A 72,089-nucleotide genomic window follows, 5' to 3' on the forward strand; every position below is an offset into this window, starting at 1 on the left:
TCTTTTCTCTTGTCTCATTCAATGGGAAAGTTTTATTCACCAGTCTGTTGCTGTTTTACACTCTTGCCATACCATCTGGTATTGCATCCATCTGAATTCTGTGCTTTCATGGCCTTACATATCTTTTCCTCTTCTGGATGATTTGTTTGCTTCAGTTCCATTCAACCAGGCTGGACCACAGGGAAGCTTAGAACCTTTGCCTTGGACGGGTCCACGTTGATCCATTACATTCAGAATCACCTCCTTGAAATAACTCCATAGTACAACTACAGTAACCACACTGAATCAGCTTCAAACACTCCTCCACATTTTATCTGTTCTGACCGTCAACACCTCCAGCTCTTTTGTTTAAGTGGAACCCATCAGGTGTGTATAGGCTCCTTCTATTCTGAAAGCTGTAGCACTGGTTCAGGGAATTCAGCCCTGTTTCTCTACTCTAAAGGCTCAGCCATGCTTGTTCTGCGTGGTATTTTACTTTTATTGCAACGTTACAAGACCTCCAATCCTCTGGAAAATGATGGTCAGACCTTCCACTATTTCTTCCCTGGCTTCTTTCAACAGCCTGGGGTACATTTCATCTGGACCTGGTGATTTATCCACATTCAAGGATGTTCATCCCATTAAGACTTCCTCTCTCGTTCAGTTATCACGTCCAATACTTCACACTCCTCCTCCTTCATAACAATATTTGCATCGCCCTCTCATTCGGGAAAACAGTAAAGTATTCATTAAGGATATTGGCAACATCTTCCACCCCGATACAAAGGTTACATTTTTGATCTTTTATGTGCCCTGCTGTTTGCCAAGTTGCCTCTTACTCTAATGTTTTGTTGCAACATCTTTGGGTCCATTGTTGCTTTGTTTGTCCATGTTCTTTCCTGCTTTCTCTTTGCTCTTCACCGCTGCTCCCAAACGCCTCCAGTGCAGTCAAAACATAAGGTGTCAGAAGTGGGATTCGAACCCACGCCTCCAATGGAGACGGCGATCTGAACGCAGCGCCTTAGACCGCTCGGCCATCCTGACTACCTGCGACGTGCTGTCAATGCTAAGGAAATTATTCATTCTTTGTGAAAGTATTTGTGAGATTGTGGAAATGTCTGGAAGAGGAAAGACCAGCGGGAAAGCTCGAGCCAAGGCCAAGTCTCGCTCCTCCCGGGCTGGACTGCAGTTCCCGGTGGGCCGTGTTCACAGGCTCCTGAGAAAGGGGAACTATGCTGAGCGTGTGGGTGCCGGAGCCCCGGTCTATCTGGCTTCTGTGCTCGAGTATCTGACCGCTGAAATCCTCGAGCTGGCCGGGAACGCGGCCCGGGACAACAAGAAGACCCGCAACATCCTCAGACACCTGCAGCTGGCCGTCCGCAACGACGAGGAGCTCAACAAGCTGCTGGGAGGAGTGACTATCGCTCAGGGCGGGGTGCTGCCTAATATCCAGGCCGTGCTGCTGCCCAAGAAAACCAGCGCTCAGAGCTCCCAGAAAAAGTAAAGCGGCCAAAATGTCATCAAATAAACCAAAGGCTCTTTTCAGAGCCACCCACAGTCTCTGTGAAAGGACTGGTTACTGTCAGGAGGGAGTCAGTGATGGAGTTTTTGTCACAGTGGATTGACCTGTTTCACATCTGTCCAGGTGTGTTTTCAGTTCCCTCTCTGGATTTCGCTCTGTTTCTCTGCTCACACATCTCCCCCTCTAGTTAAGTGAAGAAGTGAACTACAGGGTGTCAGAATCAACAATTTAATAAATCCCGCTGCCTTCGATTTTATAAATCCCGAGACCATCCCGGTACATTAACGGGAACTGGTTCGGAGCTGATGAATTAATTTAATAATGGAAGTGTCCGGGTTAATTCTCTGTTTTTCATTTGGACAGTTTGAATTGTGTTTTTTTTTTCTCTCCGGTGATCTGAGCGCCGCTTCTCAATGGGAATCTGCTCCCAGAACAGAGTAAATGCAGGAAGAAAGAGGCCATTCTCGGGCTGTGTGTTTCTCTCCTAACCTGATCTGTTTAGACCGCACTGTTCCCAGAGGACGGAATCAGTGAGAGTTGTGCACACACAGGAGCTGAGTCCATTGCAGCGCTTTCAGATGTGCCTTCCCCCCGGCCCTCCCTGTTCTGCGGACACAGAGCTGTCTGTTTCCCCCGGCGGCGGGATAGAGTCGGGGATTCTCTCCCCGCAGTGTCAGGGTCTGCAGCCCCGGGGAACTGGCGGTTTCAGTCAGAATGACCGAGCTGCCTGACATATCCTGTGTACTGATCTCCAATGGATTCAAATATTAGTGAACTCATTGGGTAATGTTTGTAAATAACCCTCATGTGAACGGACCCGGCTCCATTAATGCCTTCCAAATAAAACTGGGATCCATTTCTTTTCCCCAAATGCCAGCTAACGGATCCCAGGAGCGGGGTTGAGATTGTGCTGAGCATCAATGAGTCTCCGGTAATGCTGCTTTCTAAATTCCAGATCAGCTCTCAGTCCTGCAGGCCTTTCGGGAAAGTGATGTGACAAAACAGAAACCATGTGGCCGCCCCTCCAATCTAATGGGTTTGATGATGAACAGAGATGTCAGCTCTTTCATTTGCTGATTTGGTGGCTCTGAAAAGAGCTTGTTACACTTGTTACTGAAGCTGGGTTTTAGGTGCGTTCCCCGCGGATGCGGCGGGCCAGCTGGATCTCTTTGGCCATGATGGACCGGGATCATTCTGGTGAATCTGCTCATTTTCCGGCAGAAGCATCAGTCGCTGTTTGAACTGTTTAAAGTCAGGGGTGTATTAGCAGCCAGAAAGTGAAGGGCAGTTCATTGCTCCCTGCAGCATTATCCGCCTCTTTCAGGAGAAAAGATCAGAAACCGCTCGTTTCTGTCAGTCCCCGAGAAGCCTGTGAGAAGCGGTTAGTCGCTAATTTGTTCCTTTTACAGAGTGGAAGCTGATATTTGTCCCGTTTTAAATTGCTGAACCGGACCTTCCTCCCGCCGCTTACAGTTAACAGATTGAAAAATGAAAACGATTCCTAAAATCGCGTCAGGATTTTGTGACGGTAAATACAGAAAAACAGAACATAAAATGAGAGGTTTTAAAATTGTTGCCTGAAAATTGAAATTTTCCATCACTTCAATTCCTTCCTGCTCTGGAATTGCCGGGCTTTTTCCAATTGGAAAATCTAAGCCAATGAGAAGTTCTATTTACTTATATGTGATTCTCCTGTTGGTTAAGAATTGGATTGAGAAGAGGATGACCAATCAGAGACAGAGTCAAACTGCGGGGATTCCAGGCCCCCAGTAACTGAGCTGAAACTGTTCAGATTGACAAACGCTGGCAGCAGCTTCACACATTGGACACTTCACAGATCCTGTCATTACTCTCTGACTCATTATTCATCTAGAACCAAACAATTAGTAAATGTGAAGCAGTGAAGAGACTTTTCACTCTCACTGCAGAATGTGTCATCTGGGGAAATAAGGAACTATTATATTCGGAGATTCCAGGTACATTCCTCCCTGAACAAATCCATTCCTAACATTCCCGATCACAGCCTATCCCAGCTCCTGTTGTCACCCGACTCCAGCTGAATTGGAGAAACTCATGTGTTGGGGTTTGAGTTGTGAGGTGGGGTTTCTCCGCCAGTGTTACTGTCTTACAAACTCTCCCCCTGAATTTGTGAACTGAGACTGCACCGAAGACATCTCCAGTTGGAGTGAGGGCCGGATATCCCTCTGTTTTATTACAGAGAGTGGGGAAAGGGCTGGGTGGAGGGGATGTCAGCGAGTCACCAGGGATCCTGGATTTACCCCAAATCATTTCCATGTGGAATCTGCAGGCGGGGCCGGGACAGGGATCATTTGATCAGGGGATCAGCTCTTTCCTGAGAGATGTGGGTGGCTCTGAGAAGAGCCTTTGTGTTCAGATGTTTCCAAGTTTCCCGCGCTCTTTCACTTCTTTCCAGACCCTGCTTTCTGAGCCTTCGCTGCTTTCGGCTTGACCTTGCTCTTCCATGTCTGCACTTTCTTCAGCGCCTTTCCGCCCGCCGCACTCTTGCCTTTTTTGACCTTCTTCGCAGGAGACTTTTTCTGAAGCGCTGCTTTCTTCACCGCCTTATTTGGCGTTGCCGCCGCCTTGCTGCTCGTTTTCTTGGCTGTTACTTTCTTTGTTGTCACTTTCTTGTCTGCTGGTTTCTTCACTAAAGATTTCTTGTCTGCTGGTTTCTTCACTGAAGATTTCTTGTCTGCTGGTTTCTTCACCTTCTTTCCCACTTTTCCCTGGGTTTTCCTTCTTGCTGATTTTGAAGGAGCCGGAGGCTCCCTGTCCCTTGCTCTGCACCAGGGAGCATTTGTTCACATTCCTCTTGATACTTTGCTTGATCTAGGTCTTGAGCTTCTCCTGAGCGGTGGCAGACCTGCATGGAATCAACTACCAGCTAGCGTATAAAGCGAGACCAAGGCTCAGGGCCTTCAGTTACCTGGAGGGGAGTCGGAGAGGCAGCGGATCCTGTGAGGAACCACAATCCAGGAAGGATGAGAAGGTCATTGTCAGGGTACAGAGGAGATTAAGTTAAAGATTTACCAGTTTATAAGCAAGCGCAGAGCCAAGGAACGGTGCTGGGGCAGATCAAATAATAGGAAGCTGTGCTCAGTTGGAAGGCAAGAGTGATTAAATGACAGAAGAGATGATGGTGCAAGGCAAAAGTCAGGGAAAGAATAAGTAACATTTTGTAAGCACAGATACCAGGAGTGGGACTTGAACCCACGCAGACACATGTTTAGTGGATCTTAAGTCCAACACCTTAACCACTCAGCCATCCTGGCACATTAACCAGCCGCTGAAAATGAAATTTAATGTGATCCGGGTGCCATCTGGCCTTTCACAATATCAAGTTATGACTCCTCTCCCATGCTGAATTGGACCCTTCATTATTTATGAACCGCAATCGGATCACCCCTCAGTCTAGGTTTTTCTAAGGTGTAGGGTCCCAACTCTTTTAGTCTAACTTGATAACCAAGATGTCTTATACTGGGAATTCGTCGAATGTCTCTCCTCTGTACCCTTTCCAAAGCCTCAATATCACCCATCATGTGAGGAGACCAAGACTGGATACAATATTCCAAGTGAGTCCTGACCAAGGTTTCATAAAAGGACAAGTTCGGGACATCTCGGATACTGAAGGAGTCCGTGTCCAGAAGCAGCAAGACCTGGACAACATTCAGACTTGGGCTGCTAAGTGGCAAGTAACATTCACACCACATAAGTACCAGGCAATGACCATCTCCAACAAGAGAGAGTGTAACCATCTCCCTTTGACGTTCAACAGCATTACCATCGCTGAATCCCCCCACCATCAACATCCTGGGGGTTACCATTGACAAAAGGTTAACTGGACCATTCATATACATACTCTGGCTACAAGAGTAAATCAGATAGTGGGAATTCTGTGATGAGTAACTCAGCTCAAGGCACGTGGTGAAATGCTCATTCGGAGAGCTGGAGAAATGGACTGGTCAGGTGGGCAGAAAAGTGGCAAATGGAATTCAACTTGGAGAAGTGTGAGGTGATGCCTTTGGTGAGGTCAAACACAGCAAAGGAAGACACAATTAATGGGTGAATGCTGAGAGGTGTAGAGGAAGTGAGGGACCTTGAAGTGAACGTCCACAAATCCCTGAAAGTAGCAGGATAGGTTGATAAGTTGGTTGAGAAGGCTTATGGAACCCTTTCCTTTATTAGCCGATGTATAGAATATAAGAGCAGGGAGGTTATGCTGGAACTGTATCAATCATTAGTTAGGCCACAACTTGATTTCTGTGTGCAGTTCTGGTCACCTCATTCCAGAAAGGATGTAATTGCACTCGAGAGGTTACAGAGGAGATTTACAAGGTTGTTGCCAGGACTGGAAAAATGCAGCGATGAGGAAAGATTGGATAGACTGGGGTTGTTCTCCTTGGAATAGAAGAGGCTGAGGGGAGATTTGATTGAAATGTACAAAATTGTGAGGGGTCTGGATAGAATGGATGGGAAGGGTCTATTTACCTTAGTAGGGAGGTCAGTGACTAGAGGGCATAGATTTAAAGTGATGTGTTGAACAATTAGAGGGGAGATGAGGAAAGGTTTTTTCACCCAGAGGGCTGTGGGAGTCTGGAACTCACTGCCTGTAAGGGTAGCTGAGGCAGAAACCCTCAACTCATTTAAAGGGAGTCTGGATGTGCACCTCAAGTACCTGAACCTGCAGGGCTACGGTCCAAATGCTGGTCAATGGGATTCAGCTGGGTGGCTCGTTTTTTGGCCTGCCTGTGCTGTAAACTTTCTATGTTCTATGATTCTATGCAGACACAATGGGCCGAATGGCCTCCTTCTGCACTGTAATAATTTTGTGATTTTTGACTCTCCAAAACTTGTCAACCATCTACAAGGCACAAACCAGGATGAGTGCAGCACCAACAATACTCTAGAAACTCGACACTGTTCAGGACAAAGCAGCCGCCTTGATTGTCACCCCATTCACCACCTTAAACATTCACTCCCTTCACCACTGACGCACAGTGGCAGTAGTGTGTACCATCTGCCAGATGCACTGCTGCAACTCACCAAGGCTCCGCAGACAGCACCTTCCAAACCGAAGACCTCCACCACCTTGAAGGACAAGGGCTGCAGATGCATGGAAACACCACCATGTGCAAGCTCCCCTCCAAGTCACACACCATCTGATCTGCAAATATATCGCTGTTCATTCACTGATGTTGGGTCAAAATCCTGGATCTCCCTTCCTAACAGCACTGTGGGTGTACCTACACCACATGGAGTGCAGCAATTCAAGAAGGGAGCTCACCGCCACCTTGTCAAGGACAATTAGGGATGGGTAACAAATTCTGGCCTTGCCAGTGTCACTCACATCCCATGAAAGAATATGCCTCATTTTATACTCAATTGTCCTCTGAATGCAGCCCATCCCTCTATTTGCTCCAACTATCACTTCACAGCATTGCTGCTGTAACTTTAGAGATCTGTGCACTAGAACATCCAGATCTCTGCTCAAAATTATTTTCTTTTTTCCACCTACTTTAATGTTTTTCCCTGAAGGGTGTATGAATGTTGAGCATTCGCCCTGTCTACATGAATAACACTGCACTTACCCAAATTAAACATCATTTACCAGTCATGAACCCAATCTTCCAACACATTAAGATCAGCCTGAAACAGTCGAGCATCGTCTACAGTCTAAACACTCGCACAGATCTTCAAATCATCTGTAAATTTACAGATGGTGCGCCCTACACCTACATCCAGATCATTAATAAAAATAGTAAAGAGCAACAGACCCAACACCGATCCCTGTGGGACACCACTGGTAACTGGTCTCCAAACAGATCCAGATCCATCTGGAACTACTTTCTGCCTACATCTGCCAGTCAGTTCCCAATCCAGATCAATATATTACCACTGATACCAGGGACTTTAATCTTATAGAGAAGCGTCTTGTGTGGAACCTTATCAAAATCTTTTGGCTGAGATCTGCTAATTGAACACAGGCCGGGGATGAGGCCTAGGCCTGTCCTGCTTTGTGTGTGGGTCTCAGGACCACACAAGGTGAGATCAGCTCACTGAGCACAGGCCCATCCTGCTCTATATGGTGCTCAGTACCTCACCAAATGAGAATAACTAACACACAACAGGCCATGGAGCCTCGGCCCATCCTTCCCCGATTGCGGTTCAGTGCCAACCAGGTCAGATCAGCTAATTCATCACAGGCCAGAGATGGAAGCTGGACCTTTCCTGCTCTTGGGACTCTGTACCATACCAGGTGCGATGAAGTAAAATAGCACAGGCCGGGGATGGAGCCTGAGATTTCCCTGTTCTGTGTGGGGCTCTGTACAACAACGTGTGAGAAGAACTATCATCCCTCAGGCTGAGGAAGGAGCCTGGGCCCATTCTGTTCTGTGTGGCTCCTACCACACTGAGTGGGATCAGTTAACTCAACACAGGCCATGAATACAACCAGGCCCTTTCCTGCTCCGTGTGGCTCAGTATCACACCAGGTGGCATCAGCTAACACAGCACAGGCTGGGGCTGGAGCCTGGGCCCGTCCTGCTCTGTGGGCTCAGTAACAACCCGTAAGATGAACTTTTTTCAAAAGACTTCAGTGTATTTATCTCTGTCCAACACTGTGAGGCAACTTTCTGTGTTTATAAAGAGTGTAATTTATTGACTGGTCTCTTGGCTCAAACAGGGTAACAGACAGAGGTCTGTGTGCTGAGGGTTTGGGGGTGAGCTCTGATTCCTAACCCTTTCTGGACTGTGAGGAATAAAGAATGAATGAGAGAGAGAGAATGTGGGAGAAGGGATGATGGAAGAATTTGTCCGTGAACCTGATTAAAAGTGTCTCAAACGCAAGATAATATTAAGATATCAAGAGCAGAACATTAACATAATCTGAGTTCCGCGATCTGGTCGGGTCCCATTCCCCTGAAGTGAGGAATGAACGGGTGGGGAAATTCCACCTAGAGTTATATTTGTCTCCAATGAAGATGAGTTCACAGTGAGTATGGAATAGCTCAGTTGGGAGAACACTAGATTGAAGAACCAGGATACAATCCCTGGTTTCATCAGTTTTAATTTGGTGTCTCCATCAGTTTAAGTAGAGAGAATCAGAGGGGAGATTTTCCACTCTTGACCCCATGAGCTGAATTTTAAACTAACGGTGCGGCTCTCGGCAGAGGCACCGGAAGCGGGTGTCATCACCACACGAGTGAAATGTGGCCGGCCGACCCCGATCACGGAGCAGCCGACCAATTAATGAAGGGGAGGCGTGGGGCCCATGTAAACAAGGACCAGAGGTAGGGAACGAGGCACCGATGGCACCGACATCTGACACAACGGCAGGTGCTGGCACCATATTGAAAGGACTGCCAGACCTGCATTCACTGCTGCCTGGTTTAAAGGAGTGTCTTCCTGAGAGCCCTCTACTGCCCCAGGACCTGTTCTGCTGCCTCTGCTGTCCCAGGATCCGTTCTGCTGCCTCTGCTGTCCCAGGACCCGTTCTGCTGCCCCAAGACCCATTCTGCTGCCTCTGATGCCCCAGGACCCGTTCTGCTGCCTCTGCTGCTCCAGGACCCGTTCTGCTGCATCTGCTGCCACAGGACCCGTTCTGCTGCCCCAAAACCCGTTCTGCTGCCTCTGATGCCCCAGGACCCGTTCTGCTGCTTCAGGACCCGTTTGCTGCCTCTGCTGCTCCAGGACCCGTTCTGCTGCCTCTGCTGCCCCAGGACCCGTTCTGCTGCCTCTGCTGCCCCAGGACCCGTTCTGCTGCCTCTGCTGCCCCAGAACCTGTTCTGTTGCCTCTGCTGCCCCAGGACCAGTTCTGCTGCATCTGCTGCCCCAGGACCTGTTCTGCTGCCTCTGCTGCCCCAGGATCAGTTCTGCTGCATCTGCTGCCCCAGGACCTGTTCTGCTGCATCTGCTGCCCCAGGACCTGTTCTGCGGTCACTGATGCCCCAGGACCCGTTCTGCTGTCACTCATGCCCCAGGACCCGTTCTGCTGTCTCTGCTGCCTGATAGGTAAGGAGCTGAATGCGAGCCTGCATTGACCATGGTCCAATGGTTTGGCGATGCCTTCCTGCAGGTTCGCCTCCAGGTGACAACAGATAGGTGGAAGATCCTCTTCCCCAGGGATGGGAGGTGGAGACCTGTCCACCTGACCAAGCAAAGCTGCTTTGAGATAGTAGGTGAAGTCAGCAGCCATGGGGTCAACCCCAAGACATGGATCCAGTGCACGAAGTGGGTCAATGACCGAATCCAGGCTGCTCAGGCACAAACTCAAAACACTTTGGACCCTTTGGACATTGCGCATGGCAGAGTGAGAGGGAGTGTTTGGTGGAAAGGGAGTGACCACCCAGTCATGTGTATTGGGGAAGGGCAGCAGGACACGCTGCCTGAGGCTTGGCTGCATCTCGGTGGGAGGTGCACGTCAGTCATTGTCTAAACTCACACAGTCCCTCGAGAGGGGCCACATGCAGGATGAATATGTGTGTCCACATCATGGATTGCTGGATTATCACCATCAGAGATGTTGGGCTTGTCCCCGCTGGGAGACGAACTTTGCTGATCATAGTGGCTGCAATAGAAGACAGCCCACAATTGGAAAGAGCGTGTCAAGACTGGCAGTGGATGCCTTATCTCCATGTCCTCATCCCGATGGAGGAGGAGGCCATGGAACAGGCCGGGCAGCAAAGCAGCTGCTCCATAGCTGATGGAGAGACAGGGACACCTACCTAAGAGAGTGAGTGAACATCTCCTGGGGCACAAGGGTGCATCCGCTGCAAAGGAGCCACACTGCTCATCTGTTCACCACTGCATCAATGGAGCTGCACAGTAGGGGTGGTTGGAATGTCACGATGGGCAGACTCTAACCCTTCAATGTCCCTGTTTTCACATGCAGGCTAGGATGAACGACAAGAGCGAAGAGCTGGAGAGACTGGGGGACAGCCAGACACCTCTGAGGAGGAGGAGGGAGCCTCAGAGGGTGCACCGTCACATCATTCCCCTGCACCCTCCACCAGCACAGAAACCCTCACTCGGTGGGTATCCACTCGCTGTTAGATTTGGGCACACAAGCTGGTGAGCACGTCGCAGACAGGACCGGGCAGCTGACGGAGGCTGTGACAGCCGAGGCCACTGGCAGTTGGAAGTCTGTGGGAGGCCAGGCCCATGCTGAGTCCCAGGCTGATGACGTGCCTCTGGTGTCACCAGCAACACGGGAAATGCTGCAGCTGCAGCAAGAGGTCAGGCAACATCTGGCAGAGTTGCCGGAGGTTATGTGTACCCAAGTTCGGATGATGGAGGAGTCCATCCAGGCCTTGCATGCTGTACTATCTCTGATGGGGGTGTGTCTGGCTTCCTTCCTTGAGAGATTGGTGACTCTGATGGAGAGCCAGATCCAGCCGACCAATCAGTGGCTGCCGGAGATGTGTGCAGACCTGCACTCCATCGCTTTGTCCATGAGCTCCATCCAGCGGTGACAAGGTGAGAGGGGGGGACGAGGCACCTGAACTCTTCACCAGGTCCACGTCCCTCTCAGGTCAGCAGCGAGGTACAAGTGTGTCTTATAAGGGGGAGGAGCAGCTGGCTGCTACATCTGGGGTCTCCTCTCAGGGTGCTCCTGGTGTGGACAGTAGCTCCAAAGCCCCTCTTCCAGTGACACAAGTGATGCCAGTGCCTGCCTCCATCACCCTCGATGACAGAGGGGGGGTCCCTGTACCTGTGCAGGAGGCCCTCAGTGTGCCTGGGCCCTCCAGGCCTCAGGCAGCAAGAGGACGGCCACCAATGTCATCCCAAGCCATGGGGCAGCAAGGTCAGCAGCCTGTCTCCACCTCAGCTGACAGAGCAGGGGGAGCACCACGTAGGAGCATGCGGAAAAGATTTCCGAAGAGAACCTAGATTCACTTGGGTTCATGGTGAATGTGCATTCCAGATGGATAGGGTTGCATTTGATGTCACACGGAAGAAAGAAATGATGTTCTCTCACTATGTCTCCTTCCTATTGTTGATGCCCTTTGGGACTTCATTTAAACCCTTCCTCCCAAGGGGCTGGAAGTGAGGGACCAAGCCCTGAGTTCACAAAGCTTCGGTCTTGTCACTGTGCGATGTGTACCTGGACGCTGCAGTGCAGAAGGAAGCAGGCGACAACAGGGCTGCTTAAAGCTAAAACTTTATTGCTGTGGTTCCAGAAGGTGGTAAGGCTCAAAGGAAACTTGAATGTATAAGGGTGTCTCATGTCTCCCTTGTGTGTATCTCATGGCCCCTTTCCTGCTGTGCCTGAGGTTCTTCATCTGGCACTGCTTGGGCAGCATCCTCCTCCACATCCTCACCATCAGAGGAGACATCACACTCCACGATATCCTCACTTGTCAACACCTCACCCCTCTGTAATGCCAGATTGTGCTGTGCACAGCAAACCACCACGATATGTGAGACCCTCGCCGGGACATACTGAAGGGCTCCACTAGATCGATCTAGGCACCTGAATCTCATCTTCAGGAGACCAATGGCCTCCTTGATGGTCGCTCGGGTTGACCCGCAGCAGGTGTTGTACCTCTCCTCTGCATCCGTGCGTGGGTTCCTCACAGACGTCAGTAGTCATGTCCTCAGTGGGTAGCCCTTGTCTCCAAGGATCCATCTCTGAAAGCGGATGGGGCCGCGGAAAGGTTCTGGCACCTGGGAGTGCCTTGGTATGCAGGCGTTGTGGCTGCTTCCCGGGATTTGTGCACACACTTATGGGATCCATTTGCAGTGGTTGCAGACCAATTGCACACTGAGCAAGTGGAAGCCCTTCCTGTTGAAGGCTGCTGGCTGGTCTGCAGGAGCCTTGATGGTCACATGGGGTGACACCCTACACCTGGGGGAATCCAGTGATGGCCCTGAATCCTATCGTCCTCTCAGCTTGACTGTTTGGATCGATGTGCACATAGTCACCGGCACTCCTGAACAGGACATTGGTGACCTCCTTGATGCACTGATTCACCACAGACTGTGAGATTCCACACATATCTCCAGTGGATCCCTGCAATGATCTGCTGGTGCTGAAGTTCAGTGGCACAGTGACCTTCAGTGACACTGGTATCAGGTGCCCACCAAGTCCCATGGGGCACAGCTGCATCATGGCAGAGAGATCAGTGACGACCTCCGTGCAGAGGCGCAGTCTGTGGAGACACTGTCACTCGGATATCTGCAGGTAGTTGAACCTCAGCTGACGTGTTCCACTGCCTCCTTCTCCAGCCTCCTGTTCGAGGCTGGCCTTCCTGTGGGCCCCCAAGCTGCTGTGGTGCCCCTGCTGGTGCCTGCGCCTCCCTCCCTTCCTCCCTACTCCTCCTCCTCCTCAATGTGAGCCTTGAATGAGGCCCATGACAGGTTACCCCTCCCTGAGTGCAAGGCCTTCACAGTAAACAACACCCAGCCACATTTACCTCACTTGTCACCCTCAATGAGGTGGCACTGCCCCAATGGTACCCTGGTGTGGCTCCCCCTGCAGAGCTGGCACATTCGCCCCCACTCCTGACAGTGTTTCCCGATGCCCTTTCCCCCTCCACCCTTACTGCCAAGTTACGCTGCCTCACCCGATAGCTTCCCAGTGAAGCCAACACTCAGCTCCCACCTCCCAGTCACCTCCTTTAACCAGGCGAGGCTCTGAAGCCCCGTGGTTCCCGTGCACTATTAGTTCAATTGGATTCAGTGAATAAAACTGCTGACAATTGGACTCATAAATACTTTAAATGCCTTCTTGCCGAGTGGATGTGCGAAGTCTGCCCTCCATGTCAGCCGCCGACAGAAAAATCCGGTCCGACGTCTTCCATCCCTATTTTATACACCCCCCCTCCCCCTCCCCAGCCTCCATTCCCGTCTCCAAAGGTCCCTTAAAATTCTTGCCCATGTCTCTAAGACTAATGGCAGTGAAACTACATCTGCTCCTTAGCCTGAACAGGGGGAGCTGCTCTCTCTGTGTTGAAAGTGAATGAATCTGCTCTTTACCTTGTCTTACTGGAAAGTTCACTGTCTGGAAATGTCTGTTTGAAAATGTTTTCCTGTTATATTAATGGAGCAGAGGAGCAGATGTGAGTTAGAACAAAGAACAAAGAACAAAGATAATTACAGCACAGGAACAGGCCCTTCGGCCCTCCAAGCCTGCGCCGATCCAGATCCTCTCTCTAAACATGTCGCCTATTTTCTAAGGTTCTGTATCTCTTTTCTTCCTGCCCATTCATGTATCTGTCTAGATACATCTTAAAAGACTCCATCGTGCCCGCATCTACCACCTCCGCTGGCAATGCGTTCCAGGTGCCCACCACCCTCTGCGTAAAGAACTTTCCACGCATATCCCCCCTAAACTTTTCCCCTTTCACTTTGAACTCGTGTCCTCTAGTAATTGAAACCCCCACTCTGGGAAAAAGCCTCTTGCTATCCACCCTGTCTATACCTCTCATGATTTTGTACACCTCAATCAGGTCCCCCCTCAACCTCCGTCTTTCTAATGAAAATAATCCTAATCTGCTCAACCTCTCTTCATAGCTCGCGCCCTCCATACCAGGCAACATCCTGGTGAACCTCCTCTGCACCCTCTCCAAAGCATCCACATCCTTTTGATAATGTGGCGACCAGAACTGTACGCAGTATTCCAAATGTGGCCGAACCAAAGTCCTATACAACTGTAACATGACCTGCCAACTCTTGTACTCAATGCCCCGTCCGATGAAGGAAAGCATGCCGTATGCCTTCTTGACCACTCTATTTACCTGCGTTGCCACCTTCAGGGAACAGTGGACCTGAACACCCAAATCTCTCTGGACATCAATTTTCCCCAGGACTTTTCCATTTACTGTATAGTTCACTCTTGAATTGGATCTTCCAAAATGCATCACCTCGCATTTGCCCTGATTGAACTCCATCTGCCATTTCTCTGCCCAACTCTCCAATCTATCTATATTCTGCTGTATTCTCTGACAGTCCCCTTCACTATCTGCTACTCCACCAATCTTAGTGTCGAATGCAAATTTGCTAATCAGTCCACCTATACTTTCCTCCAAATCATTAATGTATATCACAAACAACAGTGGTCCCAGCACGGATCCCTGTGGAACACCACTGGTCACACGTCTCCATTTTGAGAAACTCCCTTCTACTGCTACTCTCTGTCTCCTGTTGCCCAGCCAGTTCTTTATCCATCTAGCTAGTACACCTTGGACCCCAAGCGCCTTCACTTTCTCCATCAGCCTGCCATGGGGAACCTTATCAAACGCCTTACTGAAGTCCATGTATATGACATCGACAGCCCTTCCCTCATCAATCAACTTTGTCACTTCCTCAAAGAATTCTATTAAGTTGGTAAGACATGACCTTCCCTGCACAAAACCATGTTGCCTATCACTGATGAGCCCATTTTCTTCCAAATGGGAATAGATCCTATCCCTCAGTATCTTTTCCAGCAGCTTCCCTACCACTGACGTCAGGCTCACCGGTCTATAATTACCTGGATTATCCCTGCTACCCTTCTTAAACAAGGGGACAACATTAGCAATTCTCCAGTCCTCCGGGACCTCACCCGTGTTTAAGGATGCTGCAAAGATATCTGTTAAGGCCCCAGCTATTTCCTCTCTCGCTTCCCTCAGTAACCTGGGATAGATCCCATCCGGACCTGGGGACTTGTCCACCTTAATGCCCTTTAGAATACCCAACACTTCCTCCCTCCTTATGCCGACTTGACCTAGAGTAATCAAACATCTGTTCCTAACCTCAACATCCGTCATGTCCCTCTCCTCGGTGAATACCGATGCAAAGTACTCGTTTAGAATCTCACCCATTTTCTCTGAGTCCAAGCATAACATTCCTCCTTTGTCCTTTAGTGGGCCAATCCTTTCTCTAGTTACCCTCTTGCTCCTTATATATGAATAAAAGGCTTTGGGATTTTCCTTAACCCTGTTTGCTAAAGATATTTCATGACCCCTTTTAGCCCTCTTAATTCCTCGTTTCAGATTGGTCCTACATTCCCGATATTCTTTCAAAGCTTCGTCTTTCATCAGCCGCCTAGACCTTATGTATGCTTCCTTTTTCCTCTTAGCTAGTCTCACAATGTCACCTGTCATCCATGGTTCCCTAATCTTGCCATTTCTATCCCTCATTTTCACAGGAACATGTCTCTCCTGCACGCTAATCAACCTCTCTTTAAAAGCCTCCCACATATCACATGTGGATTTACCTTCAAACAGCTGCTCCCAATCTACATTTCCCAGCTCCTGCCGAATTTTGGTGTAGTTGGCCTTCCCCCAATTTAGCACTCTCCCTTTTGGACCACTCTCGTCTTTGTCCATGAGTATTTTAAAGCTTACGGAATTGTGATCACTATTCCCAAAGTAGTCCCCTACTGAAACTTCAACAACCTGGCCGGGCTCATTCCCCAACACCAGGTCCAGTATGGCCCCTTCCCGAGTTGGACTATTTACATACTGCTCTAGAAAACCCTCCTGGATGCTCCTTACAAATTCTGCTCCATCTGGACCTCTAACACTAAGCGAATCCCAGTCAATGTTGGGAAAATTAAAATCTCCTATCACCACCACCCTGTTGCTCCTACATCTTTCCATAATCTGTTTACATATTTGTACCTCTATCTCACGCTCGCTGTTGGGAGGCCTGTAGTACAGCCCCAACATTGTTACCGCACCCTTCCTATTTCTGAGTTCTGTCCATATTGCCTCACTGCTCGAGTCCTCCATAGTGCCCTCCTTCAGCACAGCTGTGATATCCTCTTTGACCAGTAATGCAACTCCTCCACCCCTTTTACCTCCCTCTCTTTCCCGCCTGAAGCATCGATATCCTGGGATATTTAGTTGCCAATCATGCCCTTCCCTCAACCAAGTCTCAGTAATAGCAATAACATCATACTCCCAGGTACTAATCCAAGCCCTAAGTTCATCTGCCTTACCTACTACACTTCTTGCATTAAAACAAATGCACCTCAGACCACCAGTCCCTTTATATTCATCATCTGCTCCTTGCCTGCTCTTCCCCTTAGTCACACTGACTTCATTATCTAGTTCCTTACAGGCTTTTGTTACTACCTCCTTACTGTCAACTGACCTCAATTGGTTCCCTTCCCCCTGCCACATTAGTTTAAACCCTCCCCAACAGCGTTAGCAAAAGCACCTCCAAGGACATTGGTTCCAGTCCGGCCCAGGTGTAGACCGTCCAATTTTTAATAGTCCCACCTCCCCCAGAACCGGTCCCAATGTCCCAAAAATCTGAACCCCTCCTTCCTGCACCATCTCTCAAGCCACGCATTCATCCTGACTATTCTTTCATTTTTACTCTGACTATCACGTGGCACTGGTAGTAATCCTGAGATTACTACCTTTGAGGTCCTACTTTTTAACTTGGCTCCTAACTCCCTAAACTCTGCATGTAGGACCTCATCCCGTTTTTTACCTATATCATTAGTGCCTATGTGCACAATGACAACTGGCTGTTCACCCTCCCCCTTTAGAATGTTCTGCAGCCGATCTGAGACGTCCCTGACCCGTGCACCTGGGAGGCAACATACCATTCGGGAGCCTCGTTTTCGACCACAGAACCGCCTATCTACTCCCCTTACAATCGAATCCCCTACGACTATAGCCCTTCCACTCTTTTTCCCGCCCTTCGGAACAGCAGAGCCAGCCACGGTGCCATGGACCTGGCAACTGCTGCCTTCCCCTGGTGAGCCATCTCCCTCAACAGTATCCAAAACGGTATACTTGTTTTGGAGGGAGATGACCGCAGGGGACTCCTGCGCTGCCTTCCTGCTCTTTCTCTGCCTTTTGGTCACCCATTCCCTTTCTCCCTCAGCAATCCTAATCTGCGGTGTGACCAATTCACTAAACGTGCTATCCACGACCTCCTCAGCATCGCGCATGCTCCAAAGTGAGTCCATCCGCAGCTCGAGAGCCGTCATGCGGTCTAACAAGAGCTGCAGCTGGACACACTTCCTGCACGTGAAGGAGTCAGGGTCATCAGCCATGTCCCTGAGCTCCCACATTGAGCAAGAGGAGCATGATACGGGTCTGAGATCTCCTGCCATTTTTAATCTTAAGTTTAAACTTAGTTAAATGAAAAAGGAACGAAAAGTTTTTACCAATCACAATAAAACCAGAGAAATCGAAAAAGCCTTACCTTATAAACACCCCACCGAGTCCTTTTTTTTGGTTAGAGGAGGAGGGCGGGTGGGAGACACTACAAGAGTGGTGTCTCGGGTTCAGAAACCGCCCAAATATATAGTGTTTTACTTACCCAGCAGTCCCCTGGCCTCCGCCGAAAAACAAAAGGAAATTAAATTTACTTTCAAACGGACTTTCCCAGCTGCTCACTCGCTCACACGCTGCTCCCGAAAAAGCTGCTGCACTGAAAGGAAAGTTATTTTAAACCGCCCAAATATATAGTGTTTTACTTACCCAGCAGCCCCCTGGCCTCCGCCGAAAAACAAAAGGAAATTAAATTTACTTTCAAACGGACTTTCCCAGCTGCTCACTCGCTCACACGCTGCTCCCGAAAAAGCTGCTGCACTGTTGCTGTTCAACAGAGAGGTTTGGAAGTGGGTGAAGGGGTGGAGTGATGGTGTGAGTGAGAGGTGCAGTGAGTTGGCCATTCTCAATAGAGTGTCAGGAATGAAGGTCAGAGGAACAGACCAGGCAGGAAACACAGAAAGAGCGAGGAGAAGCTGGTGTGAAAAACAGAGATTAAACAACAGGCTTGTTCAGTTGATTTGGGTCTGGTGTTCAGAATACCCGGAATCTGGGTTCACTTCCCTTCCAACTCAGCGAATTATATCAACATTATGTTCATAAAACCATAGAATGATACCCAAAGAAGGAGACCATTTGGTCCATTGTGTCAGTGCTGTCTCTTTGGTTATGTTATCCAATTAGAACTGCTGCTCAGCTTTTTCCTGTAATCTGTACATTTTTCCTTCCAGTATTTATCCCAATTGCTTTTCAAAGTTACGACTGAATCTGCTTTCAAGTCCTGATCAGACAGTGCATTCCAGATCACAACACATCACTGTATAAAAAAATCATTCCTCATTTCGCCTCTTATTCTTTTCTCAATTACCTGATAAATACATCCTCTGGTTACTGACCCTTTTGCCACTGGAAACAATTTCTCCTTATTTAACTTATTGAAAACCTTCTTGATGATGTCACATACTAGACTGCCAGTAAAACTGAAGCCCATGGAATAAAAGAGACAATGACAGCATGGATATGAAGTTTGCAGACTGATAGGAACAGAGAAGAGGAGTAGGCAATTCAGCCCATCGAGACCACCCCACCATTCAATATGATGATGACTGATCATCCACTTCAATGCCTTTTTCCCACACTATCTCCATATCCCTTATGTCATTTGTATTTAGAAATCTGTCAATCTCTGCTTTAAACATACTCAATGACTGAGCTTCCACAGCTCTCTGGTGTAGAGAATTCCAAAGATTCACAACCCTCTGAGTAAAGAAATTTCTCCTCGTCTCTGTCCTAAGTGGCTTTCCCCTTCTGTTGAAATTGTGTCCCCTGGTTCTAGATTCCTCAACCGGAGGAAAAACTTCATCTACCCTGTCTATCCCTTTAAATATTTTGTAAGTTTCAATGAGATCACCTCTCATTCTTTGAAACTCTAGAGAATACAGTCCCAGTTTCCCCAATCTCTCTTCATAGGACAGTCCTGCCATCCCGGGAACAGGTCTGGTGAACCTTCATTGCACTCCCTCGATGGCAATGATATCCTTCCTAAGGTAAGGGGACCAAAACTGCACACAGTATTCCAAAGTGCAGTCCAACCAAGGTTATATACAATTGAAGCAAGATTTCACTACCCCTGTACTCAAATCGTCTTGTGAGAGAGGCTAACATATCATTCGTCTTCTGAATTGCTTGCTGCACCTGCATGTTAGCTTTCAGTCACTTATTGACAAGGACACCCAGGCCCCTTTGTACATCGACACTTTCTAATCTCTTACCATTTAAGAAATAATCTGCACATCTGTTTCTCCTACCAAAGTGGATAACCTCACATTTTTACACATTATATTCCATGTGCCACTTTCTTGTCCACTCACTAAGTCTGTCCAAATCCCCTTGAAGCTGCTTTGCATCTTTCTCACAACACACATTCCCACCTAGTTTTGTGTCATCTGCGAACTTGGAAATACGACATTTGGTTCCCACCTCCGAATCATTGATATATATTGTGAACAGCTGGGTCACAGTGTGGTGGTGAACAGTTGTATTTCTGTCTGGAGGAAGGTTTACAGTGGGTTCCCCATGGTTCCTCATAACTTCAGTTATGTGCAGACACTGGAAAAGCTGGGGTTGTTCTCCTTGGAGCAGAGCAAGTTCAGAACAACTTTGACAGAGTTAGAATCAAGGAATCAAATGGTTACAGTACAGAAGGAGACCATTCAGTCCATCATGTCCATGACAGCTCTTTGCAAGAGCAAATCAGCGAATTCCACTCCTCTGCCCTTTCATTGTAACCCTGCAAATTTTCTCTATTCAGGTGTTTATCCAATTCCCTTTTGAAAGCCGCGATTGAATCTGCCTCCAGCACACTCTCAGGCAGTGTATTCCAGATCCAAACCACTCACTCTGTCCCACACCCCTGGTACCATTGCAGAAAATCTCTTCTGTTCATTTCATCCCTCATAAATAATTGAAATGAAATGTTTATTAGGAAATGCACAATATAAAAAAGAGAGAGAAATAAATGCTGAGAAAAATAGAAGTCAATGTTTGGAAGGTAAAAAGAGCAAAAGATGTAACTTTTATTCTGGTTGAGTGAGAGGAATATATCACACTCTGGGGCTTTTTAAGAGGATTTACTGATAAACCTGGGATTTGAGAGGAAGCTGGTTCATGGTTTACAGAACAAATTCAGTCCCTGGGGTGGAGCCAACAGCTGCACCGTCCAATAACAGACAGGATGGGGACACTGTCTCAGGCCTGGTGAGCTCAGTCGATGAAAGCATGGAACTCTGAATCTCAAGTTTTTGAGTTTGAGCCCCACGGTGGGTGTCTTTTATTTCCTTTTTAGGCTGATTTTACAGCCATTCTCCAGCTCTGAATTCCTCGGCAGAGAGTTCAAGGAGTGTTTGAAATGAGATTCAACAGCAGTATGAGAAAGTCTCTCCTTGATTCAGGACTCTTACCTCTCTGCAGCAACTCGATGCTGAAGATTGAACTTTATCTCATTTCATTCTCAGCTCATGGTCAGTGTGGACCAATGGGACTTCTGGCTGTCTCCCACTTCACAATCCATCAGTGCTGGGAAATCAATGGGGAATATTACTCACATGTTGTAATGTTTTATAAATACTTGAATGTATTTCACACTGTGTCTAACAGTGTGAATCTCCCCTGGTATATCAGCTCACCAACACTTCAACAGAACATTCACATAATGTGAGCTCTGAGATCTGTTCAGATCCCATTCCCAAGACCTGGAAAGTGGGATTGGGCTGGATCGCTCTTTTTCAGCTGGCACAGACACGATTGCTAAATGGTCTCAGTCTGTGCCATAAATTTTCTCCATTTTCTATGTTCTATGAAGTGAGGTGTGATTGGGAGGGGCAATTCCACCAGGGTTATATTTTCTACCAAAACAATGACACAAGGGATACTTCACTTTTTTATTCATTCATTCATGCGATGTGGGCATCGCTGGCTAGGCCAGCATTTATTGCCCATGAGAAGGTGGTGGTGAGCTGCCTTCTTGAACCATTGCAGTCCATGTGGGGTAGGTACACCCACAGTGCTGTGAGAAAGGGAGTTCCAGGATTTTGACCCAGCGACAGTGAAGCAACGGCGATATAGTTCCAAGTCAGGATGGTGTGTGGCTTGGAGGGGAACTTGCATGTGGTGGTATCCCCTGTATTTGATGCCCTTGCCCTTCCAGGTGGGAAAGGTCACTGGTTTGGAAGGTGCTGTCTAAGGAGCTGTGGTGCATTGCTGCAGTGGATTTTGTAGACGGTACACACTCTGCAACTGTGCGTCGATGGTGGAGGGAGTGAATGTTTGCAGATGGGGTGGCAATCAAGCGGGCTGCTTTGTCCTGGCGGTGTTGAGATTCTTGAGTTGGAATTGCACCCATCCAGGCAAGTGGAGAATATTCCATCACACTCTTGACTTGTGCCTTGTGGATGGTGGACAGGCTTTGGGGAGTCAGGAGTCATGGATGAGTGAGAGGAATATATCACACTTTGGGGCTTTTGTAAAAGGATTTATTAATAAACCTGGGATTTGAGAGGAAGCTGCTTCATGGTTTACAGAACAAATTCAGCCCCTGGGGTGGAGCCAACAGCTGCACTGTAATTACTCACCTCAGGATTCCAAGCCTCTGACCTGCTCTTGTAGTCATGTTATTTGTATGGCTACCCATGGTAACCTCCATGATGTTGATGGTGCGGGATTCAGTGATCGTAATGCTATTGAATGTCAAGGGGAGATGGTTAGATTCTCTCTTGTTGGAGATATTCATTGCCTGGCACTTGTGTGGTGCGAATGTTACTTGCCACTTATCATCCCAAGCCTGTGAGACTGAAATAGCTCAGTTGGGAGAGTGTTCGACTGAAGATCCCTGGTTCAATCTGGGGCTTTGGCAGTTCTCATTTATTCTGCATCACCCTTTGGTTTTGACTCTTGAGCTGCACAATTTACACTGAAATTATTTACCCAACTCTGAAGGTTGGATTGGAATAGAGAGATATCAAGGATGGGAAATATTTACATTGTCTGCTTTAGCTTATTCTCTATCTCCGTGTGTCCTTTCCCCCAGTTTTTGACTCTCTCGGGGCCGGGTGAACATTTGATTTGCTGCATTTGTCCCAAACTGAAGCCTTTTCCACATCTCTGGGTGGTCAGACTCGCTCTGTCTGTTTTTGTTGCTCGTGACCATTAACGAGAACAGGCCACGAGTTCAACGTTTATCAGCAAACGGAAGATAATTGGAAAGAATTCTGTGTTACTCCAGATCAGTGACAAAGATACAATGGATGTTATTCAAAATAAATTCCCTTTGACATTTTATGTAAACTTGTTTGCATCCAAAAGTTGGATTTTAAGTGTAACAAAAATGTGTCAAATTATTGACTGACCATGTGACAGCGCACATGGGGATCAAATCCACAGCCTTGTTGTTATCAACACTGCGTCCTAACCAACTGAACTAAGCGGCCTATAGACAGAGCCAGGTATGGGTTTGAGCCGCACGCTGGGCGGTTTGTGTTTTATTTCAAACACTGGGTGACAGAGCGATTGTACAAACAATGGACACATCACATCCCTGAAACATTGTTCTGATATAAAACAGTGTGAAATAAGAACTGAGCATGGAAATGGAACAGAACCAGAAATCAGGACTTTAATCTATTAAAGTTGATCTTGAAATTCAACCATTCACTGAACATTCCAACAGATCGAACTCTCTTCTGAAATAAAATCCAGGAACTTGAGCTGCTGCAAAACACAACTGAGCCTGACGTGATTTAAACACGCAACCTTCTGATCTGGAGTCAGATGCGCTACCGTTGTGCCACATGCTCACAGATAAAGCAAAGTGTTCCATTCCTGACAGATTTACTTCTTGTTTAGATTCAGTGATTGAAATTAATTCAATCCTCATCTGACCTCCACTCTGCAAAGGCCTGCAATCCGACCTGAACCCGACGACCTGTGTCGGGTTCGGGTCATGTCGGGTCGCTCTTCCGGTTCTGGCTTTCGGGCTCGGGTCAGGTTGGGTCAGGTTCAGGTCAGGCTGGGTCCAGGTTGGTCTGAGTCCATGTCGGACACACACAGTAAGTATTACATTTAACTTTGCTGGGAAGTTGAGTTTAGTGAGTGTCAAAAGTTGAAAAGCCAACCAAAGCCGGGAGTCCGGGTCATTAAGGAGGGAAACTCTGAGTCTGCGCAGTGAGCAAGTGAGCATCTCTATGACGTCATTGCGCTCATGCTGCAGCTTCCTGTAGATTCGGAATCGGGAGGTAGATAAAGTGAACATTCCGGTGGTCGGGTAAGGCTCGGGTTAGTTTGGGCGTGGGAATAAATGGAGATACTCGGGCCGGGTCAGGCTCGGGTCCAATGTGGTTCTGTCAGGTTCGGGTTGGGTTTTTTTCATGACCTGAGCAGGCCTTGACCGCTCTGTCAGTTCAGTGCCTTATTTAAACTATTACTTGGAGTTCTGTTTTACAGGGTCTCGGCTGTTTAAGTGTTTCCCAGACCCACTACTCTGATCAATCAGACATTTTGCTGCTAACTGCTGCTGCTACAATTGAAATGTAAAAAAGAATTTCCAGTGACCTGCAACCAATGGACAAATACATTTCAGAAAGATAAAGCTCATTCACCAATCCACAAATGTGTTTTTCTGCTTATATTTATAAACAACTCCTTCTCTCCACTATGAGAACTATACAATCACTACAGTTATTTGAAAGTTAGTATAAGATGTTCCAGTTCAGCAATTTTAAAACTGCAGCAGGTATTTTCCAGAAAACTTCTCTGTTGGAACCTCAGTCCCATTTAGATTGAAAGTGGGCAATTAATGTATTCACTTGTTCATTGTGGACAGGTGTCTGACTTCGAATAAATCTCATTAACTTTCAATGAGGTGGCAGTATTTCTGTGCTCCCATTTTACACAGTCTGTCCTGTTCATGCACCATGTTTTTATTCTCCTCTCCCATTCTCCACATGATACAGATTGCAAGCATCATCAATCTAGCTGTTGAAAAGCATTGGAAGAATCTGGTCACACAGGTATTGAAACATTCATTTTCTGCCATTTTCCAAGTTGGTTGCTTTAAACACAGTACGATGTGCAATCATCTTGAAAAGAGATTCTCTTCAATATCCAATACAAACTGTATTGCAAACCTGACAGACAAACACAGGAGAACAAGTGACTAGTGAACACAAACCTCATGGTGCTCATTTTCAGATTTATTGCAGTCACTTACAAAACAAGTGAAAGAATATTACAGTGAAATGATTTGGAAAGTAGGTGTGACTTTTGTTGGTGCATTTCTTTGCTCTGTTGGTGAAACTTTCTTGCACCTGACTCCTGTTCTTGTCTCTGTTTCCTCTATTGAAAGAGGAAGGAGGTATTTGATCAGAAATCAACTGGATTGTGTACCTTTGAGAGGGGATTTCTGCACCATCAGGGCTGGAAACAGGAGTGAGTGAAAGACAATGTGTGGAGTTTGATTTTGTACAGAGGGAGAGCAAATCTAACAGGACTGTGAGATATTGGCCTGGATTTTACAGCCCCAATCGCGGTGAACTCTGAGACTTTCACTGCCATTGAGGGTCTGAACAGCACTGCAACTGCCGGTACATGCACACACTAACACCAGCATCTGGAAGTTGTGGTGGTGAGAAATGTGCTTGGAAGGAGCCTCTGATCATAATCGCACCAGCCCACTCTTTAAAGTGACAGGGACCTGTAGTTCAGCAATTTGGGCTCATTGCCCTCAATGTACCCTGATTTTTACCTCGGTTGGATTAAAGCCGGTACCAACAGGCTCAGGGCTGCTCGGGAAGGACTTTTCTGTTGACACAACAGCTCCACTATTCCAGGAAGACACCGGCAGCAGCAGTTGTCAACTTTCAGAGGGAGTTCAGACATTTTAAATGTTGTATTTTATTTCTTAATTGTATGTAACTTTTTAGCATAGCCTGATCAGAGTTCTTAAATTTACATCTGACTTTTCATTAACAAGATTGAAGTGCTTTTAAAAGATCTCTAAATGTATATGACTTTTTATCAAGATTTACTTGGCTTCTTTGTAAAGACTCTTGAGCAAGATTGAAGTGACTTTTAAAAACTACATCTTATCCTTTAAAATCCTGCTTCCATGTAGATGACATTGGAAGATGACTTCAGAATAGCTTAGACTATCTTTCTAACAGGTACTGCAACAGCTTAAGACCTACTCTTCTGCAAAAGCTGGTGAATTACCTTCCGGGAGCGGAGAGGAGCGGAGCGGAGCAGACCTATATGGACTGATATAAGGAGAACGTTGAGAGCGGAGCCTATAAATCCAATCCGAGGATCGAGGCCCAGTCTCTTACCTTCCAGGAGTGGAGTGGAGCTCTTCCAGTGTGCTGGAGTTTTGAAAAAAAAGAAGCCAACTGTGATGTCAGAGGAGAGCTGCAAGGTGATTGGTTGGTGAGTCACTGCTTTTAGTGCATTTAAATATCTTAAAGAAAAGGGCAAAGTTTTTTTACTTGAAAAAAAAACCTCTGCTGATAAGATGAGTACTACTAAAGTGTTTTTTTTATTCAGTGTAGCTTATGAAGGACTTTAGATAGTAGTGGGTAGAACAAGGCCCCTAGTGTCATTAGTATTTTTTAATTAAGGGAGTAACTAATTAATCTAAGGGTAAGTCATGGCAGGAGAGCTCAGCCCCGTGATATGCTCCTCCTGCGCTATGTGGGGATTCAGGAACCCTCCCAGTCTCCATGACGACCATGTGTGCAGGAAGTGTATCCAGCTGCAGCGACTGGCTACTCGCATTATGGAGCTGGACCTGCGGGTGGTTTCACTGTGGAGCGTCCACGAAGCTGAGGGCGTCATGGATAGCATGTTTAGTGAGGTGGTCGCACCGTAGGTAATGGATGCACAGGCAGAAAAGGGATGGGTGACCACCAGATGGAATAGTCGGAGCAGGCAGGTAGTGCAGGAGCCCCCTGTGGCCATCCCCCTCTCAAACAGATACACCGCTTTGGTTACTGTTGGGGGGAAGACCTCCCAGGGGAAAAGAGCAACAGCGCGGTCCGTGGCACCACGGAGGGCTCTGCTGCACAGCAGGGGAGGAAAAGGGGTGGAAGAGCTATTGTGATAGGGGATTCTATCATAAGGGGTGCAGATAGGCGTTTCTGTGGCCGCAAACGAGACTCCAGGATGGTATGTTGCCTCCCTAATACTAGGGTCAAGGATGTTTCGGAGCAGCTGCCGGAAATTCTGAAAGGGGAGGGTGTGCAGCCAGAGATCGTGGTCCATATTGGTACGAACGACATAGGCAGGAAGAGAGATGAGGTTCTGCAAAGTGAATATAGGGAGTTAGGCAGAAGTTTAAAGAGCAGGACCTCTCGGGTTGTAATCTCAGGATTACTCCCTGTGACACGTGCTAGTGCGGGTAGGAATAGGAGGATTAGGCAAATGAATGCATTGCTGAAGACTGGCGAAGGCGGGAGGGCTTCAGGTACTTGGATCATTGGGATCTCTTCTGGTGCAGAGGTGACCTGTACAAGAGGGACGGGTTGCATCTGAACTGGAAGGGGACCAATATCCTTGTAGGGAGATTTTACAGTAATACACTGGAGGGTTTAAACTAGTCTTGCAGCGGGGGTGGGACCCAAAGTAGTAGTCTCTCCGATGAGATAGTTGAGGCAAATGGAGAGGTTAAAGCAAGCAAGTCCAGTAGGCAGGCCAGGCAGGGGCAGGACAGGGAGCGTGGAAGGTCTGGTGGGCTAAACTGCATTTACTTTAATGCAAGTATCCTTACAGGTAAGGCAGATGAACTCAGAGCATGGATCGGTACATGGGATTGTGGTATTGTAGCTATTACGGAAACGTGGTTGAGGGATGGGCAGGACTGGCAGCTCAATGTTCCGCGGTACCGATCCTTCCGGCGTGACAGAGGTGGAGGTAAGAGAGGAGGGGGAGTTGCACTATTGATTAGGGAGGACATCACGGCAGTACTTAGAGAGGATATCCCGGGGTGAATGTCCAGTGAGGCCATACTGGTAGAACTTAGAAATAATAAAAGGGTGATCCCTTTGATGGGATTATACTATAGGCCCCCCAATAGTCAGAGGGAAGTGGAGGAGCATATATGTAGGGAAATCACAGATAGGTATAGGAATTATAGGGTTGTAATAGTAGGTGATTTTAACTTCCCTAATATTGATTGGGACTGCCTTAGTGCTAAGGGATCAGATGGGGAAGAATTTGTTAAGTGAGTCCAGGATAGTTTTCTGAAGCAGTACGTGGATGGCCCGACTAGAGAAGGGGCTACACTCGATCTCCTCTTAGGAAATGAGAATGGGCAGGTGGTTGATATGGCAGTGGGGGAGCACTTTGGGACCAGTGACCATAACTCTATTAGCTTCAAGATAGTTATGAAAAAGAATAGGACTGGTCCTCAGGTTGAAGTCCTAAATTGGGGGAAGGCTAATTTCCATGGCATCAGACAGGAACTCTCAAAAGTTGAATGGGAGAGGCTGTTTACAGGTAAAGGGACGTCTGGCAAGTGGGAGGCTTTTCAAAGTGAGATAGGAAGAGTTCAGGGCCAGCATGTTCCTGTTAGATGGAAGGGCAAGGCTGGCAAGTTTAGGGAACCTTGGTTGACGAGGGATATTGAGGGTCTGGTCAGGACAAAGAAGGAGGCATACGTCAGGTATAGGCAGCTGGGATCGAGCGAGTCCCTCGAGAAGTATAGGGGATATAGGAGTATACTTAAGAAGGAAATTAGGAGGGCGAAAAGGGGCCATGAGATTTCCCTGGCAGATAAGATAAAGGAGAATCCTAAAAGATTCTATAAGTGTATTAAGAGTAAAAGGGTAGCTAGGGAGAGAATAGGTCCCCTTAAGGATCAGTGTGGCAATCTGTGTGTGATGCCACGCGAAATGGGCGAGGTCTTAAATGAATTTTTCTTGTCTGTATTTACCGTGGAGAAGGTCATGGAAGCTAGTGAGTTCAAGGGAGGGAACAGCGATATCCTGCAGCATATCAACATTACAAAGGAGGAGGTGTTGGAGGTTTTGAAGCGCATTAAGGTGGATAAATCCCCAGGGCCTGATCAGATGTATCCTAGGATGCTATGGGAAGCAAGGGAGGAGATTGCTGGGGCGCTGGCAGAGATTTTTGTATCATCGTTAGCCACGGGTGAGGTACCGGAAGACTGGAGGATAGCTAATTTGTTAATTAATAAATTAAATAACAAATCATGTCACCTCTTTCTCTTCTAAACTCTGGCGGAGACAAGCTCAGCTTGTCCAATATTTCCTCGTAAGACAGCCCACCCATTCCATGTATTAGTCTCGTAAACTTTCTCTGTACTACCTCCAATGCATTTACATCCTTCCGCAAATAAGGAGACCAGTACAGTACTCAGTACTGCAGAAGAGGTCTCACCAATGTCCTGTATAGCGGAAGCATAACCTCCCTACTATTGTATTCAATTCCCATGGTGATAAATGATAACATTCTATTAGCTTTCCTAATTACGTGCTGGACCTGCATACTAACCTTTTGCAATTCATGCCCTCGGACACCCAGATCCCTCTGCATCTCAGAGCTCTGCAATCTCTCACCATTTAGATAATATGCGTTTTTATTCTTCCTGCCATAGTGGACAATTTCCGACTTTCCCACATTATACTCCATTTGCCAGGTCTTTGCCCAATCACTTAACCTATCTATATCCCTTTGTAGCCCCCTTATGTCCTCTTCACAACCTACTTTCCTACCTATCTTTGTGATCAGCAAATTTAGCAACAATACCTTCGGTCCCTTCATCTAAGTCATTTATATAAATTGTAAAAAGTTGAGGCCCCAGCACAGATCCCTGTGGCACACCACTCGTTACTTCTTGCCAACCAGAAAATGACCCATTTATGCTGACTCTCTGTTTCCTGTCAGCTAGCCAATCTTCTATCCATGCCAATATGTTTCCCCCGACACCATGAGCTTTTATTTTCTGCAATAACCTTTGATATGGCACCTTATCCTTCTGGAAATCGAAATACAATACATCCACTGGTTCCCCTTTATCCACAGCACATGTAACTCCCTCAAAGAACTCCAATAAATTGGTTAAACATGATTTCCCTTTCAAAAAACCATGTTGACTCTGCCTGATTACCTTAATTTTTTCTAAATGCCCTGCTATAACATCTTCAGTAATCGCTCCTAACATTTTCCCTAAGACAGATGTTAAGCTAACTGGCCTGTCGTTTCCTGCTTTCTGTCTCCCTCCCTTTTTGAATAAATGAATTACATTCGCTACTTTCCAATCTAACAGAACCTTCCCGAAGCGAGGGAAATTTGGAATATTAAAACCAGCGCATCAACTATCTCACTAGCCAATTCAGGACCTGGCGACTTGTCAACCCGCAGCTCCAACAATTTGTTTAGTACCACTTCCCTGGTGATTGTAATTTTCTTGAGTTCCTCCATCCCTTCAATTTCCTGATATACGGCTAATACTGGGATGTTATTTGTATCCTCAATAGTGAAGACCGATGCAAAGTATCTGTTCAATTCATCTGCCATCTCTTAATTATCCATTATTAATTCCCCAGACACACTTTCTATTGGACCAACAGTCGCTTTGTTAACTCTTTTCTTTTTAAAATATCTATCGAAACTCTTACTAGTTGTCTTGAAATTTCTTGCGAGCTTTCTCTCATACTCTAATTTTACCTTCCTTCTCAATCTTTTAGTCATTCTTTGCTGTTTTTTTAATATTCTGTCCAATCTTCTGACCTGCCTCCCACCTTTGCACAATTATAGGCTTTTTCTATAAGTTTGATAGTATCTTTAACTGTTTTCGTGAACCATGGATGGTGAGTCCCACCTTTGGAACTTTTCTTTCTCGTTGAAATGTATCTATTCTGTGTATTCTGAAATATCCCCTTAAATGTCTGCCACTGCATCTCTATTGACTTATCCCTTAACCTAATTTGCCAGTTCACTTTAGCTAGCTCTGCTTTCATGACCTTATAATTGCCCTTATTTACATTTAAAATACTAGTCTGGGACCCACTTTCCTCTCCCTCAAACTGAATGTAAATTTCAATCATATTATAATCGCTACTACCTAGGGGCACCTTAACTATGAGGTAATTAATTAATCCTATCTCGTTGCACAATGCCAGGTCTAGTATAGCCTGTTCTCTGGTTGGCTCCAGAATGTATTGTTCCAAGAAATTATCCCCAAAACATTCTATGTATTCCTCATCTAGGCTACATCTGCCCATCTGAATTTTCCAATCTATATGTAGATTAAAATCCCCCATAATTATCACAGTACCTTTCTGACAAGCTGCCATTATTTCTCCCTTTATATCCCATCTGACAGTGTGGTTAATGTTAGGTGGCCTGTACACCACTCCCACAAGTGACTTCTTGCCTTTATGATTTCTCATTTGTACCCAAACTGCTTCTACATCGTGATCTCCTGAACTTAGGTCATCCCTCTCTATTACGCTAATACCATCATTAATTAACAGAGCTACCCCGCCACCTTTTCCAAGCTTCCTGTCCTTCCAAAATGCCATGTCACCTCCAATATTCACATCCCAATCTATGTCGCCCTGCAGCCATGTCTCTGTAATGACTATCAGATCGTACTTATTTATTCTATTTGTGCTCTCAGTTCATCTGTTTTCTTTCGAATGCTCCATGCATTCAGATACAGAGCATTTAGTTTTGTCCTTTTATTATTTTTGTCACCTCTAGCCTTATCTGTCGATTTACTCTTAGATTTGTACATTCTGTCCCTTCCTGTCTCGGTCTCTTTATCATTTCCCATATTTATACCTTTCTCTCTTGCCTTGTCTCTTCTCCTTGATTCTCCATATCTTCCCAAATTTGATCCCTTGCCCCCACTATTCAGTTTAACACCGTCTCTACTTCTCTAGTTATTTGGCTCGCTAGAACACCGGCACCAGCACGGTTCAGGTGTAGACCGTCCCAACGGTACAGCCACCTCTTTCGCCAGCACTGGTGCCAACGACCCATGAACCAGAACCCACTACTACCACACCAGTCTTTCAGCCGCACATTACTTTCTCTAATCTTATTTGTCCTATGCCAATTTGCACATGGCTCAGGTAATAATCCAGAGATGATTAACTTTGAGGTTCTGCTTCTTAATTTGGTGCCTAGTTCCTCATACTGACTTTGCAGAACCTCTATGCTTGTCCTGCCTATGTCTTTGGTACCGACATGGACCACGACGACTGGATCCTCCCCCTCCCATTGTATGTTTCGCTCCAGCCCTGAGCAGATGTCCTGAATCCTGGCACCGGCAGGCAACACAGCCGTCTGGACTCTTGCTTTTGCTGCAGAGAACAGAGTCAATCCACCTTACTATAATGTCCCCTACTACCACTACATTCCTTTTTTCTCCCTCTTTGAGCCGCAAACACTTACTGCAGACGTGTTTGCCCTGGATCACACTGGCATCCAGGAACTCCCACATGCTGCAGCTGTGACACATCACCTGTCCTGTCATCCTTAACGTGTTTCAATTAACTACTTAAATATTTTATTCAATTATTCATTTCATTGCATATTTTATTAAACTTACCACTAGTTTGTTTACTATTTTAAACGTTAGGACTAAAATGGATCTTAATCACTTACCAGATGCACATCAAGCAGGTCGGTTCTTCCAAACCAATCAGCTACCTGCTTGCCTGTGATGTCACAGCTTACCAGATCCTCACCAAACAGCTCCTTCCACTGCACCGAAGAAAGAACCAAATCCTGTGTCCTCACCCCAGCAGCTCTCTGTTTCCCTGCTCTCACTCTCCATTGTGACGTCACTCCTCGATTTTTTTTTTCCCCTGCTCTGCTCCTCTCTCTCGCTCTGTCTCCGAGTCTGTGCTTTTGGCGCATTTCTTCATTTGTTGTTCCGTTGTGCTCCTCTGTTTCTGGTCCAAAATCTAACTCTGGTGGGACTTGAACCCACAACCTTTGAATATCGTCTCAATCATTATTTAGAAATCCAACACGCTATCCATTGCGCCACAGAGCCTCACATATTTTTATTAACATCACTAAGGCCTTTGATCTTGTCAGCAGAGACGGCCTCTTCAAACTGCAAAGGAACATCGGCTGCCCTCCTGACCTCTTGGGCATCATCTCTTCTTTCCACGAGAACATGCACAGTTCCATCAGTTACAATGGAGCAACATCAGACGCTTTCAAGATCAGCAGTGGGGTAAAGCAGGGCTGCGCGCTGGCGCCAACTCTCTTAGGAACAGAGGAACATCGGAGTAAGCTATTCAGCCCGTCGAGCCTGCTCTGTCATTCAATTCGATAATGGCTGATCACCTACCTCAAAGCCCCTTTCCCATGCTATCCCCATATCCCTTGATGTCATGAGTATCAAGATTTCTATCAATTTCTGTCTTGAACATGCTCAATGATTGAGCTGCCACAGCCCTCTGGGGCACAGTATTCCAATGATTCACCACCGTCTGAGTGAAGAAATTCCACCCATCTCAGTTTTAAATGGCCTACTCCTTATTTTGAGACGATGTCCTTTGGTTTTAGACTCACCAACCAGGGCAAACATCCTGTCTACATCCACACTGTCACGCCCTGTAAGAATTTTGTCAGTTTCAATCAGATCACCTCTCATTCTTCGAAACTTTAAGGAATACAGGCCCAGTTTCCTCATAAGACAATCCCACCATCCCAGGGATTAGTCTGGTGACATAAAAACAAGAAATGCTGGAACCACTCAGCAGGTCTGGCAGCATCTGTGAAAAGAGAAGCAGAGTTAACGTTTCAGGTCAGTGACCCATCTTCGGAACTGACATATATTAGAAAAGTCACAGGTTATAAGCAAGTGGGGTGGGGGTGGGGCAAGAGATAACAAAGGAGAAGGTGTAGATTGGACAAGGCCACATAGCTGACCAAAAGGTCATGCAGCAAAGGCAAACAATATGTTAATGGTGTGTTGAAAGACAAAGCATTAGTACAGATTAGGTGTTAATGGACTGAATATTGAACAGCAGGAAGTACAAACCTGAAAAAAAACAGTAGGTAAGCAAACTGAACAAACTGAGATGAAATGAAATAAATGCAAATAAAAGATTAGTCTGTTGACCCTCTGTTTCACCCCCTCTATGGCAAGTGTATCCTTCATAAGATGAGGAGACTAAACTGTACACAATACTCCAGTGCGGATTCACCAAGGCTCTACACAATTGCAGCAAGACATCTTTACTCCTGTACTCATGACCCCTCGTGTGGGTACAACATACCATTTGCCTTCCTAATTGATTGTTGCACCTGCACAAGAGCTTTTAGTGTCTCAGGAACAAGGACACCCAGGTCCCTTTGGACATCGACACTTCCCAACCTCTCACCATTGAAGAAATACTCTGACTTTCTGTTTATTCTACCAAAGTGAATAACTTCACACTTATTCACATTATATTCCATGTTCTTGCCCATTCACTTAGCCTCTCCAGGTCCCCTGGAAGCCTCTCTGCATCCTCCTCACAACTCACACTTCACCAAGCTTTGTGTCATCTGCAAACTTGGAAATATTACATTTAATCCCCACATCCAAATCATTTATATAGGTTGTTAACAGCTCTGGCTCCAACACTGATCCTTGCAGTACCCCAATAGTAACAGCCTGCCATCCTGAGAAGGACCCGTTATTCCTGCTCTCTGATTTCGGTCTGTTAACCAATTCTCAATCCATATCAGTATATTATCCCCAAGCCTATGTGCTCTAATTTTGTTTACTCACCTCCTGTGTGGGACCTTACCAAAGGAAAATACAAATACCACACATCCACTGGTTCTCCTTTATCTGTTCTAAAGGTAACACCCTCAAAAATCTCAACAGGTTTTTCAAACCTGTTTTCCTTTTCATAAATCTATGTTGACTCTGCCCAATCATGTCATCATTTTCGAACTGTCTAGTTATCACGTCCTTTATAATTGGCATATTCTTCTCCATGCTGCTATTGTACACTTTCAATTACTCACTTATAGGTGTTCACCTGCACATCAGAGCTGACGACAAGCTGTTCAACGTGGCAAGACTGTGCGCCAAGACCTTAGTGGGTAAATTCCTAGTCTGTGAGTTGCTATTTGCTGATGATGCTGTGCTGACATCCCATAATGAAGTTCAGTCACAGCAGCTTGTAGGTCGGTTCTCCCTGGCCTGCAAAGAGTTTGGACTGACAATCAGCATCAGGAAGATGAAAGTTCCGGGCCAGGACGTAGAGACTCCACTTTCCATCAACATCGACAACCTCACTTTGGAGGTTGTCAACAGCTTCACAAACCTTCAATCAACAATCACCAGCAATCTGGCCCTTGATGCTGAAATCAGCACCAGGATTGCCAATGCTGCAGCTGTCATGTCAAAGTTGAGAAGACAAGTGTGAACCGACAGCAAACTGACCGAAAATACAAAGCTCCACGTGTACCAGGCTTGTGTTCTCAGCACCCTCCTTTATAGTAGAGAAGCATCAACAACTTATACAAGCCAAAAAAAGCGTCTGAACAGCTTCCACCTCCACTGCCTCAGATGGATACTGGGCATCTCCTGGCAGGACAGAGTGCCGAATGCGGAAGTACACCAGCGTGCAGGGATCCGCAGCATGTTTGCCCTCTTGAGTCAGCGGTGACTCTGTTGACTGGGCCAAATGGATGACCGTCACATTGACAAATACATGCTCTTTGGTGAGCTTGCTATCAGCATGAGATCAACAGGTCAGGGGAAAAGATCAAGTCCTTTGGAGAGGTTTGAGTTAATTCAGGAGAGTGGGCATGGATTTATCAATGGGAGTTCATGCTTGACGAATCTAACTGCATTTGTTGATAAACTATCTGAGAATACTGATGAAGGGAATGCAGTGGATGTTGTTTATATGGATATTACGAAAGCATTTTATAAAGTACCACATAAAAGGGTGGTTAACAAAATTGGGGTTCATGGATTAGGAGCGTCAGTGTCCATTTGGATAGTAAATTGTTTTAAAGACTGAAAACAGCGAGTTATATTAAATGGTTCTTGGTCACACCAGAGGATAGTCGACAGTGCTGTTCCCCAAGGGTCAGTGCTAGAACCACTGCTTTTTTTGCTAAAGGTAAGTGACTTGGATCTTGGAATACAGAGTAGAATCTCAAAATATGCCGATGACACCAAACTTGGAGAAGTGGCAAACAGTGAAGATGATATGAACTGCCTGCAACAGGACAGTGATCGGCTAGCAGAATGGGCAGACAGGTGGCAGATGGAATTTAATAGTGACAAGTGTGAGGTGATGTATTTTGGCATAAGGAATAGGGAGAGGCAATATATACTTAATGGCACAGTTATAAAGAGTGTGTTGGAATAGATGGACTTGGGGTTCATGTGCACCGATCTTTGAAGGTGGCAAGACATATTGCGAGAGTGGTTAGCAAAGCATATGGGATCTTGGGCTTTATAAATAGAGGCATTGAGTACAAAAGCAGGGAAGTTATGCTGAACCATTATCAAACTCTGGTTAGGCCCCAATTGGAGTGTTGCTTCCAGTTCTGCTCAGCAGACTTTAGAAAGAATGTGAGGGTCCTTGAGAGGATGCTGAGGCGATTTACCAGAATGGTTCCAGGGATGGGAGATTTTAGTTACAAGGTTAGGTTGGAAAAGCTAGGATTATTCTGCCTATATCAAAGGAGATTGAGTGGAGAATTGATAGAGGTGTATAACACCTCTAGAGAACAGGCCATCCTGGACTGGGTATTGTGTAATGAGAAAGGATTAGTTAACAATCTTGTTGTGTGGGGTCCCTTGGGGAAGTGCGCCCATAATATGATAGAATTCTTCATTAAGATGGAGAGTGAGAGAGTTGATTCCGAGACTCGGGTCCTGAATCTAAACAAAGGAAACTATGAAGGTATGAGGCGGGAGTTGGCTATGATAGATTGGGGAACGTTACTTAAAGGGTTGACAGTGGATAGGCAATGGCTAGCATTTAAAGAGCGCATGGATGAATTACAACAATTGTTCATTCCTGTCTGTGCAAAAGTAAAACAGGAAGGGTGGCTCAACTGTGGCTTTCAAAAGAAATTAAGGAAAGTATTAGATCCAAGGAGGAGAAATATAAAATGGTCAGAACAAGCAGCAAACCTGAAGATTGTGAGCAGTTTGGAATTTAGCAGAGGATGACAAAAGGATTGATTAAGAAGGGGGAAATAGAGTATGAGAGTAAGCTAGCAGAGAACATAAAAACTGACTGTAAAAGCTTCTGTAGATAGGTGTAGAGAAAAAGATTAGTGAAGACAAATGTGGGTCCCTTACAGTCAGAAACGGGGGAATTTATAATGATGAACAAAGAAATGGCAGACCAATTAAATACATACTTTGGTTCTGTCTTCACAAAGGACGATACAAATTACCTCCCAGAAATGTTGGGGAACATAGGGTCTAATGAGAAGGAGGAACTGTATGAAATCTGTATTAGTAGGGAATGTTTGGGAAATTGATGGGATTGAAGGCCGATAAATCCCCAAGGCCTGATAATCTACATCCCAGAGTACTTAAGGAGGTGGCCCTTGAAATAGCAGATGCATTTCTGGTCTTTTTTCAAAATTCGGTAGACTCTGGAACAGTTCAAATGGATTGGACGGTAGTTAATGTAACTCCACTATTTAAAAAAAGAGGCAGAAAGAAAACAGCGAATTATATACCGGTTAGCCTGACATCAGTCGTGGGGAAAATGCTGGAGTCCATTATAAAAGATGTAATAGCAGAGTGCAATAATAACTCGTCTCCACTCCTAGTATTTCTAAATCCCACACATTCACTATAATGTGAACAATTATTTCCTGTTGTGTCTCTCTCAGATTTGTAAACTTCACTGCATTGGAGTGAGGTGACATCTACTGGTGGGAAGCAAGAACTGCAATCAAGCAGCAGAAACTCCACAGTCTGTCAGGGTTCAAGAAACATTGCAATGTGAGGATACAGCGAAGTGGTTTGATTGGGTAGATGGAGACATGATTCCACTTGTGGTGGTGTCTGAAGCAAAGGCCAGAAATACAAAATTGCCATTAATAAAAGAAATGAGGAATTCATGAAAAATGTAGTAACGTAGTGAATGGTTAGAATGTGAATGGAATAGAAAGTGAGATTGGATGGACAGAAGCAGTCTGAAAGGATGGCTGAAACAAAAGGTGAGTGCCGTGAAACGTTAACTGTGTTTCTCTCAGCACAGATGCTGCCAGAGCTGCTGAACATTTCCAGCACTTTCTGTTTTTATTTCAGCATTTGCAGGATGTTGCTTTGATCTGAAAAAAATGGATGATTGGCTGGGGGGTTCCATTGAAATTCCACAGCAGCTAAATCAAACTGACTAGTCAGTGGCTCGTTGGTCTAGGGGTATGATTCTTGCTTAGAGAATGTGGTTCATTAACATGTAAGAAATCCAGGGTTTTAATCCTCGATGAGCCCTGGCCTGCTGACATTTTCAGATTAAGGTTATCTATTGGTTTCAGCCTTGCAGAAGGTGGAATTGACTTCCATGCGGAGCTGGCTTGAGGACCAGACAACTGGATTCAAAGAGCTTGTCGACAAAATTGCAATTAACTAAATGTACAGATAGCCAAGTGGGAATATAAAGTTGTTGCTGTAATTGTGACCTGACTCCAAAAACAACAGGGCTGGGTTCTGGACTGGAATGGAATGGAATTCTTCAGTGTTTCTGTTGTTTGGCTTGCATTGACTCATCGATTTTCTTGTTTTTCACTTTGTCGATCCCTTTGAATAATTGTGGATCCTTCTTCAGGGTGTCTTCTTTCACCTGGTAGTTCTGACCTCTGATGATGTTGATTGTAATCAGCTTCAATTCGCTGATAGTTCTGGAACTGAGCAGATTTCCTTTGCTTGAGTCTACAACATGGAACTCAGTCTGACATGTGGACCCATGGGAGGATTTGAATGCCATCCCTGCGTTGGAGTTGCATCCATCCAATAAGAGACCGAGTAGAAGTGACAGTTCTGTCAGTCGAATATGAGACTTTTAATGGCAGGGTTGTGAGTTTGAGTGCCATTCTGTTTTTCCCTTTTTTAAGGCTTCATGAGCAGAGAGTACAGGGAGTGTTTGAAATGAGCAAGTCTCGCTTTGATTCAGGACTCTTACCTCTCAGCAGCATCTCACTATGAAAGATTGAATTTGATCTCATTTCATTCTCAGCTCGGGGTCTGTGCGGCTCAGTGGCACTTCTGGCTGTCTCCCGCTTCACAATCCATCAGGACTGAGAAAGCAATGGGGAATATTACTCACATGTTGTGTTCTTTAATTTTTTGGAAAACTTGAATGTATGTATTTTCTTCCGAAACAAGGACACCAAGCCACTGTTAATGTAGAGCTGAAATAGCTCAGTTGGGAGAATGTGAGATTGAAAATCTAAAGGTCCCTGGTTCAATCCCGGGTTTCAGCAATTTTGCTTCCTTATGCGTCCCTTGCCTTGGTTCTGATTTTCCAGTTGCACAATTTACTTTGAGATTATTTCCTAAGCACCAGTGGATTGAATTTGAGAAACAACACAGAGTCATTTAAAACATAGAAGGTGGTCATTTGGCCTATCACGTCCATGCTGGATCTCCGCGGAGCAATCTAATTAGTTCCACTCACCAGCTCGATCCCTTTCCTCCTGCAAGTTTCTTTCCTTCAAGTATCCATCCAATTGCCTTTTCAAATCATTGATTGTCTCTGCTTCCACCACACTCGTGGGCCAAGACATTACCACCCACAACATAAAAAATTCCACCTCATCAAGGATGGGAAATACTTACATCTTCTGTATTTGCTTATTCTCTATTTCTATGAGAATAGACTGGCAGTCAACATGAAAGGAAACCCAAAAATCTTCGAGCAGCATGTAAATGATAAGTGGGTAGTAAGAGGTTGAGTCGGGCCTATTAGGGAAAAAAAGGATAATATAAGCTTAGAGGTGCAGGGCAATGTTAATCTACTTAATGAGTACTTTGCATCAGTGATCACTAAGGAAGTGGAATTTGACAAAATATCAGTTGAAGTGAAGAAAGTAGTGGCAATGGAGACAGTACAAATTAGGATAGGGACGTACTAAAAAGGCTGGCTGTGCTTAGGGTAGATAAATCACCTGGTCTGGATGGCTCACATCCCAGGTTGCGAAAGGAAATGCGGATGCAGATAACAGAAGGGCTTGCTATAATATTCCAATCTTCCCTGGATACGGGGGAGGTGCCAGAGGATTAAACAGTGGCAAATGCGACACCCTTATTCAAGAAAGGGTGTAAGGACAGTCCGGCTAACTACAGGCTAGTTAGATTAACAGCAGCGGTGGGTAAGGTTTTAGAAAGAATAATCATTGTAAAAAATCAACAGTCACTTGGAGAGGTTCGAGTTAATTAAGGAGAGTGAGCATGGATTTATAAATGGGAGATCATGCTTGACTAATCTAACTGCATTTTTTGATGAACTAACAGAGCAGGTTGATGAAGGGAATGCAGTGGATGTTGTTTATATGGATTTTAAGGAAATGTTTGACAAGGTACCACATAAAAGGGCGGTTAACAAAATTGAGGTTCGTGGTATAGGAGGGTCAGTGTCCAATTGGATAGAAAATTGGTTTAAGGACAGAAAACAGCGAGTCTTATTAAATGGTTCTTTTTCAGACTGGAGGATAGTCGACAGTGGTGTTCCCCAAGGGTCAGTGCTAGAACCACTGCTTTTTTTGCTAAAGGTGAGTGACTTGGATCTTGGAATACAGAGTAGAATCTCAAAATATGCCGATGACACCAAACTTGGAGGAGCGGCAAACAGTGAGGATGATATGAACTGCCTGCAACAGGACAGTGATAGGCTAGCAGAATGGGCAGACAGGTGGCAGATGGAATTTAATAGTGACAAGTGTGAGGTGATGTATTTTGGCATAAGGAATAGGGAGAGGCAATATATACTTAATGGCACAGTTCGAAAGAGTGTTCTGGAATAGAGGGACTTGGGGTTCATGTGCATCAATCTTTGAAGGAGGCAAGTCATATTGCGAGAGTGGTTCGCAAAGCATATTGGATCTTGGGCTTTATAAATAGAGGCATTGAATACAAAGGCAGAGAAGTTATGCTGAACCATTATAAAACTCTGGTTAGGCCCCAATTGGAGTGTTGCTTCCAGTTCTGCTCAGCAGACTTTAGAAAGAATGTGAGGGTCCTTGAGAGGACGCAGAGGCGATTTACCAGAATGGATCCAGGGATGGGGGATTTTAGTTACAAGATTAGGTTGGAAAAGCTAGGATTATTCTGCCTTTCTCAAAGGAGATTGAGTGGAGAATTGATAGAGGTGTAAAACACCTCTGGAGAACAGGCCATCCTGGACTGGGTATTGTGTAATGAGAAAGGATTAGTTAACAATCTTGTTGTGTGGGGTCCCTTGGGGATGTGCGCCCATAATATGATAAAATTCTTCATTAAGATGGAGAGTGAGAGAGTTGATTCCGAGACTCGGGTCCTGAATCTAAACAAAGAAAACTATGAAGGTATGAGGCGGGAGTTGGCTATGATAGATTGGGGAACGTTACTTAAAGGGTTGACAGTGGATAGGCAATGGCTAGCATTTAAAGAGCGCATGGATGAATTACAACAATTGTTCATTCCTGTCTGTGCAAAAGTAAAACAGGAAGGGTGGCTCAACTGTGGCTTACAAAAGAAATTAAGGAAAGTATTAGATCCAAGGAGGAGAAATATAAAATGGCCAGAACAAGCAGCAAACCTGAAGATTGTGAGCAGTTTGGAATTTAGCAGAGGAGGACAAAAGGATTGATTAAGAAGGGGGAAATAGAGTATGAGAGTAAGCTAGCAGAGAACATAAAAACTGACTGTAAAAGCTTCTATAGATATGTGTAGATGAAAAGATTAGTGAAGACAAATGTGGGCCCCTTACAGTCAGAAACGGGGGAATTTATAATGGTGAAGAAAGAAATGGCAGACCAATTAAATACATACTTTGGAACTGTCTTCACAAAGGAGGATACAAATTATCTCCCAGAAATGTTGGGGAACTTAGGGTCCAGTGAGAAGGAGGAACTGTATGAAATCAGTATGAGTAGGGAATGTTTGGGAAATTGATGGGATTGAAGGCCGATAAATCGCCAGGGCCTGATAATCTACATCACAGAGTACTTAAGGAAGTGGCCCTTGAAATAGCAGATGCATTTCTGGTCTTTTTTTCAAAATTCTATCGACTCTGGAACAGTTCCAATGGATTGGACGGTAGTTAATGTAACTCCACTATTTAAAAAAAGAGGCAGAAAGAAAACAGCGAATTATATACCGGTTAGCGAGGCCTGGACAAGGTATGCCAGCCAAGAGCGACGTCTCAATTCATTCCAACTTCGCTGCCTTCGGAGAATACTTGGCATCAGGTGGCAGGACTATATCTCCAACACAGAAGTCCTTGAAGCGGCCAACACCCCCAGCTTATACACACTACTGAGTCAGCGGCGCTTGAGATGGCTTGGCCATGTGAGCCGCATGGAAGATGGCAGGATCCCCAAAGACACATTGTGCAGCGAGCTCGCCACTGGTATCAGACCCACCGGCCGTCCATGTCTCCGGTATAAAGACGTCTGCAAACGCGACATGAAATCGTGTGACATTGATCACAAGTCGTGGGAGTCAGTTGCCAGAATTCGCCAGAGCTGGCGGGCAGCCATAAAGACAGTGCTAAATTGTGGCGAGTCGTAGAGACTTAGTAGTTGGCAGGAAAAAAGACAGAGGCGCAAGAGGAGAGCCAACTGTGCAACAGCCCCGACAAACAAATTTCTCTGCAGCACCTGTGGAAGAGCCTGTCACTCCAGAATTGGCCTTTATAGCCACTCCAGGCGCTGCTTCACAAACCACTGACCACCTCCAGGCGCCTATCCATTGTCTCTCGAGGTAAGGAGGCCCAAAAGAAGCCTGACATCAGTCGTGCGGAAAATGCTGGAGTCCATTATAAAAGATGTTATAGCAGAGTGCAATAATAACTCGTCTCCACTCCTAGTATTTCTAAATCCCACGCATTCACTAGAATGTGAACAATTATTTCCTGTTGTGTCTCTCTCAGATTTGTAAACTTCACTGTATTGGAGTGAGGTGACATCTACTGGCGGGAAGCAAGAACTGCAATCAAGCAGCAGAAACTCCACAGTCTGTCAGGGTGAAAGAAACATTGCAATGTGAGGATACAGCGAAGTGGTTTGATTGGGTAGATGGAGACATGATTCCACTTGTAGTGGTGTCTGAAGCAAAGGCCAGAAATACAAAATTGTCATTAATAAAAGAAATGAGGAATTCATGAAAAATGTAGTAACGGAGTGAATGGTTAGAATGTGGATAGAACAGAAAGTGAGATTGAATGGACAGAAGCAGACTGAAAGGTTGGCTGAAACAAAAGGTGAGTGCCCTGAAACATTAACTGTGTTTCTCACAGCACAGATGCTGCCAGAGCTGCTGAACATTTCCAGCACTTTCTGTTTTTATTTCAGCATTTGCAGGATGTTGCTTTGATCTGAAAAAAAATCGATGATTGGCTGGGGGGTTCCAGTGAAATTCCACAGCAGATAATAAAGCCTGACCTGTCAGTGGCTCGTTGGTCTAGGGGCATGATTCTAGCTTCGGGAATATGGTTAATTAACATGCGAGAGATCCCGAGTTCAAGTCCAGGACGAGCCCTGGTCTGCTGGCATGTTTAGATTAATGTTATCCATTGGTTTCAGCCTTGCAGAAGGTGGAATTGACTTTCATACGGAGCTGGCTTGAGGACCAGACAACTGGATTCAAAGAGCTTGTCGACAAAATTGTAATTAACTAAATGTACAGATAGCCAAGTGGGAATATAAAGTTGTTGCTGTCATTGTGACCTGACTCCAAAAACAACAGGGCTGGGTTCTGGACTGGAATGGAATGGAATTCTTCAGTGTTTCTGTTGTTTGGCTTGCATTGACTCATCGATTTTCTTGTTTTTCACTTTGTCGATGCCTTTGAATAATTGTGGATCCTTCTTCAGGGTGTCTTCTTTCACCAGGTAGTTCTGACCTCTGATGATGTTGATTGTAATCAGCTTCAATTCGCTGATAGTTTTGGAACTGAGCAGATTTCCTTTGCTTGAGTCTACAACATGGAACTCAGTCTGACATGTGGACCCATGGGAGGATTTGAATGCCATCCCTGCGTTGGAGTTGCATCCATCCAATAAGAGACCGAGTAGAAGTGACAGTTCTGTCAGTCGAATATGAGACTTTTAATGGCAGGGTTGTGAGTTTGAGTGCCATTCTGTTTTTCCCTTTTTTAAGGCTTCATGAGCAGAGAGTACAGGGAGTGTTTAAAATGAGCAAGTCTCGCTTTGATTCAGGACTCTTACCTCTCAGCAGCATCTCACTATGAAAGATTGAATTTGATCTCATTTCATTGTCAGCTCGGGGTCTGTGCGGCTCAGTGGCACTTCTGGCTGTCTCCCGCTTCACAATCCATCAGTACTGAGAAAGCAATGGGGAATATTACTCACATGTTGTGTTCTTTAATTTTTTGGAAAACTTGAATGTATGTATTTTCTTCCAAAACAAGGACAACAAGGCACTGTTAATGTAGGGCTGAACTAGCTCAGTTGGGAGAGCGTTGAACTGAAAATCTAAAGGTTTCTGGTTCAATCCCGGGTTTCAGCAATTTTGCTTCCTTATGCGTCCCTTGCCTTGGTTCTGATTTTCCAGTTGCACAATTTACTTTGAAATTATTTACCAAGCACCAGTGGATTGAATTTGAGAAACAACACAGAGTCATTTCCAGCATAGAAGGTGGTCGTTTGGCCTATCACGTCCATGCTGGCTCTCCCCGGAGCAATCTAGTCAGTTCCACTCACCAGCTCGATCCCTTTCCTCCTGCAAGTTTCTTTCCTTCAAGTATCCATCTAATTTCCTTTTCAAATCATCGATTGTCTCTGCTTCCACCACACTCGTGGGCCAAGTCATTACCACCCACAACATAAGAAAGTTCCACCTCATCAAGGATGGGAAATACTTACATCTTCTATGTTTGCTTATTCTCTATTTCTATGAGAATAGACTGACAGTCAACATGAAAGGAAACCCAAAAATCTTCGAGCAGCATGTAAATGATAAGTGGGTAGTAAGAGGTTGAGTCAGGCCTATTAGGGACAAAAAGGATAATATAAGCTTAGAGGTGCAGGGCAATGTTAATCTACTTAATGAGTACTTTGTATCAGTGATCACTAAGGAAGTGGAATTTGACAAAATATCAGTCGAAGTGAAGAGAGCAGAGTCAATGGAGAGGGTACAAATTGAGAGAGGGAGGTACTAAAAAGGCTGGCTGTGCTTAGGGTAGATCAATCACCTGGTCTGGATGGCTCACATCCCAGGTTGCGAAAGGAAATGCGGATGCAGATAATGGAAGAGTTTGCCATAATCTTCCAATCTTCCCTGGATACGGGGGAGGTGCCAGGAGTAAACAGTGGCAAATGCGACGCCCTTATTCAAGAAAGGGTGTAAGGACAGTCCGGCTAACTACAGGCTAGTTAGATTAACAGCAGCGGTGGGTACGGTTTTAGAAAGAATAATCAGGGTAAAAAATCAACAGTCACTTGGAGAGGTTTGAGTTAATTAAGTAGAGTGAGCATGGATTTATAAATGGGAGTTCATGCTTGACTAATCTAACTGCATTTTTTGATGAACTAACAGAGCAGCTTGATGAAGGGAATGCAGTGGATGTTGTTTATATGGATTTTAAGGAAGCGTTTGACAAGGTACCACATAAAAGTGGGGTTTACAAAATTGAGGTTCGTGGTATAGCCGGGTCAGTGTCCAATTGGATAGAAAATTGGTTTAAGGACAGAAAACAGGGAGTTTTATGAAATGATTCTTTGTCAGACTGGAGGATAGTCGACAGAGGTGTTCCCCAAGGGTCAGTGCTAGAACCACTGCTTTTTTTGCTAAAGATAAATGACTTGGATCTTGGAATATTGAATAGAATCTCAAAATATCCCGATGACACCAAACTTGGAGGAGTGGCAAACAGTGAGGATGATATGAACTGCCTGCAACAGGACAATGATAGGCTAGCAGAATGGGCAGACAGGTGGCAGATGGAATTTAATAGTGACAAGTGTGAGGTGATGTATTCTGGCATAAGGAATAGGGAGAGGCAATATTTACTTAATGGCACAGTTGTAAAGTGTGTGTTGGAATAGAGGGACTTGGGGTTCATGTGCATCAATCTTTGAATGTGGCAAGACATATTGCGAGAGTGGTTAGCAAAGCATATGGGATCTTGGGCTTGAAAAAAGAGGCATTGAGTACAAAGCAGGGAAGTTATGCTGAACCATTATAAAGCTCTGGTTAAGCCCCAGTTGCCGTGTTGCTTCCAGTTTTGCTTACCACACTTAAGAAAGAATGTGAGCGTCCTTGAGAGGATGCAGAGGAAATTCACCAGAATGGATCCAGGGATGGAGGATTTTAGTTACAAGGTTAGGTTGGAAAAGCTAGGGTTGTTCTCCCTGCATCAAAGGAGAGTGAGGGGAGAATTGATAGATGTGTTTTCGGCTATGACAGTTTTAAATAAATTGGCAAGGAAACATTGTTCCCGTTAACTATTGGTACAAGGACTAGGGGACACAGATTGAAGGTTTTGGACAGGAGATACAGGGGGAATGTGCGCAAGAACTTTTTTACACTGATTGGTGATGATCTGTAACTCGCTGCCCACGAGGGCGGTGGAAATGGAGACAATCGAGGATTACAAAAGGAATTTGAATGGGCACTTGAAGGAAATAATTTTACAGGGCTATGGGGATCGAGCAGACAAGTAATAACTCGTCTCCACTCCTAGTATTTCTAAATCCCACACATTCACGACAATGTGAACAATTCTTTCCTGTTGTGTCTCTCTCAGATTTGTAAACTTCACTGTATTGGAGTGAAGTGACATCTACTGGCAAGAAACAAGAACTGCCGTGATGAGATCAGCCATGATTGTATTGAATGGCAGAGCAGGCTCGAGTGGCTGACTTGCCGACTCCGGCTCCTCGTTCTTATGTTCATAGAATCATACAGCACAGAAGGAGGCCATTCGGCCCCATTGTGCCTCTGCTGACTCTCTGACAAAAAGATGCAATTAGTCCAACCCCCTGCCTATTTCACCATAATCCTGGAGAATTTCACTTTGAAATATTTGTCCAATTCCTTTATGAAAGTTATAATTGAATCTGTTTCCACCACCCTGTCAGACAATTCATTCCAAATCCGAATCAGTTACTGGGTAAAAAGATCTCTCCTCACCTCCCCTTGACATTTTTGGCCAATTATTTTAAATCTGTGTCCTCTGGTTACTGACCCCCAGGACAGTGGAAACAGTTTCTCCCTCTCTACCCTGTGAAAATCCTTCATGATTCTGAACACCTCTATTAAATCTTCCCTTAACCTTCTCTACTCTGAGGAGAACAATCCCAGCTTCACCAGCCTGTCCAGAGAACTGACACCCCTCATCTCTGGTATCATTCTAGTAAATCTCCTCTGAACTGTCTCAGAAGCTTTGATGTCCTTTCTAAAGCCTGGTGCCCAGAACTGGACACATTACTCGAGCTGAGATCGAGCCAGCGACGCCCACATCCCACGAACGAATAAAAAAATGCTCCCGAACCAGTCCCCAATTCTTAAGCATTTATCGACGCTCCCTGCCCAGTCCCCAAATCTTATTCATTTAGAAACGCTCCCTGCCCAGTCTCCAACTCTTATTCAATTATCGACACTCCCTGCCCAGTCCCCCAATTCTTATCCATTTGCAGACGCTCCCTGCCCAGTCCCCAATTCTTATCCATTTACAGACGCTCCCTGACCAGTACCCAAATTTTATTCATTTCGAGACGCTCCCTGCCCAGTCCCCAATACTTATCCATTTATAGACGCCGTTTCGGGAGCCTCACCGGGAAAAGCTTCACCACCGCCATCCGCAGGGATACAGATGGGATTGTTCCATCTTATTGTGGCCCTGAGGCCCTGCTCCAGCTGTGTGAGCCCGCAAAGTCTTCTCGCACTTTGTGAATATCCCGCTCCAACTCCGAACCCGCAGCTCTTGCTGCTGACAAAGCTCTCTACCGCACCTGCGCGCCCCGCTCCTGTCACAGATAGGGCGGATTCTAGGCCGCTGAGCATTCTGGGTATCACACCTGTCATTAATGCTATTCTTTCAGCTGAAAGGTTTTATTACGTACATTTCATGACCTGGAATCGTCGTGAGTGTTTTCTATTGCACCTGTCAGTGCCTGGGAGGATAGAGTCAGCTTCACTTTGTCGCCATGAGTTTCTGGTGTGAGAAAGTGGTGTTTAACTCAGTATATTTCAGTTTTTGGTCTGTGACTGTGGGTATTATTCAGTACTTGTTTGTTTCTGCTATTGCTCTGTGAGTTTCACCACATATCTTTCAACAACTTGTATGTGAGCATCAGCTTTTGTCTATATCTATCAGTTTCTGAGAAGTGAGAAAGGGTTTGATTCTATCCCTATTAGTTTCTGTTACATGCATGTGTCTTTAATCTGCACCTCCTCTGAGTGTGTCTTCGTCTCTGTACTTGTCGGTGAATATGTGTTTTGCTTTGTATCTCTCAGTCTTTGAAGTGTGAGCCTGGGTTTGTACCTAATTTTCTTTGTTGGGTATCAGTTGGGATATGAAAGAAAGATTTTTACACGTTCCCTGCCAACTGCTGCTACGTGACTGTGGGTTTCACACTGTATCTGTCAATTTCTTGTCTGGTAATGCGAAGTTTACAGTGTACCTGTTAGTTTCTTGCATGTGAGTGTTGATTCCACTCTGAAAAGAATCATAGATCATAGAATAGTTACAGAACAAAAGGAAGCAATTCAGCTCATTGTGCTTGTGCTGCTTCTATGCACGAGCAACTCAGCTCATGCCACAGACTCATGTATTCCATGAAAACATGCAATTTTTCCACTTCAGATAATTATCTTATGCCATTTTGAAAGCCATGGTTGAATCAGCCTCCATCACACTCTCAAGCAGTGCATATCAGATCGTTACCACTCGCTGTGCAAAATAAGTTTTTCCTCATGTTGCCTTTGGTTCTTTTGCCATTCACCTTAAATCGGTGTCCTCAGGTTACAGAGCCGTGAATAATATTCCCCATTGCTTTCTCAGCACTGATGGATTGTGAAGCAGGAGGCAGCCAGAAGTCCCACTGAGCCGCACTGACCCAGAGCTGGGAATGAAATGAGATGAAGTTCAATCTTTCACAGCGAGATGCTGCAGAGAGATGAGTCCCGAATCAAAGTGAGACTTTCTCATACTTCTGCTGAATTTCATTTCAAACACTCCTTGTACTCTCTGCTAATGAAGCCTTAAAAAAGGGAAAAACAAAATGGCACTCAAACTCACCACCCTGAAATTAAAAGTTTAATGTTTTACTGACTGAACTGTCACTTCTACTCGGTCTCTTATTGGATGGATGCAACTGTATTCTCCAACGCAGGGGTGGCATTCAAATCCTCCCATGGGTCCACATGTCAGACTGAGTTCCATGTTGTAGACTCAAGCAAAGGAAATCTGTTCAGTTCCAAAACTATCAGTGAGTTGAAGCTGATTACGATCATCATCATCAGAGGTCAGAACTACCTGGTGAAAGATGACAATCTGAAGAAGGATCCACAATTATTCAAAGGCATCGACAAAGTGAAAAACAAGAAAATCGATGAGTCAATGCAAGCCAAACAACAGAAACACTGAAGAATTCCATTCCATTCCAGTCGAGAACCCAGTCCTGTTGTTTTTGGAGTCAGGTCACAATTATTGCAACAACTTTATATTCCCACTTGGCTATCTGTACATTTAGTTAATCAAGCTCTTTGAATCCAGCTCTCTGGTCCTCAAGCAGGCTTCATCTGGAAATCAATTCCGCCTTCTGCAAGGCTGAAACCAATCAATGACCTTAAACTAAAAATGCCAAAGAAGAAGGACTTGTCCAGGATTTGAACCCAGGATCTCTCACACATTAATTATTCACTCACCCTAAGCAAGGATCATACCCCGAGATGAACATGCCACTGATATCAGAACTTCCTTTTAGCTCCTGTGGAATTTCACTGGCAGCCGAAGCCTACCATCCATTTTTTTTTCAGAGCAAAGCAACATCTTGCAAATTCTGAAATAAAACAGAAAGTGTTGGAAATGTTCAGAAACTCTGGCAGCATCTGTGGAGAGAGAAACAGAGTTCACCTTTCAGGGCGTTTACCTTTTGTTTGAGCCATCCTTTCACACTGCTTCTGTCCACCCAATCTCACTTTCTATTTTATCTAGATTCCACCCACTCACTACCTAAATACATTTATCATGAATTCCTCATATCTTTTAATAATGACAATTTTATATTTCTGGCCTTTGCTTTGGACTCCACCACAAGTGGATACATGTCTCCACCAACCCAATCAAACCCATTCACTATTTCCTCACATTGCAATTTTTCTTTCACCCTGACAGACGATGGAATTTCTGCTGCTTGATTGCAGTTCTTGCTTCCTGCCAGTTGATGTCACCTCACTCCAGTGCAGTGAAGGTGACAAATCTGAGAGCACACAACAAGAAGTAATTGTTCACGTTGTTCATTGTTCAGTGAACAGGTCCCTCTATTCCTGCACACTCTTTAGAACTGTGCCATTAAGTATATTTTGCCTCTCCCTATTCCTTCTGCTAAAATGCATCACCTCACACTAGTCACTATTAAAATCCATCTGCACCTGTCTGCCCATTCTGCTAGCCTATCACTGTCTTGTTGCAGGTGGTTCATTTCATCCTCACTGTTTGCCACTTCTCCAAGTTTGGCGTTATCGGCATATTTTGAGATTCTACTCTATATTCCAAGATCCAAGTCATTTATCTGTCGCAAGTAAAAAGCAGTGGTTGCAGCAGTGACCCTTGGGGAACAGCACTGTCGACAACCTTCCAGTCTGAGAATGAATCATTTATTACGACTTGCTGTTTTCTGTCCTTAAGCCAATTTTCTATCCAATTGGACACTGACCCTCCTATTCCATGAACCTCAATGTTGTTAATCACCCTTTTATGAGTCGTTTCTTAAAATCCATATAAACAACATCCACTGCATTCCCTTCATAAACCTTCTCTGTTAGTTCATCAAAAAATGCAGTTAGATTAGTCAAGCATGAACTCCCATTTATAAATCCATGCTCACGCTCCTGAATTAACTCAAACCTCTCCAAGTGACTGTTGATTTTTTCCCTGATTTTTCTTTCTAAAACCTTACCCACCACTGCTGTTAATCTAACTGGCCTGTAGTTAGCCGGACTGTCCTTACACCCTTTCTTGAATAAGGGTGTCACATTTGCAACTGTTTAATCCTCTGACACCTCCCCCGTATCCAGGGAAGATTGGAAGATTATAGCAAGCCTTTCTGTTATCTGCATCCACATTTCCTTTCGCAATCTGGGATGAAAGCCATCCGGACCAGGTAATTTATCTTCCTGAAGCATAACCAGCCTTTTCAGTACCTCCCTCTCTCAATTTGTACCCTCTCCATTGCCTCTACACTCTCCACTTCTACTGATATTTTGTCAAATTCCACTTCCTTAGTGATCATTGATACAAGGTACTTATTAACTAGATTAACATTGCCCTGCAGCTCTAAGTATATATTACCCTCTTTGTCCCTAATGGGGCCCACTTCACCGCTGACTACCTGCTTATTATTTATATACTGCTCGAAGATTTTTGGGTTCCCTTTCATGTTGACTGCCATTCTATTCTCGTAGAGATAGGGAATAAGCTAAATATAGAAGATATAAATATTTCCCATCCTTGGGTGAGGTGGAATTTTTTTATGCTGTGAGTGGTAATGTCCTGACCCACGAGTGTGGTAGAAGTAGAGACAATCAATGATTTGAAAAGGAAATTGGATGGATACCTGAAGCAAAGGAACTTGCAGGAGGAAAGGGATCGAGCAGGTGAGTGGAACTGAATAGCTGGCTCCGATAATTGCTGCAGTCACTTCGATCCCCCTTAATTTTGTACAAGGTGACAATGTTTGCATCACGCATGTTTTGAGCCCTTGTTGAGCTCGACTATGGAGGGCTCACTGTACAGTTCCTCCATGACAGGGAAGTCTGGAATGGCACTGAGAGCTACTTCAATGACAATGTTCTCCGTTATGTAGAGTTCAAGATAATGCTCCACTCACCTTTCCATCTGCTTGTTACATTCAGTGATGATCACCCCTCTCTTTGTCTTCAAAAGGTGCTGATTTAGTTACGACTGGGCCCATTGCTTTCTTAATTCCTTCATACATCCCTCCAGCATCCCCGGATTCATCAGCAGAGTTTTAACCAGTATTGATTGGTGCAGTGCCGAGCAGTCTGCAGAGACTTGTTTCTGGCAGCTCTGAGAGCATTTAGATGTTATTTGCTGGGGACTTGTTTGTAGTTCATGAGGGCTCTCCTCTTAGTTACAGTAACTGACTCCATTTCAGTCCAATAAGCCTCAAACCAGTCAGCATTCCTCCCATCTCTTTTCCTATACACAGTGAGTGCAGAGTTATAGATGGTGGTGTGCAGATGATTCCACTTTGACACTGCACTGAGGCCTTGAGCATTGTTGTCTGAAAGAGCCTGATCGAGGATGTTGAGGAACTCCTGGGTCCTTTCTGGATCAGTGGTTCGGCAAGTGTTGATCAGAAGACGAGCTTTTATCATGGATGGATGAAGCTTCCTTGGCTGAAGCCTGACCTTGTTACACACCAGGGAGTGATCAGTGTCACAGTCAGCGCTGTGATAGCTGCGAGTGATGAGGACACTGCTGAGGGTGTTATGTCTGGTGAAGATAACGTCTAGCTGGTGCCAATGGCATGATCTCGGATGTCTCCAGGACACCTTGTAGCACAGCTTGACCTGGAAGTAGCTGTTCATCACACAGAATCCATGGTGACAGCATAGCTCCAGCAACCTCTGTCCATTTTTGTTCATCTTGCCAATCCCCTGGTGCCCTATGCACATTGGCAAAGCTGTGTAGTCAGTATCCAAGCTTGTGTTGAAGTCTCCTACAAGGTACAGTCCCTCAGTGCTGGGAATTCTACTGATGGCAGTGTCAAGTGTCACATAGAATTGATCCTTGACATCTGGGGTGGAGGTGAGTGTCGGGACATAGATGCACATGAGATTAACTGGGCCCACACTTGTTGACAAGTGAAGAGTAAGAAGTCTCTCTGAGCCTACTGTGGGTGGTTCGCTCATCTCAAGTGGCGTGTATTTTACTGTGAAACCCACTCCATGCTCACGAGTTGCCTCTTGGGCTTTCCCCTGCCAGAAGAAGGTGTAGTGTTTCTCTTTGAGGGATCCACTTTGAACGAGTCTAGTTTCTTGCAGCCCAGCAATGTCCACATTGAGCCTTGTGAGTTCCTTGTCGATCACAGCTGCCTTGTGTGTGTCATCAACCTGCAGAAGGTTGTCAGTAAGGCCAGGACACATGGTCCTTCCATTCCAGCTTGTGATGTGAAGGACTGGTGTCTTCTTTGTTGAGTTTGTTTTTCTTCGTGCATAGATTATCAATCCGCCTGTTGAGAGATGACTCTCTAAGCTCCAAGCACCCATTGAAGCAAGCAGGTCGTGGCAGGACAGCACCTAACTGACTGGGGGCTGCCCAGCTTGGAGTGAATGGTAGCTATCCAATGAGAAACTAAGAGCTCTCCCATTGTCCGAAGTAACCCCTGGCGCTCATACTCTACACCAATTGAATGAGAGCTTATAATCAGTAACTGTTTATTCCCGGGTTGTGCTCATGTTTAACCACGAAGCTGGAGTGTCCTCTCTAGGGCACAGGCCTGGGCAAACAGTATGGAGACCCTGAGCATCAGGACCCCCTCTCAGCATTGCTCGTATTGTCCAAAGGAAAGGAAAAACCAGTACTGTTTGTTACCAGTTCTGTTGTAGGAGTTGCTGGAAAACTGCCTGAGAAGTCACAGGTAACCGCCTCCAGGAATCCACTCCGGATTTACTGTCCAGGTTTACTGCCTCAGCCTTCTTATTTATTTATTTAGAGATACAGTACTGAAACAGGTCCTTCCAGCCCACCGAACTGTAACAACCATCAGCCACCCATTTATACTAATCCTACATTAATCCCATATTCCTACTACATCCCCTCAATTCCCCTACCACCTACCTACACTAGGGGCAATTTACAATGGCCAATTTACCTATCAACCTGCAGTCTTTGCTTGTGGGAGGAAACCGGAGAACCCAGCAGAAACACACACAGTCACAGGGAGAACTTGCAAACTCTGCACAGGCAGTACCCAGAACTGAACCTGGGTTGCGAGAGCTGTGAGGTTGCAGTGCCAACCACTGTGCCATTGTGCTGCCCCAAGTCTAGTTTATTGTACCTTTTCAAACACAATTTTGACGTCCAGACACGTACCATTAACCTCACCACCCTCGTCAACTCTCTCTGAAACTTCATCAAAGAAATTAATTCATTAATTATTTCAGACACAATCTTCTGTTAACCAATCTGTACTGGCTGTCATTTATTAGTCCATGTTCTACCAAGTGACAGTTAATTTCCTCCTGGATAATTGTCTCTAAAAGTTTCCCCACCACCGACATTAGACTAATTGGTCTGTAGTTCCTGGGTTTATCTCTCTTTTTAAACAGGGCTGTAATATTCACAACCCTTGCAGACTTATCTTTTAATTCTGGAAAGTCTATTGCAGACAATCACTTTGGGCATGACTTTAACCAATTAAAGCAGCAGGATACATGATTAATAAGTCCAGAACTTTTATTGAGAGTAAAATAATACTTAATAATTGAAAGTAAAATTATACTTAACAAACTTGGGGAATATAACTTTACAGCTCTGGGGACTGGTCGAGCTTGGTCTCAGAGTGTCACGGTCCTCTTTGTCCAGTCTAGATCCCTCGTCAGATGGAGAACTTGGTTGATGATCTGAGTCTTTACCCCTGAGATCTTCTAGTGTTCCTGCACACTGAAACCTTACAAGATCCCTACTTTTAACCCCTGGATGGCCATCACACCAACATGTAAAATAATAATTGGTCCTAGCTGTTGCTAGGTACATTTAATTAGTTCTTAATAATGTCTTCCACTAACAGTCACCTGTCCTCAGAATCTCAGACATGAGTACAATGGAGTGGTTTCACACTGTCTCCCAATCTGATCTGAAACAAGTTTCCTATTCATTAAATCTAGACTCTTGAAGGTCACGATGTGCCATACCATGGGTTTTATCAGGTGTCCGAGAAAGGTCCATTGTTTGAATACATTTAGCTGAAACTGTCCTTTCCCACACAGACACAGAAACTCACAGTAATTAGATTGAACTAACTTTAAATGAAAACCCATTCTCTCTAAAATGTTTATTGATTCATTAATTATAACTCAATCAAGGTTCATTACTTTTACAATCATCTGTTTCAGGATGGGTAGCTACTCATTAATTATACAGGATATAAACGTTAGTACTGAACACAAAATGGTTCCTTTGGTCATGTGTTCATTATAAAATGGCTTTCTTAACGTTGTTAGTTATGACAATGGATACATGATAAAAATGGTCAAGTTAAACTGAGATCGAACTACCCAAGCTTACCTCCATCCTCCAGTCCTCTGGCATCATTCCCATATTCAAGGAGGATTGAAAGATTGTGGTTCGAGTCTCTGCTATTTCCACCTTGACTTCCCTCAGCAACCCAGGATGCAGCCCATCCAGACCGGGTGACCTGTAGACAGGTGTGAGCACTGCTAACCTTGTAATTGTCTCCTCTTTATCTATTTTCATCCCCTCCAAATTCTCCACTTCCTCCTCCTTTACTGTGACATTTGCAGCACCCGTTTGTTTTGTGATGACAGATGAAATGTACTTAATTAGTACCTCAGCCACACCGTCTGCCTCCACAGGATCTCCTAATTGACCCACCCTTTCATTGACTGTCCATATGTTGGTAAAAGACTTCAGTGTTCCCAGTTATGTGACCTGCTAATCTTTTCTCATACATTCTCTTGCTGATCTCATTTCCTTTTTCAGCTCTCCTCTGTACTTTCTGTATTCTGCTTGTTTCTCTACTGCATATGAATCCTCACATGATTTTTCAGTGAATGGTTTTTGAACTATTTTGTTGACGGATTGAGTTTTGTAAATTTCTCCCTCGCTCCCCTCATGGTCAGGCAGAACGTTTAACTGCTGTGTTTTCAACAGCAACAGCTTTATTTGAAAAGCCATTGGGACAGGATTCCGGGTTTTAATCCAGTCACAAATCTGGTTCTGATGTCTTGTGGCTCCAGCTGTCACATGACCTGTCAGAGGATGACCTCATAATTGACCAAGTCATGGAGCTGTGGGTTGATGTTTAAATTGCTTCAAAATAATTTTCCAGAAGGACAATCAAAATGAATCGATATATAAAAGGTAGATTTTGTGAATTTGTGCTCCCAGTGGAAATTCCTGCAGAGTCTGCTGGTTTTCATCTCCCCAATTCCCCACAGGAAGCTCTGTGCTCGGAGTCTGTATTCATTACATCAACATTATACAGAATCATTTCATGGGAGACCCCAGTGTGAATTGTAGACAGGTGGGTCAGTTTTAACTTTCAAAGTAACACAGAAGCAAAATACTGCTGATACTGGAAATCTGAAATAAAAACAGAAAATGCTGGAAATACTCAGCAGGTCTGGCAGCATCTGTGGAGAGAGAGACAGAGTTAACGTTTTAGATCTGTGACCTTTCATCAGAACTGAGCTGAAATTGTCTGAGGGACTGCGATTGTGGAATCAATTTCAGGGTCAAAGACATTGTACTTGGTAAGGATAGGAAGATGGAGATTATTAAGTACAGTGCAAAAATATAGATGCTTTCACATTATTTTAATCAAAATTGATTTAAACTTTGTGCTCATGAATCCTATCTTTTGATCACAATGACACTGATAACAATGGAAAAAGCAAGACTTGCATTTCACGACCATAGGACATTGCAAACCCTTTTACAGCCAATGAAGGAAGGACTTTTCAAGTGTAGTCACTCAGCAGTACAATAGAGTACCCGACAATAAAGATGTATAAGATTCTCACCACACAACTGCCAGACAATGACCATCCCAAACAAGAGAGAATCTAACCATCTCCCTTTGACATTCAATGGCATTACCATCGCTGAATCCCCCACTCTCAACAACCTGGGGGTTACCATTGAGCAGAAACTGAACTGCAGTAGCCATATAAATATTATGGCTACAAGAGCAAGTCAGAGACAAGGAATCCTGCGGCAAGTAACTCACCTCCTGACTCCCCAAAGCCTGGACATTAGTCAGGGGTGTGATGGAATACTCTCCACTTGTCTGGCTGGGTGCAGCACCAACAATACTCAAGAAACTCAACAGGAGAAAGCAGCCCGCTTGATTGGCACCCCATTTACAACATTCATGCCCTCCATCACTGGCACACAATGGCAGCAGTGTGTACCATCCACAAGATGCACTGCAGCAATGTGCCAAGGTTCCTGAGACAGCACCTTCCAAACCCGCGACCTTTATCACCTAGAAGGACAAGGGCAGCAGATGCATGGGAACACCACAACCTGCAAGTTCCCCTCCAAGCCACACACCATCCTGAATTGTAACTGTATCACCGTTCCTTCACTGTTGCTGGGTCAAAATCCTGGAACTCTCTTCATAACAGCAGCACATGGACTGCAGTGGTTCAAGAAGGCAGCTCAGCACCACCTTCTCAAGGCGATTAGGGATGGATAATAAATGCTGGCCTAGCCAGCGACACCCACCTCCCATGAATGAATTAAAAAAATGATAATATCCTGTAATCCTCCAAAGCAGAAAATACAGATGGAAATGAAAAATAATAAAACAGTCAGCATGGATTTCAGAAAGAAAGACTTGATGAACCTTATCTTTGAAAAATCAACAGCAAGAGTAATATAGCAGATGTAGAAGAGTTTAAGTTAATAAAGCCTCATCCATTTATGTGCTTGAACCATCAAATTGTGGGTTAACAAACAAACATACTAACTGACAGAGCTGCATGTTATGCTTTCTAAATTACCCTAAAGTAGGGTGTTAATGAGTTAAAGCTTCAGGTTGCTGCAACCAGAATAGCCATTGTCCACTATCAGTTTTACTGTTATAAATAAAGATGGAACATTCAATATGAATCTATAGAAACAGTCTGGTCCTGCACACTGCAGACACATCCACGTCATCACCAACCAGCTCTCCTATAATTGGTGCAGTTATTTGACTTTGCCCCATTCGCTCCATGGAATTACTTTTAAAAGATTTTAAATTACAAGCAGTTTTGTTAATGTTCAGCCTTTGAGAAGAAATCATTCCCTGGCCACAGTGGAGACAGCATTGAATATAAAACAGTAGACCACCAGGTAACACAGTGAAAGCTGATCAGCTAATCTATAATTACTTACATTTCTTAATTTTGCTCTTGCTATTCGGTTTTTCATCATTTTCAGCTCCTGACTGTGGATATTATTGTGATTAAATGTGAAAAGATGCACTGTGTCTCAGCCCCGGTATATTGGCTCTTTCTCTGTACAGTGCTGTGTACACTCAGATACTGACAGTGTCTCTCCCTCCCTCAACTTTCCAGCCCTGACGGTGCAGAAAGCGCTGCTCAAAGTTACACATTCTGACTGTTTGCAGTTGATTAGTGAGAGATTATTAACGTATCCTTCTGCAGCGCTGCCTCGGTTAATAACAGCAGATCGAAGTCACATTTCAGATACAGAAACAGATGCATCAATTATTCACTCTTTCCCAGAGTGAGTGAGGCCGGGACAAGCAGCAACATTCCGGCCCCACACTCTGCAATTACCCAGCACCAGTGGAAAGCAGTGAATACAGATTCAATCAGTGGGTTAATGTCCATTACAGGGATGCAAGATTCCACAGCCCAGGACAAACATCCCCATACACCGAGAACAAGCTCAGGAAAACCCGGGGGAGTTAATATCCCAATCACTGAGCATTCCAGCAACATTGAACAAGTTCCTGAACTGAGTGAACCTTTCAAAATACAGAAGTGAGGACGAGGTCAAAAAGGTCTGAACAGTTGAGGTGACTGAGCGGTTTCAGCTTCTCTGTTCAGGTTGCAGCTTTCACTGGAGGCATGTGTTCAAATCCCACTTCTGACAACTTGATTTTCAGTTACTTTGCAGAGCTTCCTTGAAGGTTTGAGGTAGAGTAAATACTGAGGAACTGTTTCTAACTGCTGAAAGGTCAATAACCGAAGGTTATAGATTTAAGGTGACTCACAAAACCAGAAGGAACTTGAGGAAAAATCGATTTCTGCAACATGTGGTTCGGATTTCAGTTATGTGGACAGATTGGAGAAGCTGGGGTTGTTCTCTTTAGAGAGGAGATTTGATAGAGGTGTTCACAATCATGAGGGGTCGTGACAGACCTGAGAGAGAGAAACTGTTGGTAGAAGGATTGAGACTCAGGTAAAAGCTGTGGCTCAGTTGGTCACACTCACCTCGAAATCACAAGCTTCTGGGTTCAGATTTCACAGCTGACACTCCAGTGCAGCACTGAGGGTGTTGAAGGTGCTGCCTTTCAGGTGTGATGTTAAACCAAGACATGGTCTGCATGTTTGGGTGAATGTAAAAGATCCCATGCTGCAATGTCAAACAAGTGAAGAGCAATTCTCCCTGGTGTTGTGATCAATATTTGCCCCTCAATCAGATCAGTTGGTCATTATCACATTGCTGTTTGTGGGTATTAGCTGCTGCATTTCTGACATTACAACAGTGATTACACTTCAAAAGTATTTCATTGTCTCCAAAGTGCTTTGATATGTCCAGTGGTCTTGAAAGGTGCTATATAAATGCAAGTCTTTTCTTTCTTTATCACAACACATTGCTGTGTAAACAATGGTTCTTCATGTCACCTCTGGTTCTTCTGCCAATCACCTGATATCTGTGTCCTCTGCTTACTGACCCTTTTACCACTGGAAACAGTTTCTCCTGATTTAAACTATTGAAGAACTTCATGACTTTGAACAAATGTGTCAAATCTTTTCTGAATTTTCTCTGCTGCAAGGAGAACAACCCCAGCTTCTCCAATCTCTCCACATAACTGAAATCCCTCACCCTGCTACCATTGTGGTAAATCTCTTTTTTATTCTTTCATGGGATGTGGGCACTGCTGACACAATGTGATTCCTGTCAATGGAGCGGCCCGCTGACATCATCGGACTGTGCCAAGCTGTGCATAGGCACAGCTACATCTTGTCAGGATTAAGTGGCACATGTGGAGGATGATGTCATTGCGCAGCGCCAACATCATCGCATATCCGCGCTTGGTCCATATTCGCACATGTGCGCTAAAGCGTCATCAGGTATCCAGCCCCTCACTCAGCTGGAGGAAGCGGCTGAATAGGAGACTTTGAGGCTGGAGCTCTCCCCCGTCGGCAACTCGCTCCAGGCCTCGATGCTTCCTCCCCTCAGCCGCTCGCTGTACACCTCGATGCTCCCCTGGACAATTGTTCCCCACTCGCGTCATCCAGCTCTATGGCCGCTTGCTCTCTGCCCCCCAACCCCCGCTCCAGCCGCCAGCTCTAGGCCATGCCACTTCCCTCCTCTAGGCCACTCACTACTCACTCCTACGTCACACTTTGCAGCCCACCTTGCTTCTTCGGGCGGCGCGTGGAGACTGGACAAACGTGGGAGCAAGTGGCCGAGAGAAGGGAAGCAGCGCAGCCTAGAGCTAGTGGCTGGAGGGGAGGGAGGGTGGGGAGTGAGCGAACGACTGGAGAATGGGGTGACATGATCGGGAGACAATCGGCCAGGGAAGTAGGGGGGGGAGCAGCGAGGTCTGGAGCGAGCGACCATGGAGGGTGGAAGCGGCCGGTGCAAAGCAGGGGGAGAAAGCAAGTTGTGCCACCTAGTGGTTGCGTTGTCAGCAAACGCAGCCTTTATTGTCCATCCTGAATTGCCCTTGAGAAGGTGGTGGTGAGCTGCCTTTTTGGAGCTGCTGCAGTCCATGTGTTGTACGTAAACCCACAGTGCTGTTAGGAAGGGAGTTCCAAGATTTTGATCCAGTGACAGTGAAGGAACGGTGATATAGTTCCCAGTCAGGACAGTGTGTAACTTGGAGGGGAGCTTGCAGATGGTGGTGTTCCCATTCAGCCAATGTCCTTCTAGGTGGTCGAGGTTGGGGGTTTGGAAGGTGCTGTCGAAGGAGGCTTGGTGAGTTGCTGCAGTGCATCTTGTAGATGGTACACACTGCTGCCACTGTTCACTGGTGGTGCAGGAAGTGAATATTTAAAGTATTGGATGGAGTGCTGATCAAGTGATCTGCTTTGTCCTGGATGGTGTTGAGTTTCTTTGGTGTTGTTGGAGCTCCACTCATCCAGGCAAGTGGGGAGTATTACATCACACTCCTGACTTGTGCCTTGTCGATGGTGGACTGGAGGTGAGTTACTTGCAGCAGAATTCCCAGCTTCTGACCTGCTCTTGTAGCTACGGTATTTATATGACTGATCCAATTCAGTTTCTGCTCATTGGTAACCCCCGGATGTTGATTGTGAAGGATTCAGCAATGGTAATGTCATTGACTGTCAAGGGGAGATGGTTAGATTCACTCTTGTTGGAAATGGTCATTGCCTGGCATTTTTGTGGCGTGCATGTTACTTGCCACTTATCAGTCCAAGCCCAATCTTGCCCAGGTCTCTCTACATGTGGACACGGACTGCTTCAGTATCTGAGGAGTTACTAATGCAACTGAACATTTTGCAATCATCAGTGAATATTTCCACTTCTGACCTTATGATGGAAGGAAGTTTATTGATTCTAGACAGATACATGAATGGGCAGGAAGAAAAGAGATACAGACCCTTAGAAAATAGGCGACATGTTTAGATAGAGGATCCGGATCGGCGCAGGCTTGGAGGGCCGAAGGGCCTGTTCCTGTGCTGTAATTTTCTTTGTTCTTTGTTTGTTCTTTGATGAAGCAACTGAAAACGGTTGGGGCCGAGGACACTACCCTGAGGAACTCCTGAGCGATGTCTGGTACTGAGATGATTGGCCACCAACAACCAGCACCATATTCCTTTGCGCAAGGTATGACTCCAACCAGTGGAGATTTTTCTCCTTGATTGCCATTGACTTCAATTTTGCAAGGGCTCCTTGATGCCCTTGGCAAGAGCAGTCACTGTCACCTAACCTCACCTCCTGAATTCAGCTCTTCTGTCCAGATTTGGGCCAAGGCCATAACGAGGTCAGGAACTAAGTGGCCCTGGCGGAACCCAAAATGAGCATTGGTGAGTAGGTTATGGCTGTGTAAGTGCTGCTTGATAGCACTGTCAACGACACCTTCCATCACTTTACTGATGATCAAGCGGAGGCTGATCGGGCTGGAATTGACCGGGTTGGATTTGTCCTGCCTTTTGTATACAGAACATACCTGGGCAATTTTCCACATTGCTGGGTAGATGCCAGTGTTGTAGCTTGGCGGGCGGTGTGGCTAGTTCTGGAGCACAAGTCTTCAGCACTGCAGCCAGGATGTTGTCAGTATCCAGAGCCTTCAGCCATTTCTTGATATCATGTGGAGTGAAGTGGATTTAGCTGAAGATTGGCACCTGTGATGCTGGGGACCTCAGGAGGAGGCCGAGATTGATCATCTACTTGGCACTTCTGGCTGAAGATGGTTGCAAATGATTCAACCTTGTATTTTGCACTGATATACTGGTCTCCATTATCATTAAGGATGGGGATATTTGTGGAGCCTCGTCCTCCTGTTAATTGTTTAATTATCCACCACCATTCAGGTCTGGATGTGGCAGGACTGCAGAGCTTTGATCTGATCTGTTGGTTGTGAGATCACTCAGCTCTGTCTATTGCATGCTGCTTCCGCTATATGACATGCAAGTAATCCTGTGTTGTCGCTTCACTCATTTTTAGGTCTGCTTGGTGCTGTTCCTGACATGCCCTCCTGCACACTTCATTGAACCACTATTGCTCCCTTGGCTTGATGGTAATGGTAGAGTGAGGGATATGCCAGGCCATGAGGTAACATATTGTGTTTAAATACAATTCTGCTGCTGCTGATGACCCACAGTGCCTCATGGATGTCCAGTTTTGAACTGCCAGATCTGTTCATTTCTTCCCTCAGAAATAATTGAAAAAAAATTCTGAAGAAATGCATGAACTAAATAAAAAGGAGAGAGAAATAAATACTGACAAAATGGATGGCAGAATTTGGAAGGTAAAAAGATTTCAGTTTTATTATTGATGAGTGAGAGGAATATATCACACTTTGGGGCTTCTGGAAGTGCATTTACTGATAATCTGGGGAATTGATAGGAAACTGCTTCATAGTTGGTGGAACAAATTCCCGCCCTTGGGGTGGAGCCAACAGCTGCATCCGTCCAATAACAGACAGAGTAGAAGTACTGTATCAGGCCTTGTTAACTCAGTTGGTAGAGCATGGGACTTTTAATCTCAGGGTCTTGGATTTGAGACCCTTGTTGTGTGGTTGTTCTTCCCTTTTTCAGTCTTCATCAGCAGAGAGTTCAAGGAGTGTTTGAAATTAAATTCAACAACATCACCAGATTTCAACTACTCCCATCCCGCCCCCTCCCAGTGTAGTTGACAGGACTCTCAACCTCTGCCTTCCCCCTTCCCCTCCCTCCCAGAACTGCGACAGGGTTCCCCTTGTCCTCACTTTCCACCCCACCTGCCTCCACATCTAAAGGATCATCCTCCACCATTTCCGCCACCTCCAGCGTGATGCCACCACCAAACGCATCCTCCCCTCCCCTGTCAGCATTCCGAAGGGATTGTTCCCTCCGCGACACCCTGGTCCACTCCTCCATTACCCCCAATATCTCGTCCCCTTCCCAAGGCACCTTCCCATGCAATCGCAGGAGATATAATACCTGCCCTTTTCCCTCCTCTCTGCTCATTATCTAAAGCCCCAAACACTCCTTTCAGGTGAAGCAGCGATTTACTTGTACTTCTTTCAATTATGTAGACTGTATTCACTGCTCACAATGCGGTCTCCTCTAAACTGGGGAGACCAAACGCAGATTAGATGGAACACCTATGCTCAGGCCGAAAGCATGATCCTGAGCTTCGGGTTGCTTGCCATTTCAACACTCTCCCCTGCTCTCATGTCAACATTTCTGTCTTTGGCCTGTTCCAGTGTTCCAGTGAAAATCAACCCAAGCTCGAGGAGCAGCACCTGACCTTTTGATTCGGCACTCTACAGCCTTGTGGATTGAACATTGTGTTCAATAACATCAGAGCATGACTGGTGTCAGGCAACCACAAGCATTAACACACTCTTTGCCTTTGTCCCAGGACAGCTTCGTTATTTAATCTCTCCTGCCCTCTGCCCTATCAAACACCTTCCCCTTTGTTCTCTCCCACATGCCCCTCCCCGTCACTTGTTTAAAACCTAATTCTTTTCTAACCTGTGTCAGTTCTGATGAAAGGTCACAGACCAGAAACGTTAACTCTGTTTCTCTCACCACAGATGCTGCCAGAGCTATTGAGTATTTCCAGCACTTTTTGTTTTTATTTCAGATTTCCAGCATCTGCAGTATTTTGCTTTTATTGTGTCAGAAAGTCTTTCCTTGATTCAGGACTCTTACCTCTCTCCAGAATCTCTCTGCAAAAGATTGAACTTTATCTCATTTCACTCACAGCTCAGGGTCAGTGTGGCACAGTGGGACTTCTGGCTGTGTCCCACTTCACAATCCCTCAGTACTGAGAAAACAATGGGGAATATTACTCACATGTTGTGTTCTGTAACTTTTTACAAACACTTTAATGTATATATTGTCTTCCAAAGCAGTGACAGAATGGTGGCTTTAGTGTGTTGTTGAAATAGCTTTGTTGAGTTCGTGCTGTACTAACAGTTAAACAGATCTTGGTTCAATACCAGGTTTTGGCACTTTCAACCTCTCCTGTGTCTTTTTCTTTGGCTCCAATTGTCAAGCTGCATGATTTACTCTGAAATTAGCACCAGAGAACCAAGGCACCAGCGAGCATGAGGAGCTGAAATTAGCACAGATCAAATCCACTTAATATTTCTGACTGAAGATGGTTGCAAATGCTTCAGCTTCATCTTTTGCACTGACGTGCTCAGCACCACCATCATTGAGGATGTGAATGTTTTTGGAGCCTCCTCATCTTGTTAGTTATTTAATTATCCACCACCATTCACGACTGGATGTGGCAGGACTGTGGAGCTGTGATCTGATCCTGAGGGAGATATCCGTGTGTGGAGTGGCGGGATGTATGGAGAGTGATCCTGAAGAGGGTGTCCGAGCCTGGAGTGGAAGCTTTCCGTGGAGGTACAGGAGTAGGTCATTCAGCCCCAGTGTTTTATAAAGGTTTAGCATAACTTATTTGCTTTTACTCTATGCCTCTATTAATAAAGCCAAGTGTCCTGTTTGCTCTTAGCAACCTTTTCAAACCTTGATCAAAAAAGATTGGTGTACATTGTCTCATTCTTCCTCCCAAACTGTATCACTTCACAAGTCTCTGTGTAAAATGTTATCTGTTGTGTGAAAGCCCATTTTACCAGTGTGTTTAAGTTCCTCTGAAGTGTGTTACTGTCACTGGCATAGGATGAAATTCACGAGCATTCTTTGATGCTATCTCCGTGGAAAGAGCAATCTTACACACTAGCTCAAAATGGGATTTTGTGTGTTTAGTATCTTTCCTCATCCAGCAATATAAGCACAAATCTGTCTCATAATGTACGGTCTAAGAATGTGCCAATGTTGCAATGTGGTGATAAATTCTTCAGTGTCACAATGTACTCACCAACTGTTTCACTACTTTTCTGATTTCTGGATCCAAGTTTCTAGCTTTCCGCGATCTCTAGTGGCTTAGGGTTGAGCCTCACTTCAACGAAGAAACGGAAAATTATGATTTAAAGATTACACTGTCAATCATTCACATCTCTGTCTTCTCCTGAACTTCGAGTTCAAATTTGTTTGTGAAGTTGATTCACATGTTAAGACAGCACAGTCTTTGTCTTTGTGAAGGAAGTGATTTGGGAATGGCTGGTTGAAACTGTCCCTTCTTGCACAGAAATTCAGTGCAAATACTTGATCACTCACAATTTCCTTAAGAGAAATTTGTTCACAATCGCATTCGACACAGAAACGGCCTCAGCATTAATCTCACTGAAGCAGAATGTGACCGTGTTGTTTGTTTCAGAATGTTGTTGCCGTTATTTGTCGCTTTTAACCAAGACTGGGAGACAGGGCAAGGTTGATCCGAGGTTGGAATATATTATCATTCAGGAGCAAGAAAAATCAAAAGGAACAAAATAAGAAAACCCATTCGCCGGATTTGAGAATCTGTAGATCCGCTTTGGGAAAGTGAATCAGAGCAGAATGAAGGGTGAACTGTCCAGAAGAGATGAAGACACAGCTCAGTCAATACGTTCCCCTGGTTTATGATGCTGGAACATTCCTCACACAGAAATGATTCAACCCAATGACAAACATTCTTCCAGCTGATAATTTATGCTACTGATTTAAGGACTGTCTCATGTGGTTACCGAGTGACGACGAGAAGATATTAAACTTTGTTCTATTCAATCTAGCTGTGATGAAGTTTGAATTTTTCTACCTTTTCTAAACAGTATTTGAAGGGTCTCGGTAACAATGTTCAGTGTTGATGAGAGTGGGGTCTGGGTGAGAAGCTGCTGAGTGTGACAGGGTCAGGACTGGATGCAGGAAGTTCTCTGACAGTCTCCCTCTATCTCTCTAATGGGTTTGAGTTGATTTACGACTGGTAGCTTTTATTTTACTTTTCTTATTTAGAGATATAGCCCCTTCGGCCCACCGAGTCTGTGCCAGCCAGCAACCACCCATTTATACTAATCCTACATTAATCCCATATTCTCTACCACATCCCCACCATTTTCCTACCACGTACCTACACTAGGGACAATTTACAATGGCCAATTTACCTATCAACCTGCAAGTCTTTTGGAGGTGGGAGGAAACCAGAGCACCCGGCGGAAACCCACACAGACATAGGGAGAACTTGCAAACTCCACACAGGCAGTACCCAGAACTGAATCCTGGTCGCTGGAGCTGTGAGGCTGCGGTGCTAACCATTGCGCCACTGTGCTGCTGTTGGTGTTTTGATAAATGAAGGAAGTTCCCTCCACCCATTTTTTTTGGACAGACAGTGTGGTATAAGGATGTAAAGGGTTAATGCTGAAGATAGTGGGATCAACCCCTCCCACTGTCAGAGTGATGATGGAACAGTCACATGAGATGAAGTTTGGGAGAAGAGAGAGCAGCACCAAGGATGCTAGTTTAGCAGGCTTGATGAGTGTGTATAGAGTATTGTGCAAATTAGAAAAGAGTTCTTAGTTCTTTCAGCAGGAACTGTGTCCAGAAAATATCGAGAAACTCACAATTTTATTATTCAGGAGTCGGAACACAGATATTAATTCCAAGTGACAGTTCTGGGACCAATTAACAAAAAAAGTAGAGAATAATATTGCTCACTTATTGAAATCCCCCAGTGAGGAGACAGTTAAACAGGTGATCTTTTGGGGCATCCTTCGATCCAAGGTTTCAGCAACATTTAATCTCCCTTTTTGGTGAAATTCTCTGTTATTTGCAACTTTTTTTTATCAGCTTTGATGGGCGAGTGAAAAAACTGAAAAGATTGAACAGTTCCATCCTTTCTTTTCTTCCTTCTTCTCTTCTTTCCATCAGTTTCTCTTTTCTGTCCCAGATCAATATAATGATGAGAATCCCAATTTAATCTGCTGTTTCTGGTGTTTTATCCATTCCAATCAAAATTTCAACATTCCAATCAAATCTATTTGTTATTCCACAGTGTCTCTCCATGTGTGTTATTCTGTTGTATTCTCTCACAGTCTGTTTGATGATCAATGTTACATCTCACTCTCTGTTCTGGTGAAGATCAGAAGCAGTGATATCTGTTTACACCACCCGACAAGTCGGCCTGATGCTGTGCCTCGCTGATCATCTGGGGTTAAAGCAATTCTTCCAGTCAGTTAGTTCAGTTTTCATTTCATGAGAAATTCGGTCATCATGACTTCATCAGTGACCTAATGGTTCAGGTGTCTGAGTGATGTTAATCATGATGTGATGAAATGATTGTATGTTCCAGTCTTTCCGTGGTGGGTTTTCACACTGAGTAGAAACGTGTTGGACATGGTCTGGAAATGTTTCACACTGCTCCATTCCCAACTTCATTTACTTTCAGAAGATGGCGAGGGAGCAGATGCAGAAAATTATCCTTTGGCAAGAAATTTATTTTCAAATCTTCTTGATAGATTAAGTGAGTGAGCAATGCTTTGGCAGATGGAGTTTAAAATGAGGGGTCATCGACTACCGACGATAGATCAGAGTGTTTTTTTGGAAGAGGTGAGATGTTAGAAACGGTTGAGGAGCAGAGACCCGAATACTGAATTAATAAAAGCTCGTGGACTGGTAGAAAATAATGTGAAAAGTGAACAGAATATGAAGATTGGAACTCATGTTGCAGTGATATAAAGCTCTGTGCTCCTGAAGTAAATGTCCAAGCCCAGATTGTGGGGAATCTGTGGAGAGTGATTTGGTTTTTATTCATTCTTGGGTGTGAGTATCGCTGATAAGGCGAACATTTATTACCCATTCCTATTGCCGTTGAGAAGGTGGTGGAGAGCTGCCTTCTTGAACTGATGCAGTCCATATGGTGCAGGAACACCCACACTGCCGTTGGGGAGGGAGTTCCAGGATTGAGACCCAACAACAGTGAATAAATGGCGATATCGTTCCAAGTCAGGATGGTGAGTGACTTGGAGGGGAACCTGCAGGTAGTGAGTTCCCATGCATCTGCTGCCCTTGTCCTTCGAGGTGGTAGTGGTCACGAGTTAGGAAGGTGCTGTTGAAGGATACTTGGCGAGTTGCTGCAGTGCATATGGAGATGGTACACACTGCAGCCACTGTTTACTGGTTGTGGAGGGATTGAATGTTTAAGGTGGCGGGTTAGGTGCCGATCAAGTGCGCTGCTTTGTCCTGGATGGTGTTGAGCTTCTTGAGTGTTGTTGAGTGGGATGTATTCCATCACACTCCTGACTTGTGCCTTGCAGATGGTGGACAGGATTTGGGGTGTCAGGAGGTGAGATACTTGCTGCAGAATTCGTAATCTCTGACCTGCGCTTATAGCCACAGCATAGATGTGACTGGTCCAGTTACGTTTCTGGTCAAGATATTGATGGTGGGGGATTTAACGATGATAATGCTTCTGAATATCAAAAGGTAGATTTTTTTCTCTCTCATTGGAGATGTTCACTGCTTGGCACTCGTGTGGCCAGAAGGTTGCTTGCCACTTATCAGCTCAAGCCTGAATGTTGTTCAGGTCTTGATGCTTGCAGGCACAGACTGCTTCAGTATCTGAAGAGTTGTGAGTCATCATCTAACATTCCCACTTCTGACTTATGTTGAAGAGAAAGTCGTCAATGAAACAGCTGGGATGTTTGGGTCTACGACACTACCCTGAGAAACTCCTGAGGCAATGTCCTGGGCTGAGATGATTGGCCTCCACGAACCACAACCATCTTGTTTTGTGCGAGGTACGACTCCAGCAAGTGGAGAGTTTTCCCCCTGATTCCCAGTGACTTCAATTTTGCTAGGGATCCTTGATGCCACACTCACTCAAGGGTGGTTCAAGAAGGCAGCCCACCCCACCACCTTCTCAAGGGCAATTAAGGATGGGCAGTAAATGCTGACCTGGCCAGCAACGCCCACATCGCATGAATGAATGAATAAAAAAGTGAAGTATCCCTTGTGTCATTGTTTTGGTAGAAAATATAACCCTGGTGGAATTGCCCCTCCCAATCACACCTCACTTCATAGAACATAGAAAATGGAGAAAATTTATGGCACAGAATGAGACCATTTAGCAATCGTGTCTGTGCCAGCTGTAAAAGAGCGATCCAGCCCAATCCCACTTTCCAGGTCTTGGGAATGGGATCTGAACAGATCTCAGAGCTCACATTATGTGAATGTTCTGTTGAAGTATTGGTGAGCTGATATACCAGGGGAGATTCACACTGTTAGGCACAGTGTGAAATACATTCAAGTATTTATAAAACATTGTAACATGTGAGTAATATTCCCCATTGCTTTCTCAGCACTGATGGATTGTGAAGTGGGAGACAGCCAGAAGTCCCAGTGATCCACACTGACCCTCAGCTGAGAATGAAATGAGATAAAGTTCAATCTTCAGCAGCGAGTTGCTGCAGAGAGGTAAGAGTCCTGAATCAAGGAGAGACTTTCTCATACTGCTGTTGAATCTCATTTCAAACACTCCTTGAACTCTCTGCCGAGGAATTCAGAACTGGAGAATGCCTGTAAAATCAGCCTAAAAAGGAAATAAAAAACACCCACCGTGGGGCTCAAACTCAAAAACTTGAGATTCAGAGTTTCATGCTTTCATCGACTGAGCTCACTAGGCCTGAGACAGTGTCCCCGTCCTGTCTGTTATTGGACGGTGCAGCTGTTGGCTCCATCCCAGGGGCTGAATTTGTTCTGTAAACCATGAACCAGCTTCCTCTCAAATCCCAGGTTTATCAATAAATCCTCTTACAAAATCCCCAAAGTGTGATATATTCCTCTCACTCATCCAGAATAAAAGTTACATCTTTTGCTCTTTTTACCTTCCAAACATTGACTTCTATTTTGCTCAGCATTTATTTCTCTCTCCTTTTTATGTTGTGCATTTCCTAATAAACATTTCATTTCAATTATTTATGAGGGATGAAATGAACAGAAAAGATTTTCTGCAATGGTACCAGGGGTGTGGGACAGAGCGAGTGGTTCAGATCTGGATTACACTGCCTGAGAGTGCTGGAGGCAGATTCAATCGTGGTTTTCAAAAGGGAATTGGATAAACACCTGAATAGAGAAAATTTGCATGGTTACAATGAAAGGGCAGAGGAGTGGAATTAGCTGATTTGCTCTTGCAAAGAGCTGTCATGGACATGATGGACTGAATGGTCTCCTTCTGTACTGTAACCATTTGATTCCTTGATTCTAACTCTGTCAAAGTTGTTCTGAACTTGCTCTGCTCCAAGGAGAACAACCCCAGCTTTGCCAGTGTCTGCACATAACTGAAGTTATGAGGAACCATGGGGAACCCACTGTAAACCTTCCTCCAGACAGAAATACAACTGTTCACCACCACACTTTGACCCAGCTGTTCAAAATATATATCAATGATTCGGATGTGGGGACCAAATGTACTATTTCCAAGTTCGCAGATGACACAAAACTAGGTGGGAATGTGTGTTGTGAGGAAGATGCAAAGCGGCTTCAAGGGGATTTGGACAGACTTAGTGAGTGGACAAGAAAGTGGCACATGGAATGTAATGTGCAAAGATGTGAGGTTGTCCACTTTGGTAGGAGAAACAGATGTGCAGATCATTTCTTAAATGGTAAGAGATTAGAAAGTGTAGATGGACAAAGGGGCCTGGGTGTCCTTGTCAGTAAGTGACTGAAAGCTAACATGCAGGTGCAGCAAGCAATTAGGAAGGCGAATGACATGTTAGACTCTATCACAAGAGGATTTGAGTACAGGAGTAGTGAAGTCTTGCTTCAACTGTATATCACCTTGGTTGGACTGCACTTTGGAATACTGTGTGCAGTTTTGGTCCCCTTACCTTAGGAAGGATATCATTGCCATAGAGGGAGTACAACGAAGGTTCACCAGACTTGTTCCCGGGGTGGCGGGACTGTCCTATGAAGAGATTTTGGGGAAACTGGGACTGTATTCTCTAGAGTTTCGAAGAATGAGAGGTGATCTCATTGAAACTTCCCATATATTTAAAGGGATAGACAGGTAGATGAAGCTATTTCCTCCATTTGAGGAATCTAGAACCAGGGGACACAATTTCAACATAAGGGGAAAGCCACTTAGGACAGAGACGAGGAGAAATTTCTTTACTCAGAGGGTTGTGAATCTTTGGAATTCTCTACCCCAGAGGGCTGTGGAAGCTCAGTCACTGAGTATGTTTAAAGCAGAGATTGACAGATTTCTAAATGCAAATGACATAGGGGATATGGACATAGTGTGGGAAAAAGGCATTGAAGTGGATGATCAGTCATCATCATATTGAATGGCGGGGTTGGCTCGACGGGCTGAATGGCCCACTCCTGCTCCTATGTTCCTATCAGTCTGCTAATTTCATATCCATGCTGTCATTGTCCCTTTTATTACATGGGCTTCAGTTTTACTGGCAGTCTAGTATGTGACATCATCAAGAAGGTTTTCAATAAGTTAAATAAGGAGAAATTGTTTCCAGTGGCAAAAGGGTCAGTAACCAGAGGATGTATTTATCAGGTGATTGAGAAAAGAACCAGAGGCGAAATGAGGTCGGGATTTATACGGTGATGTGTTGTGATTTGGAATGCACTGTCTGATCAGGACTTGAAAGCAGATTCAGTCGTAACTTTGAAAAGCAATAGGGATAAATACTGGAAGGAAAATGTACTGATTACAGGAAGAAGCTGAGCATCAGAACTAATTGGATAACACAACCAAAGAGACAGCATTGACACAATGGACCAAATGGTCTCCTTCTTTGTGTATCATTCTATGGTTTTATGAACATAATGTTGGTACAATTGCTGAGTTGGAAGTGAAGTGAACCCAGATTCCGGGTATTCTAAACACCAGACCCAAACCAACTGAAACAAAAACAAGAAATGCTGGATTC

General features: G+C 45.1%; 1 protein-coding gene and 3 non-coding genes across 4 annotated transcripts; 1 reads left to right on the plus strand and 3 right to left on the minus strand.

Annotated features, from left to right (window-relative positions):
* Positions 1–940: 940 nt before the first annotated feature.
* trnal-cag (transfer RNA leucine (anticodon CAG)) lies at positions 941–1,023 on the minus strand. Its single transcript has one exon. It is a non-coding gene; the product is annotated as a tRNA-Leu (tRNA).
* A 70-nt stretch (positions 1,024–1,093) lies between these two features.
* LOC137363435 (histone H2A-like) lies at positions 1,094–31,292 on the plus strand. Its single transcript, XM_068027263.1, has 2 exons — positions 1,094–1,453; positions 31,191–31,292. Exons 1-2 carry the CDS (start codon positions 1,094–1,096, stop codon positions 31,290–31,292), a joined length of 462 nt encoding a protein of 153 aa, XP_067883364.1.
* On the minus strand, positions 4,712–4,794 carry trnal-uaa (transfer RNA leucine (anticodon UAA)). Its single transcript has one exon. It is a non-coding gene; the product is annotated as a tRNA-Leu (tRNA).
* Positions 31,293–32,220: 928 nt separating the features above from the next.
* On the minus strand, positions 32,221–32,311 carry trnar-ucu (transfer RNA arginine (anticodon UCU)). The gene is given in 2 exon segments: positions 32,221–32,256; positions 32,275–32,311. It is a non-coding gene; the product is annotated as a tRNA-Arg (tRNA).
* Positions 32,312–72,089: the final 39,778 nt, after the last annotated feature.

This window comes from Heterodontus francisci, unplaced genomic scaffold (assembly GCF_036365525.1).
Source record: "Heterodontus francisci isolate sHetFra1 unplaced genomic scaffold, sHetFra1.hap1 HAP1_SCAFFOLD_61, whole genome shotgun sequence".
In the NCBI taxonomy this organism is placed as follows: domain Eukaryota; kingdom Metazoa; phylum Chordata; class Chondrichthyes; order Heterodontiformes; family Heterodontidae; genus Heterodontus; species Heterodontus francisci.

Bases quoted from the DNA above. Each gene is read 5' to 3' on its own strand.
- LOC137363435 (XM_068027263.1), top strand. From the start codon at position 1,094: ATGTCTGGAAGAGGAAAGACCAGCGGGAAAGCTCGAGCCAAGGCCAAG. The intron at 1,454-31,190 runs ACCAGCGCTCAG...CTACTTCTCTAG, and splicing joins CCGTGCTGCTGCCCAAGAAA to TTATTTGGCTCGCTAGAACA.